We start from the raw sequence: 52,956 nt of genomic DNA on the forward strand, positions 1-52,956 counted from the left end.
ACCATCAGAGACAGTCACCACAGAGACAGTCACCGTCAGAGACAGTCACCACAGAGACAGTCACTGTCAGAGACAGTCACCACAGAGACAGTCACTGTCAGAGACAGTCACTGTCAGAGACAGTCACCACAGAGACAGTCACCACAGAGACAATCACCACAGAGACGGTCACCACAGAGACGGTCACCACAGAGACAGTCACCACAGAGACAGTCACCACAGAGACAGTCACCGTCAGAGACAGTCACCACAGAGACGGTCACCACAGAGACAGTCACCACAGAGACAGTCACCACAGAGACAGTCACCACAGAGACAGTCACTGTCAGAGACAGTCACCGTCAGAGACAGTCACCACAGAGACAGTCACCACAGAGACAGTCACCGTCAGAGACAGTCACCACAGAGACAGTCACCGTCAGAGACAGTCACCGCGTCAGAGACAGTCACCGTCAGAGACAGTCACCACAGAGACAGTCACCGTCAGAGACAGTCACCACAGAGACGGTCACCACAGAGACGGTCACCACAGAGACAGTCACCACAGAGACAGTCACCGTCAGAGACAGTCACCACAGAGACGGTCACCACAGAGACGGTCACCGTCAGAGACAGTCACCACAGAGACAGTCACCATCAGAGACAGTCACCGTCAGAGACAGTCACCGTCAGAGACAGTCACCACAGAGACAGTCACCACAGAGACAGTCACCGTCAGAGACAGTCACCACAGAGACAGTCACCACAGAGACAGTCACCGTCAGAGACAGTCACCGTCAGAGACAGTCACCACAGAGACAGTCACCGTCAGAGACAGTCACCGTCAGAGACAGTCACCGTGTCAGAGACAGTCACCATCAGAGACAGTCACCACAGAGACAGTCACCGTCAGAGACAGTCACCGCGTCAGAGACAGTCACCATCAGAGACAGTCACCGCGTCAGAGACAGTCACCATCAGAGACAGTCACCACAGAGACAGTCACCGTCAGAGACAGTCACCGTCAGAGACAGTCACCGTCAGAGACGGTCACCGTCAGAGACGGTCACCACAGAGACAATCACCATCAGAGACGGTCACCACAGAGACGGTCACCATCAGAGACAGTCACCACAGAGACAGTCACCATCAGAGACAGTCACCGTCAGAGACAGTCACCATCAGAGACAGTCACCACAGAGACAGTCACCGTCAGAGACAGTCACCGTCAGAGACAGTCACCGTCAGAGACAGTCACCGCGTCAGAGACAGTCACTGCATCACCTCCCAGAGCCCCAGGGTCAGCCCTTCCGGCCGGATGGTGGTCCGCCGAGCCCCCAGGTCAGCCCTCCCGGCCGGGTGGTGGTCCGCCGAGCCCCCAGGTCAGCCCTGCCGGCTGGGTGGTCCGCCGAGCCCCCGGGTCAGCCCTCCCGGCAGGGTGGTCCGCCCAGCCCCCAGGTCAGCCCTGCCTGGGTGGTCCACCGAGCCCCGGGTCAGCCCTCCTGGCCGGTGGTCTGCCGGCGCCCCAGGGTCAGCCCTCCCGGCCCGGTGGTCCGTGCTGGACGGAGAGGCATGGCAGGGAGCTGGTGGTGTCCCCTTGGTGCCCTCCCCAGGGCTTCCGTTTTGCCCTTACTGGGAACACTGCATAACTTCTCTACCCCTATGTCTCTCCTAATTTCCCTACAAACCAACCTGAAGACAGGCCGTAAGAGTTGCCTGGTATGCCAGGAACCCTCCACCAAGGCGGTGCCAGCTCTCCACACTCCTCTGGGCCATGGCTGCACACGCAGAAGCAGCCCTTCCCTTGCGCTTTCTTGCGGCTTTATGTCTGGGATTCACTTGACTGTGTTGCCTGGCCTTTCTCTGGTCATCAGCTCTCCTAATGTCTATTAAGTCCTTTCAAGGACCATGTAGTTGTCCAACTTCATTTTAGGGAACTTTAAAATTACACACACACACAATATGGTTACAGGTAATACCTTCTTGGCACCAACAGAGTTGCACAATCGAATTACAGTGGTCGGGACCATTTAACAAAGTGCGTTCTGTCACAAGGCCGCTTGGTTCTGGGCTTATTCCATCTCGTTGGATACATTCAGAGAAGCGAATTCAGAATTCAATTAAGGGCTTTTTTCAAGGAAAGTCCTAAGTATGCCAAAGTTCACCCTGTGCAGGGTAGACCCTTCAAGAGGGCATGCTGCGTTTTTAACAGCAGCAAGATCTGTTCCCACCAAGCCATCTACCGCAGAGGCTGGGTAGATGCACACCCCGGAACCGCCCCGGTGTGAGCCATGTCTCCTGAGGGCGGCCCGGATGTGTCTCATGGTCTCCTGCAGGCAGGTGAGTGGACAGTCTTTGAATCCTCTTTCTCAAGAGCATTTTCCAAGGTCTGTCGCTCTTCACCGTCACCCTTTGTTCACCTCTGGTGCTTACTCACACTTCGGCATCTAGAGGCCAAGCGGGCTCAGAATCCTCTGCTTCCCCTTTACACTGTGGTTACTGGGCCTAGAAAATCCCCCACCCATCCCCAAAGTCCATCTCAGAGCCACCAGGGTCAGCCAGCCCCTGTCACTCCACCTACGATCATGAAATCCCCTGCAGTCAAAGCAGCCTCAGAGCCAAGATTCAGCCCTGTGTGGAGGCTCCGGTCTACCAAGTTAGCATGCCACCACACCCGGTTCTTTCTAGGATGTCTGTGCATACTTTCTTGTGGAGGAAAGCAAGGACTTAGAAGACACAGGGAGCCATCGCTGCCTGCGGGCAGAGCTCAGATCTCAGATCTCAGGCGTGAGCACCGGCTCCACGTCCTCGGTGGGAGAGATGATGTCCTTATTGAACTCAGAGTGTGACTCTGGCACTCTGCACCCGAGCCCAGCCTACATCCACTGCCGGCCTTCTGCACTGGTGGTGTGAGCTAGGCTCCAAGCTCAGTCCTCCTGTTTCACATCTCCTGCTGTGGTGGAGATGGTGAGCACGAGCGCAGCAGACTTCACCACGGAGGCCGCGGTTGGGAGGCCAGCAGGTCGATGGATGGCGGCTAGCCTGGCAGACGCCATGACCCCGGCCTGCGGCCAGACAGTGAGAGCGCTAGGAGGCTGGGTGGCAGGAATCAGTCCTTTCAGAGCACGCTCAGTGGAGGTCCTCGGAGAAGCTGCAGGCGCTCTGGGCAGGCGGGAGGAGGTAGGGCTGAGGAGCGCGGGCACCAGGGGTTCCTCTTCGCCATCCCCCAAAGTCAGAAAGCAGCAACACTGTGGCAACTCTCAGATTTTTCTCTCAGCCTGAAAGTTGATCTGGAAACCCTTCATGCATCTGTCTCCTTCGTACCACATGTGCTGAACGTGTGCTGTGTGCCCAGGCGCTGAGCCCAGACGCTGCTGCCCGGGCGCTTCACACTGTCGGTACTTAAATAAAAATGACACCAGGCACTGCCTGTAATCACCAGAGCGTGCGCGCGTGTGCACACACACGCACGCACACACACACATGCACACACGCATACACATACGCATACACATACATGCACGCACACACACATATGCACACACACATACACACGCACACAGACACACGCACATGTACAGACACACACACGCACACAGACACGCACACACCCATACACATGCACACACACGCACACACACATACACGCACGCACACACGCACACATACACACGCACACAGATATACGCACACACCCATACACATGCACACACATACACGCACACACACAGGCACGCACACACACAGACACACGCACACACACACACGCACATACACACACACACACATACACACGCACACACAGACACACGCACACATACACACACCCACAAACACGCGTACACACACACGCGCACACACATACACACATGCACATACACAATACACACATGCACACACATACACGCACACACACGTACAGACATGCACACCTACACACAAATGCACGTACACACACACATATACACACACATACACACACATGCACGCACACATGCACACACATACGCGACACACATGCAGACACGCACACGCGCGCATGCACATATACACACGTACACACATGCACACACGCAGAGACACAGACACGCACACACACGCACACACACATGCACGCGCACGCACACACACATGCACAAACACGCACACACGCGTGCGCACACACGCGCGCACATGCACACACGTATATTGACGCGCATATGAATTTTTTCTGCTCTACAATATAGCTAACAACATAATGTGTGTGGAGGGTAGATCTTTTTCATGGTAACAATTATTACTATCAAAAAAACCCACCAAAACCGACGTTTGGAGTTGCTGGATGTGCCCGTTACCTTTATTTTGGCAGTGGTGGTGTGAGATTTGCACAAGTTGAAGCCCAGCATGTCAGACACAGCAAATATGCACAGGCTTTTGCTTATCAGTTCTACTTCTAATGGTTCTTTTTTTTTGCGGGGGCGGGGGGGGGTGTCCGGTCATGGGGCCTGAACTCTGGGCCTGGGCGCTGTCCCTCAGCTCTTCAGCTCAAGGCGAGCGCTCTACCACTTGAACCACAGCGCCACTTCCGGCTTTTTTCTTTTTGCTTATGTGGTGCTGAGGAATCGAACCCAGGGCCTCAAGCGTGCAAGGCAAGCGCTCTACCACTGAGCCACCTTCCCAGCCCTCATGGTTCTTAAAACCGAATTTAGGGTGTGTCTGTGCACGTGCGCACACGTGCATGCTTATGCATATGTTAAGCGTATTTTGTCCACATAAATGAACATCTGGCTACAGTGAGCTCACTAGCCCAAACCCAAGTCTGCACTTGACTGAAGCAGGCTAACACCATCTTGTTGTTGTCCATGAAAGTTGAGGCAGGAGTGCTCGGACAGCCTTCCTGCAGTGTTCCTTAGTGTGCTAAAAATACAGAAGAGAAAAACAGTGACTTCAGGCTGGTCACTGCCAGGCGGTGAGCAAGCCAAGCAGACAGAATGTGAGCAGCAGTTTGGCAGGCCGGGGAAGGGACAAGAATGGCTAATGCCTGCGGTTACAGCCCGGCAAAGCACATTGAAAGAAGTGCCTGTGTCTCCCGCTGCCTCAAGGCCATCCTGAGCATCGGGCACAACCCAGAGGAAGGCGTCTCTGTTCCCAAAGCTCCAGCTCTCCTCACTCAAGCAACATTTTTCCCTGTGTGTATTTTACACGTCAATAGCAAGTATGTCCAAGGAAGCAGATCGTTTGTTTTTGCCGGAGCAGCCAGGGTCTCTGGGCTTTAAGAATGTGTCTGCCTCCTAGCTGGGGAGCATATTTCGAACAGAGGTCTTGCATTCCCATCTTCCAGCATGGCCTGGGCCCAACAAGGCAGGAAAGGAGCTAGACGAAATGAAAGGACCGAGATTTAAAAAAAACAGAAAAGGACAGTGGTGCCCTTCCCGGGGCTGTGTGTGTGTGTGTGGAGATTCGGTGACCAGTCTGCGTGGCGTTCTTGGCTTCTCGTCCACACAGTGAAGAGGCCAGCCCTTGGAACCCCTGCATCACGGGCCTGGCCCCAGAGTCATTCACAGGGAAAGCCACACAAGTGCTGCTGCTGCTCACAGAGGATTCTTCCCTTTGCGTTCTTGGCTCAAGCCAGGAAAGAACCGAGGCGTTTTCCTTGGCTTCTTGCAGGGTGCGGATCAAGCACCTGTGCTGCAGCATAATAGATTGCAGACCTTTGTGAAAAACCACCCTGGGGGCCTCAGCCCAGAACTGCCTCGTCAGCAGGTTAGGACCTGGCGCTTGTCCCTGTTTTCCTCTGTTTTCTTTTCTTTTTTTTTTCTTTTTGAGTCGTGGGGCCTGAACTCTGGGCCTGGGCACTGTCCCTCAGCTCTTCAGCTCAAGGCTAGCGCTCTACCACTTGAGCCACAGCACCACTTCCAGCTTTTTTTCTTTTTGCTTATGTGGTGCTGAGGAATCGAACCCAGGGCCTCAGGCATGCAAGGCAAGCGCTCTACCACTGAGCCACCTTCCCAGTCCTCCTCTGTTGGAGTCATCGGCCTTCCACAGGCCTGCATCTGATGGGGGAGAGGAAGAATGCCGCCGGCCGTGACTGGTGTGGCACAGACCGCATTGGGCTGCACGGGGCCGCCTGTGCCCACTCACTGTCACGGGAATTCTGAGCGTGACTTCCAGGCCTCCCTGGCTCTGAGCCAGAGATTCAACTTGGAAATGAGCTGGGTGGGAAAGCAGCTGCCGCGGTAAGCCATGGGGGGGGGACGGGGGGGGGGGCGCGGTGTCACCTCTGCGGAGCTGGGGACTTGTTACAGTGGCTCTCAGCACCGGGTAGCCTGCGCAGTACGTACTCAGTCACTCATTCAGCAAATGGTCCTGAAGGAAAACTGCATTTGAGACCCACCACGCCCACTCCGCAGTGAGAAACAGACACTTCCGGCGTGTCTGAGCTGTGTGGGAAGACATCCAGTAAGAGCAGCTCCTGCACTGCAGCTGCCACCCGCACCCTGATCACCTCCACAGTCATTGCTGGAACCCGGGTCCCCGGAGCTCTAGAGCTCAGCCCCCCGGGGACACCACTCCTGTGGAAGGCAGAGCTTGCCTGGCTACAAGGCGACCCAGTCGGAAGGCTTCCACCCCTGCTGCAGGGAAGGGTCTCTGGTGTAGGTTTTTAGGGCAACGCAAAAAGAGTAAGGAGGCTCCCAATTGCAGAAGACTGTCTTCCTAGAGACAGGGAGAGTCACTCTGCCTGCCCTGGGCTTTAGACAGTTCTGGAACAGAAAGGGGGTTGAAAACCCTCTGCCAGCGTAGAACACAGAAAGCCATGCGGGCAGCACCAGTGCTTTGCTTCATGGCCTCACTCTGGGTGCACTGTGCACAGGCATGGAGAGACTTGTTTCTACTGAGCTCCAGGGAGGTTAGGGAGTGAATGTGTGTGCATGCCTGTGTGCATGTGCGTGCACGTGTGTGTGCATACAGCCCAAAGATAAACGGCACATGGAAACACTTGAGACTGAGAGGCCAGAGAAAAGATGCAACGGCTACCAGCCAGAGCCAGCCGGACCTCCTCAGGGGACTGTCGGAACACCATGGAGCTCAGGGGAGGGGCCTGCTGGGCCTGGCTCCTCGGGAAGCCCTTAGCCCAGACCAGAAAGGGTTATAAGGATCACGGTGAGCTTGAACCACGGAGAGGAATGGATAACCGTTGTAGTACCTTACCTGGCATCTTTATTTCAAGACAGTCTAACATTTTAGACCCTCTTCTGCACTGTTGAAAGTTTCCAGAATGAAGCCTGGCAACAGTATTGTCCTGTCTTCAGTGTTATGGTTTTATTCCTGTGCCTTACATGTTGTTAACTCTGACTTACCCACTCTAGTCAAGACAAATTGAAATAATTCAAACCATCAGACCCTAACACGAGTTCTGTGTAGACCAGCCTAAATACATTTCTCCAGCTGCTATGCCTATCTTGTTATTGGATTAAAGTTAATAGAAACAATTCCCATAAAAAAGGAAACCTATTACTTTTAAATATGTGCTAATTTAGACATTGTCTGAAATGAAGGTTATCTTTATTCTATCTACATAGGAAAGTTCTGCCGCTCAAGGAGGATGATAACTAAAACCCAAGCCTAATTCTGTTCTGTCTACCTAAAGAAACACCTACTTACATATAAACATTCTGTGCTACTTAGAAAGTATTTTTATCTTTACCTAAAAGCTGAGGCTCAAAGAGCCTCCAGCTACCCTTTGAGTGCCACTCTTGGTCTTATTCTCTTTACCCTACACATGTGGCATTCACAAGTGCTTTTTTCTTTCTTTTTGCAGACATTCACCAGTTAGGTTGAATTACTGATAGCAGTATATATTTAAAGTTTTAAAGTAATCACGGCCACATGGGCGAGTGGATGGAAGAGAGGTGAGTCTAGGATAAAAGCCAACAAAGGCCACAAGACTCCAGGAGACTCCTAGAGTCGCCTAGAGGCCTGGAGAGGAGTCTAGGCAACTAGAGTCTTCTCTAACCACACCAGCCGTCCACCCTGGCTGATCACACCACGCCAGCCGTCCACCCCGGCTGATCTGCACACCATGCCAGCCGTCCACCCCGGCTGATCACACCACGCCAGCCGTCCACCCCGGCTGATCACACCACGCCAGCCGTCCACCCCGGCTGATCACACCACGCCAGCCGTCCACCCCGGCTGATCTGCACACCACGCCAGCCGTCCACCCCGGCTGATCACACCACACCAGCCGTCCACCCCGGCTGATCACACCACGCCAGCCGTCCACCCCGGCTGATCACACCACGCCAGCCGTCCACCCCGGCTGATCACACCACGCCAGCCGTCCACCCCGGCTGATCACACCACGCCAGCCGTCCACCCCGGCTGATCACACCACGCCAGCCGTCCACCCCGGCTGATCACACCACGCCAGCCGTCCACCCCGGCTGATCACACCACGCCAGCCGTCCACCCCGGCTGATCTGCACACCACGCCAGCCGTCCACCCCGGCTGATCACACCACACCAGCCGTCCACCCCGGCTGATCACACCACGCCAGCCGTCCACCCCGGCTGATCACACCACGCCAGCCGTCCACCCCGGCTGATCACACCACGCCAGCCGTCCACCCCGGCTGATCACACCACGCCAGCCGTCCACCCCGGCTGATCACACCACGCCAGCCGTCCACCCCGGCTGATCACACCACGCCAGCCGTCCACCCCGGCTGATCACACCACGCCAGCCGTCCACCCCGGCTGATCTGCACACCACGCCAGCCGTCCACCCCGGCTGATCACACCACACCAGCCGTCCACCCCGGCTGATCACACCACGCCAGCCGTCCACCCCGGCTGATCACACCACGCCAGCCGTCCACCCCGGCTGATCACACCACGCCAGGCGTCCACCCCGGCTGATCACACCACGCCAGCTGTCCACCCCGGCTGATCACACCACGCCAGGCGTCCACCCCGGCTGATCACACCACGCCAGCCGTCCACCCCGGCTGATCACACCACGCCAGGCCTGCATCAGAGGCATGGGTACGGCCTCCTTGCCCCCCCCCTGCCCCCTGCCCTCCTCAGCACTGAGCTGCAGGCTGAGCGTCGCCCTGAGCCTGACCTGACCCCCCTGTCTTGACGTGCCCCTGTAAGGCGTGCTCCGTGTCTGGTCTCTTCCGGGATCGTGAGGGAGTCTGGAAGACAACAAGCCCTCAGAAGTGCCTTGTCTCTCCTGTGCTAGGCTCCTGCTAGCTGCTGGACAGCTGGCCCCCCGTCGAGATCACTTTGGATTCCACACAACTTCGTTTCCAGAGGCTGTAATTAATGCTCTTTGAGGAGACAGGGTGCTGGGTCATGGGGGTGTGAAACCTTCCGGAGGGGGGGGAAGGGGGGGAGATGGCCCCCCGCACAACCTCCCCGTGCCCCTCCTCTCTTCTCCCTTCACAGCAGAAGCATTTCTTCTTTTAGCCAACAAGGATCATTATTTTTCTCTCAACTTCCCAATGGACTCCAACATTTTCTACTAATCTGATTCTGCCTTTAAATGAATACCTCCCCGGAATTTCCAAAAGGTTCTTGTTAAAAAACACTTTACTGTATTTACAAAATCAGGCACTGAAAAATGTCCACCATGCCACCGCTCTTTTGTTGCAAGTTATTGCAGGAGAGAGAGACCCAGAGTAAAGAACAAGGTAAAATGCAGTGCTTAGTCTGCTTCAGTTAGCCTTTGGACACTGGCAGGCCTGAGTAAGGAGTCAGTGCTTCTCAACAGAGGCATTTTACCAGCCTGCCGCTGATACTTCCACGCACTAAACCATCAGATTCCCAAAGTGCCCCATGGACAAGTAGGAGTGGCAATCAGATGGAGAAATGAGAGGATCAAAGCAAACCTGGCACTGCCCCCTTGTCCACCAGGAGTCCAAGGGAAAACTGCTTGGTGCATTCTGGCTGCTTTGAGAACGTGGTGCAAATCAGAAGCGAGAGCAGAAGCAGGAGCCACATCCTCCAGAGCATTTGGGAGCACATCTCCTGGCTGAGCCACTTCCCTTCCGGGCTGGACTTGGCTCCTGGGCTGATACAGCTGGCCCTACCCTCCACTCTCCCAACATGTCTTCCACTCCCTCCACTGTCTTTGGAGAAGAGCCCTGCGTGGCTCAGGACCGAACACAGATTATCAAGCACAGCCCTCTTTGTAGGCTGTTCACACATTCATCTAGAGTCTCAAAGCACAGTGCAAATGTTGACTTGTCCCGAGACACACAGGAAGGCAGGTAGGTGACACACTACTAGCAGCCCCTGTTTCATGGAGCCATGACCTGTCTTGCTCAAGGCCTGGCAGTGGATAACTGCATGTCCTGGGGATGCGCAGCTAGTCATTACCTGCATAATGCTGCTGCTGAAACACCACAAATATCAGCCCTCTCATTGATAACCCTTGCTTGCTTCTTCCTTTCTTCCTTTGGAGTCTAAGGTGTTTTTTTTTATAGCCTTATAGTTACCACAAATTGCCCGAACCAGCAACAATCTTCAGTTGCCCTTTTCTTTCTATCACACAGAAGATAAGTCAGTACATATGTGCTTGGCATAGATGACCGTTTGCCTAGGGAAATAAATGTGGAGAGATCGGTATATGGAGTTCAGAATGGACAGAGTGTATGCCCGTGTCATCCTCAGGGAGAGGGTTCTGGGCCATCCCCAGCCAACAGCAGGTGGGCGGAGGCCCCGAGACCTCCAGGAGTGGGAGTCGACCCATGGATGACCCTGACCCTGACCCTAACCCGCCCCGGGCGCTGGGAACCCCCCCCCCAGAGCCCCAGGGCACCCGGGGTTGACGCTGGGCTGGACGGATGGACGCACGGACCGACAGACAGACAGTAGTGGACTCCGCGTGGTGCTCCGTCTGTGTCTGTGCTGGCCCAGGGAGGGCCGCAGCGGTCCCGGGACAGCGCGGCGGGGAGCGCGGCCGGCCCGGGGCGGGGGGTCGGGGGGCCCGGGGCGGGGGGCCCGGGGCGGGGGGCCCGGGGCGGGGGGTCGGGGAGTCCGGGTCGGGGGGTCGGGGGGCCCGGGGCGGGGGGCCCGGGGCGGGGGGTCGGGGAGTCCGGGGCGGGGGTCCGGGGAGGGGGTCGGGGTCCGGGGCGGGGGATCCGGGTCAGGGGGTCCGGGTCGGGGGGTCCGGGGCGGGGGGTCGGAGGGCCCGGGGCGGGGGGCCCGGGGCGGGGGGTCTGGGAGTCCGGGTCGGGGGGTCCGGGGAGGGGGTCGGGATCCGGGTCGGGGGGTCGGGGTCCGGGTCGGGGGGCGGGGTCCGGGTCGGGGGGTCCGGGTCCGGGTCAGGGGGTCCGGGTCCGGGGCGGGGGGTCAGGATCCGGGTCGGGGGGTCGGTGTCCGGGTCGGGGGGTCGGTGTCCGGGGCGGGGACGGGGGGCCCGGCCCGCCCGGCCGCCTACGGGTGGACACCCAGGGAACCGCTGCAAAAGCTGCAGCCTGTCAGCCCCGGGGGCGGGGCCGCTTCCTTGGAAGATTTGCATACGGTCCTCCTCCCCCTATTGGCGGAGCGGCGTCGGTGTAGTCCCGCCTCCCCACTAAGGCCCCGCCTCCACCCTCGGGTCCCCCTGCGGAGAGGAGCTTAAGTTGCCCAGAGATTCGAGGCGGTCTCGGCCCTGCGATTGGCGGGCGCGGCTGCCGGCCGGGCTGTGGAAGCTTATTGGCTGCGGGCTGGCTCTCGGGGGCGTGGCCGCGCGGCGGCGCTGCGTCCGGGCCTGGCGGAGGCGCGCGGCGGAGGCGGGAGGAGCCTCGGGCCGTGAGGAGCCGCCGCCGTCTCCGCCGCGGCTCGGGCGGCCGCTCGCGCTCCGCGCTCCGCGGGGACGCGGGGCTCCGTCCGTCCGGCGGCGGTGACGGCGCGGGCCGGCCGACATGAACCGAGGCGGCGGCAGCCCGTGTGCCGCCAGCTACCTGCGCTGTGCCCACTGCCGGAAGGTGCTGCGGGGGCTGCGGGGGCGAGCGGGCCGGGCTGCGGGGGCTGCGGGGGCTGCGGGGGCGAGCGGGGGGCGAGCGGGGGGCGAGCGGGCCGGGCTGCGGGGGCGAGCGGGCCGGGCTGCGGGGCTGCGGGGGCAAGCGGGCCGGGCTGCGGGGCTGCGGGGGTGAGCGGGCCGGGCTGCGGGGGCTGCGGGGCTGCGGGGGCGAGCGGGGGGCGAGCGGGGGGCGAGCGGGCCGGGCTGCGGGGCTGCGGGGGCTGCGGGGCTGCGGGGGCGAGCGGGCCGGGCTGCGGGGCTGCGGGGGCAAGCGGGCCGGGCTGCGGGGCTGCGGGCCGGGCTGCGGGGCTGCGGGGGCTGCGGGGCTGCGGGGGCTGCGGGGCTGCGGGGGCTGCGGGGCTGCGGGGCTGAGGGGGCGAGCGGGCCGGGCTGCGGGGGCGAGCGGGCCGGGCTGCGGGGCTGCGGGGGCGAGCGGGCCGGGCTGCGGGACTGCAGGGGCGAGCGGGCCGGGCTGCGGGGCTGCGGGACTGCAGGGGCGAGCGGGCCGGGCTGCGGGGGCTGTGGGGCTGCGGGGGCGAGCGGGCCGGGCTGCGGGGCTGCAGGGGCTGCGGGGCTGCGGGGGCGAGCGGGCCGGGCTGCGGGGCTGCGGGGCTGCGGGGCTGCGGGGGGCGAGCGGGCCGGGCTGCGGGGCTGCGGGGCTGCGGGGGCGAGCGGGCCGGGCTGCGGGGCTGCAGGGGCGAGCGGGCCGGGCTGCGGGGCTGCGGGGGGCGAGCGGGCCGGGCTGCGGGGCTGCGGGGGCTGTGGGGCTGCGGGGGCTGTGGGGCTGCGGGGCTGCGGGGCTGCGGGGGGCGAGCGGGCCGGGCTGCGGGGCTGCGGGGGCGAGCGGGGGGGCGAGCGGACCGGGCTGCGGGGGCGAGCGGGCCGGGCTGCGGGGGCGAGCGGGCCGGGCTGCGGGGCTGCGGGGGCGAGCGGGCCGGGCTGCGGAGGCGAACGGGCCGGGCTGCGGGGCTGCGGGGGCGAGCGGGCCGGGCTGCGGGGCTGCGGGGCTGCGGGGGGCGAGCGGGCCGGGCTGCGGGGCTGCGGGGCTGAGCGGGCCGGGCTGCGGGGCTGTGGGGCTGCGGGGGCTGTGGGGCTGCGGGGGCTGTGGGGCTGCGGGGGCGAGCGGGCCGGGCTGCGGGGCTGCGGGGCTGCGGGGGCGAGCGGGCCGGGCTGCGGGGGCGAGCGGGCCGGGCTGCGGGGCTGCGGGGGCGAGCGGGCCGGGCTGCGGGGCTGCGGGGCTGCGGGGGGCGAGCGTGCGGGGCTGCGGGGCTGCGGGGCTGCGGGGCTGCGGGCCGGGCTGCAGAGCGCCCGCCAGGGTTGTTTTCGAGAGTTCCCTGTGGTCAGCCTGCTGAGTTTTCCTGAGAGTTGGGAAAGCAGACACAATGCCTGTGTCTCTTTCTGTGCGGGTTTCTTGAAATGGCTTTATTGGGTGAGCACGTTGATGGCAGTTATTTTTCCGTGAATAATGGGGTCACAGGTCCCAGGAACACCACCGGGGTCCCAGGAACACCACCGGGGTCCCAGGAACACCACCGGGGTCACAGGAACACCACTGGGTCACGGGAACAACACCGGGTCACAGGAACACTGGGGTCATGTGAACACCTGGGTCACTGGAACATTGGGGTCACAGGAACTCTGGGATCACGTGAACACCGGGGTCCCAGGAACACGGGTCACGTGGACACCAGGGTCACATACCGCCGGCATCGCCCAGCTCCTGGCCTGCGGCCTGTGAGCTGTGACGAGCCCACACAGCCGCTGCAGGCCGCATGCGCACCACCTCGCTCAGCTTAAAGTCAAAAGTTACGTCTTAGAGCGAAAAAATACTTGAAACGCTTGGTCCCTTCAGCCCACGCAAGAGGATGCAAGTCACGCTCTCTCCCTGCGTGAGGAAAACTGCTTTTACTGATTGGATGCGTTTTTAAATGACTCCGGCACTTGGGCAGATGTGTTTCTACCTTCCTCTGAGGTTGTAAGAAGGTATTTCTGTTGACGTAGAGTTCTTCCCTAGGAGAAAGTATTGCAGAGGGGAAATTCACAGTTTCATTTCCCCCTCCCCCCCCCAGTAGTCCAGCTTTACTAACTACAAGGTGTTCCGTTTTGACTCATGTAGTAGCATGAAATGTGTCCATGGAGCTGGGATAGTTCGCGCCAGTTGTGACACGACTTGGCAGATCTGTAGACTTGTAAGAATGCCATTCTTACCTGCTCTCGAAAGAAATCAGTGTCTAGAAACTTTAACTCGACTTTCTAGAAATAGCACATAAGGGTGTATTTGTAATAAAAGACGTTTTTTGTGTTTGATAGAATATATGTGAAATTCATGTATAAGTAACTATCAAAATATGGTTCTTTGAGTTTTTTCTTATGTATTCCACTTGATAAAGTATACGGAAAGAAATGAGACGTAGCACTTTGATAGTGTAGTTCATAATGGAAGAATGAAAGTCATGTGCATTTAGTATGAATTCCTGTGTGTTTCCTGGTGAAGAGAGAAGGGGTCTTTGTGAGCAGTTTCATTTGTGGTAGTATGTTGTTGAATTTTGAGGAAACTTCAAAAGGAACTGAATTCCCCTTTAAATGAAATAATTTGATTTAATGCAGTACCTAAATTTTGAGTTATGTATTCTGTGACTATCACACCTTTTCTTAGAAATGTCTTCACAATTCTGGTTCAGTATCTTACAAAGTAAGAAAAAACATTTTTTTTTGTGAAAATACCGTATAGAGGGGTTACAATTACATGGGCAAGGTAGTACATTTCTTATCAAGCATTGTTGCCTCCTCCTTTGCTTCCCCTTCCCATCTAGAAAATTCTTAAGGTATTAAATACACCTAATTTGTAAGTTTCAGGGAAAGTAGTAAAGAGGTAAACCACATAGAGGAACTATTGAATAAACAAGACTCATCAAATTTATTAATTCTTACTAAATCTAACTTGCTCCGCTGTTGATTAATGAAGTTATTCATTAAAAAAAAAAGTACTCAGCTGGGCACTGGCTTCTCATACCACGCCTGTAATCCTCGATACTCACGAGGCTGAGATTTGGGGATGGGGTTCAAAGCCAACCTTGGCAGGAAGTCCATGAAAAAAAACCCCACTCTTTGTAACATGAGTGGCTGGTGGAGCGTAACACATTTTACCTGAAGGAAGTCCTGTGACAGACAGTCGGTCTGACCTCGATTTTAGCAAGGAAGCCCAGAGCGTCAGTCCCTACCGGCAGACGGGACACCAGGATGAAATTGGTGAGCGCGTCTGAGCAGGTAGAGCTGGCAGCATGGAAAAGGCACAGTTGGCTAGTCCCAGAGATGCACTTCTGGCGGTGGTCGCACTTTTTCACACGCCTTTGTGATCAACGTATTTTGACTCCTCACGGAAGGTTCTGGCACAGATACTGTCAAAATACGGGGCCCTCCTTTGCAGTCAGAATGGTCTGATATTAGCAACTTTATTTGTTTCAAGCAGTGGCTTATACTACTGGCTAGTCCTTGGACCCGTTCATCTTTTCTTGTGAGTGTTGTCACTGGCAGTGTGGTGCTTGATTTTTGTCTGATGACTCAACAGAGATCAGGTAGTGAAATGATGGTGGGAAGGACTTCATGCCACCTTAGCAAAGCTGACTGTGATAAACCACAAACCACACATCACAAACCCTTGGGGTCCCCAGCGATTTCTGAGTGTGAAGGGATTCAAAGACCAAAACCCTTGAGAGCTACTCAGGGTAGAGTACCATGCCTTCTGTGCTGCGGAGGAAAGGACAAGAGAGAGCAGGTAACATGGAGAGAAAATGTGGGTGATGCTCTCTCCACAGCCTCCACCCCGTGGGGAGCTCACCTGCCGGGGCCGCTGGGCCAGCGGTGCCCCCGTGGACACCCCGGGGCCCCCCGGAGCCAGAGAGCAGCCGTCTCGGGTTTAGAAAAGGGTGTAGGCCGCAAAACATTTGCTCTGGAGGACTGTCCTCCCTAGTTTTGTGCAACGCTGAAGAAAGGCCAGATCCAGGGATTATGTCCCCTGCGCTCTGATTCACTGATGAACTGAGAGAAGGGCAGGCAGGACAAGGGAGAATAAGACCCAAGCGTCCTGTTAGGACAGAGTAGCCAAGTAGGACGGCTGCGAGCCAGACTTGCTCACTATGTCCTTCAGGGAAAGGGGGTCAGGGCTGTGGGGTGAGCATGTACTCGGTCCTCAGCCCCTGGGGTCGGGGCTGTGTGAGGAAGTACTCGGTCCTCAGCACCTGGGGTCGGGCTGTGTGTGTGAGGATGTGCTTGGTCCTCAGCACCTGGGGTCGGGCTGTGTGTGTGAGGATGTACTGGGTCCTCAGCACCTAGGGTTGGGCTGTGTATGTGAGGATGTACTCGGTCCTCAGCACCTGGGGTCGGGCTGTGTGGGTGAGCATGTACTGGGTCCTCAGCACCTGGGGTCGGGGCTGTGTGTGTGAGCATGTACTCGGTCCTCAGCACCTGGGGTCGGGGCTGTGTGGGTGAGGATGTACTGGGTCCTCAGCACCTGGGGTCGGGACTGTGTGTGTGAGGATGTACTCGGTCCTCAGCCCCTGGGGTTGGGCTGTGTGAGGAAGTACTCGGGCCTCAGCACCTGGGGTGGGGGCTGTGTGGGTGAGGATGTACTCGGTCCTCAGCACCTGGGGTGGGGGCTGTGTGTGTGAGGATGTACTGGGTCCTCAGCACCTGGGGTCGGGCTGTGTGGGTGAGGATGTACTCGGTCCTCAGCACCTGGGGTGGGGGCTGTGTGTGTGAGGATGTACTGGGTCCTCAGCACCTGGGGTCGGGCTGTGTGTGTAAGGATGTACTCAGTCCCCAGCATCTGGGGTTGGGGCTGTGTGTGTGAGGATGTACTCGGTCCTCAGCCCCTGGGGTCAGGGCTGTGTGTATGAGGATGTACTGGGTCCTCAGCACCTGGGGTCGGGGCTGTGTGAGAATGTACTCGGTCCTCAGCACCTGGGGTGGGGGCTGTGTGGGTGAGGATGTACTCGGTCCTCAGCACCTGGGGTCGGGCTGTGTGTGTGAGGATGTACTCGGTCCTCAGCACCTGGGGTGGGGGCTGTGTGGGTGAGGATGTACTCGGTCCTCAGCACCCGGGGTGGGGGCTGTGTGGGTGAGGATGTACTCGGTCCTCAGCACCTGGGGTCGGGCTGTGTGTGTGAGGATGTACTCGGTCCTCAGCACCTGGGGTGGGGGCTATGTGTATGAGGATGTACTCGGTCCTCAGCACCTGCGGTTGGGCTGTTTGTGTGAGGATGTACTCGGTCCTCAGCACCTGGGGTCGGGGCTGTGTGTGTGAGGATGTACTCGGTCCTCAGCCCCTGGGGTCGGGGCTGTGTGGGTCAGGATGTACTGGGTCCTCAGCACCTGGGGTCGGGGCCATGTGGGTGAGGATATACTGGGTCCTCAGCCCCTGGGGTCGGGGCTGTGTGGGTGAGGATGTACTCGGTCCTCAGCACCTGGGGTCGGGGCTGTGTGAGGATGTACTCGGTCCTCAGCACCTGGAGCCTGCCTTACCTCCCTGGAGAGGACTCACTTGCTGCACGGATTGGAGCTGGTGAGGCTCTACAGTAACTTGTGGTGGAAGTGGGGATAGAGAAGGAGCACACATTGGCTCCGCACCCTGACGACCGGGTGCACATTTGTCAGCTCTCTGCACCGTTCCTCTAGGGCCATTCATAAGTGTGTTGTAGATTATTTTAATTTACTTTATTATGTAATTAATTTAATTTTAATTATTTTAGATTACTTCAGACTCCCGTGTAGTCTGAAACTAGCATATAGAGCCCTCTTCTTCTCTCCCACTGTCTCCTGGACCGCGCAGTGCACTGAGCACCCTGATGCACGACTCACAAGTCACACGCAGCTTTGCCCCTCAGAGATGGTTAATGCACAGTTCCCCATTAGCAGAACAGGACTTGGACAGTGTGTCCATACTGGACATGACACAGAGCTAACACATGAATGCTTCTGTTCTTCCAGGATATATCTGATGTCTGTTCTCTACAGCCAGATTTTCTTATCATTGTAAGAAACACTTTTTGGGCAGGCACCGGTGGCTCACACCTGTCATCTTAGCTACTCAGGAGGCTGAGATCTGAGGATGGTGGTTCAAAGCCAGCATGGGCTGGAAAGTCTGTGAGACTCGTATCTCCAATAAACCACCAGAAAACTGGAAATGGAGCTGTGGCTCAAAGTGGTAGAGCCCTATCCCTTAGAAAAGAGAAAAGGGACAGCACCCAGGCCTAGAGTTCAAGCCTCACGACTGACCACAAAGGGAAAAAAAGAATACATTGAGGAGTTGGGTGCCAGTGGCTCACGTCTGTCATCCTAGCTACTCAGGCTGATATCTGAGGGTCTCGATTCAAAGCCAGCCTGGGCAGGAAAGTCCATGAAACATCTGCAATTTAAAAAACCACCAGAAAAACCAGAAGTAGTGCTGTGGCTCAAGTGGTAGAATGCTAACCTTGAGCTGAAGAGCTGAGGGACAGTGCTCAGGCCCAGAGTTCAAGCCCTATGACCAAAAAAAAAGAACATACCAAGGATGTGGAGTCAAGTGGCAGAGCATTAACAAAAGCTGAGCAAATGCACAAGACCCTGAGTTCAAGCCCTGTAGTGGCACGTGCGTGTGCACACACACACACACACACAGAATTAGCATACACAAATAAGTCTGACCAAGTAATACATATGGCTACTTTAGGGCTATTTCTTGTACCGGAGACTTCCTAGCGGTATTAAAACTACATGTTTTACTTTTACTTGTCTCTCTACTAATTAATAACTACTTATAATAGAAGACTATGTTATTTTGGGGTATCTGTATCCCAAAACTTCATCTTCCCAATTATAGATATATGCTTAACATTCATCTAATTAATGTTTTGCAGGTCTTGAGGTTTGAACTAAGGGCCTGGGTGCTGTCCCTGAGCCTCTTTGTGCTCAAGCCTAGTGCTTTACCACTTGAGCCACAGCACCATTTCTGCTATTTCTGAGTGGTTTATTGGAGATAGATTCTCATGTACTTTTCTGCCTAGGCTGGCTTTGAACCTTGATCCTCAGATCTCCACCTCCTGAGTGGCTAGGATTATGGGCATGAGCCACAAGCACCTAGCATGCTGAATATTTAGAAAGATCAGTATACCTCAGGGATAAGCTGGATTCTGTGAAGAATCATGGTTATCTGAGTCTGAAGTTACTCTGAAGTTTCAAAATACATTTATTTGGTCGTGGGGCTTGAACTCAGGGTCTGGGCTCTGTCTCTGGTCATTTTACTCAAGGCTAGTGCTCTACCACTGGAGCCACAGCTCCATTTCAAGTTTTCTTGTGGTTAATTGGAGATCAGAGTCTCAGGGGAACTTTTTTGCCCAGGCTGGCTTTCAACTGCAACCCTCAGATCTCAGCCCCCTAAGTAGCTAGGATTACAGGTGTGAGCCACCAGTGCCCAGCCCCAGATATGTTTTATAATAACAATGGCAACCTCCACTGAATGCTACCTTGAGATATATTTTATGATAAAAATGTGTGTGGTGTGCGCTCTGCCTGTGCTCACTGCATTCAGGTGTCGTTGTAAGGATGCAAGTCACAACCCATGTTTTATGAGTGAAGGATCCGGTTCAGAGGGCTTCTGCAGCTGGGCTGCCCAAAGTCATCTTTCAGGAAGTAGCAGACCTGGGATTTGAAACCACTTTGAACTCCAGAGCCACACGTATCCACATAAGCCGGGGATGGCTTCCCAGGGGGCATGGTGTCGGCCTTGGTGAGTGGTGTGAGGAGAAGGCAAGTCTTTCAGTCGAAAATAACATCCTCTGAGAAGTTAAATTGAAAAACGTAAAAACAAAGTCAATTATTCAGAATACTTGCTATGGAATGAGTTTAAGGATTGTACAGTGAATACTGAGTCAGTAAGTGACTATAATCTGGTACCATTTTCCTGGGTTTCATATTTGTAAGAGAATCAGCACGTGATGTTTTACACCATGGAAATCTCATGGTACATAGAGCGATGACACAGTTCAGAGTGTGAGGTTCGAGTCCGGTTTAGTCCGTTTCTTTTGAAAGGAGGGCTTGACAATCATGCAGTTTCATAATGCATGATTCAAATAAGATTACTAGGGGAACTTGGGGCCGCCTTATTACGATTACCTGTGGAAAAATTTAATGCACACAACCTATAAATTGATATGGGTAGTGTTTCTTACTCTTATTTTTTTTAAATAATCACTGGCCTAATACACCTGATTTTAAGAAACAAATTCTCTTAATATATAAGCAAGCATTAATGGAAAATGTTTTGGTTAGTTTGGGGCTTGTAAAGGTTAAGAACATTCATGACATTGACCTTTTGTTTTTTTTGGTTGGTTGTGGGGTTTGAACTCAGGGCCTGGGCACTGTCCCTAGCTCTTTATGCTCTACCACTTTGAGCCTTAGGGCCATGGTTTTTGAGTGGCTAATTGGAGATAAGAGCCTTACAAAGAACTTTTCTGCCAGAGCTGGCTTTGAACCACAATCCTCAGATCTCAGCCTCTTGAGTAGCTAGAATTACAGGAGTGAGCCACCAGTACCTAGATGACATTTTTTTTAATCTTCTTTTAGAAGTTATTTACTAACACCTATATGGTTTTATTTTACTTCATTTACTACTATTTGTTTATTAGCGATATTGCAAAGAACATACAAGTCATAGTGGAAAATGGAAAGAATTGCTAATGAGTGCCTCAGTGATAACTTTAACTTCAGATATCTGTCAAATGGAAGAAACGTATCAGCACTCTTTAACGTGATTTCATTTCAAATGCTGGGCCCCACCTAGAAGTGTCCTTCATCACAGTGTATACCTAGGAAAAACTACCGCATAGGATTAATACTGTTTTCAGTTGTGAGAGAAAGTATTTCTCAGCATGAGAGAAACTTGTGATTGAGCAGTGGCTGGGAAAGTAATTTACAAGGTTTCATTGAGAACAGACATTTACAGGGTTTGGCTGAGTCTGAGCCAGAGTGTGATTATTGTAACTATAAAATTGGGCAGTAAGCGTTCTTTTAAGGTTTTCATATTCGAGGGAGTTGGTTCCCAAAATGAGCCAGAGGCAGACTGTGGGCAGAGAAGAGACAGGCCCTTGTTTAGATACAGTAAATTCGGGAGCTTGTAGCTTACAGGTTCTGTAGCTCTAGCCCTGTGTCTCATCTGCTCTACCATTCTCCGCAAATATGCTGACTGTTGTCTGTTCAGCCGGATTTTGTTCGTACAAACTGACAGCCTTGAGAGAAAACGTTCATTTGAGAGAATGAGTATTTTATGACCTCTAAGAAAGGTGTTAAGAAAGCTACTGGGTTGGATGGCTCCTGGGGAAGTGGAACAAGGGCAGGGTTGCACAAGAAGGAGCTCTGAGTGGTGTGAGGAGGATCGGGAGAGTCTGCTCTGCAATCAGAAGAGTGCTTACGTGAAAAGAGAGAGGAGACGCCGGGTCGGGGAGTAGAGTCACCATGGAGTTGAGCTGAAGTTTCTGTTCTACAAGATGAAAAAGCATTAAAAGATCCATTACACAGTGCTCAGAGTCAGTACTGTATTAGAAACTTAATTGTTAAGAGAGAAGAAGTGAGTTGGGGTGCTGGTGGCTCACGCCTGTCATCCTAGCTACTCAGGAGGCTGAGACCTGAGGATCGCATTTCAAAGCCAGCCCGGGCAGGAAAGTCTGTGAGACTCTTACCTCCAATAAACCACTAGAAAACCAGAAGTAGTGCTGTGGCTCAAGTGACAGAGCAAAGCCTTGAGCTGAAGAGCTGAGGGACAGCGCCCAGGCCCAGAGTTCAAGCCCCACAACCAACAAAAATAAAAATAAAGAGAAGAAGTGGAAGAGACAGACAGACAGGATAGTCCTTGGTACTTTCCTGTAAAGTGAGAAATTAAGACATGGAATCATGGAGTCGGCTGATGATTTTGTTCCCCCTTTTCCTTCCTCTCCCCATGCTCTGCAGTCACGCTAAAGTTGGAGTGACCATTAAGCTAGTAACTTCAGCACAGTTATTTGCCATTTCAGAAAGGCATAACAAGTGCCTGGTGAGATGATTTTAAAAGTGAAGCACAAGAAAAAGCCAAAGACAGCGATGTCCGATAGCACCCCAAGCACACAGGTAGGCAGGGAGGCTGAGAAACGAACTCAGTCCTGTGTAACCAGTGGCTGTGGTGTTGAGCCATAGAGGCTTAAAGATTTCCGCAAAACTAATCACAACAGAAGGAAACGGAACCTCAGTTTCTGGGCTTTTTACACTTAAATGAAAAGCTGAGGAAAAATATCACAGTTGGACAGAAACTCCAACTTACCAACTAGATAGGTAGAAAGAAAAGGGGTGGCAGGGAAGGAGGAAGGGAGGGAGGGAGGGAGGGAGGACAGCAGGAGCACCAGGAAAAGTGTGTGTGTCCAGAGGTGGTGGTGCACACTGCGTCTGGCCCCTGGCACTCCGGCGGCTGAAGCAGGACCAGGCTGACACTTGAGGAGGAAGGACAGATGGAGACATGGTCTGAGCAACGATGCCAGCTCTCTGTCCCCTGAGCGCACCGGGCCAGGCTCACCTCCACTCTCCTCTGCCCCGGTTCTTCTGTCTCGCCCCCAGACTGGGCGTGGAAGCCAGATCTGGCCCACACCTCTGCTTAGGAACATTTTACTGCAAATAACCATACCGTAAAAGGCTTCAGCATATTTGTGGCTGCCAGGTATCACTTTTGAAGTTAGTGGGTTTCGTGGCTATTTTTCTCCGCTGATGAAAATAAAATAGGTTAAATATGTTGGTTAGTATATTGTTAGTATTCAGCAAGAGGTTTAGAGATACAGCCCAGTTCACCTACCTTCAGAAATCTTCACACGGTTCTCAACTACCACAAAATACACCCCATATCTCTTGACACAAAGCTGTTGGTCTTAGCATCATTATTTATGTAAATGAACCGTCGGGTAACTGAAATGGGAAATGATCATGGCAAAACGGTTCTCTTCATCCATCACTGTGTGGATCACGTGCTTCTGTGAGCTGTGCACCTTTCTACTTTCTGGTCAGCTGGTAAACACTTAAGCTACCTTCTAGTTAATTTAAGTGCAGAGCCTTAGTTTCATTTGTACTGCAATGTATTCAGTCTCCAGCTCCAGAAATTATTTTTGTAGGCTACTCAGAATAAAAATTTTATACACTTAATGGTACATTCAGCTGATAAATATGGTATTAGTAATGAGCCATCTGTATCTACAAAAGCCCTGTAAACCCTTTAATGTAGAAGATTGTATTTTTCTTCCATACATTTCCTCTAAGGTTTTACTTCTCTCCCTATTGACATTTTTCCCTCCGACCAATGACTTTTTTCCTCACGGTCAGATTCTTTAATGCTTGTTCATTGACGTGGCAAGTGGTCCTGAGTTGCTTGCTCGGCAGGGTGTGGCATCTGACACATGGTATACCTCCCAGCAGACATGCGTCCCAGGCCGCCTGGTCTTCAAGGCCTCGTGAACCACCGCACACTCTGTATTTTTATGTTACAGCTCTTGGAGCGCTTCCTTTTCAGAACGTTAGAACATTGCTTTTTAGTGTGGGTGAAGTGGCCATTTCCCCCATTTCCTTTGCTGGCTAAGAAAAAATGCAAAGCAGGAGAGGCCTCCTTTACCCTTCAACATACCTGTGAGGAATGAAGCGATTCTGGAGAGAGACTGCATGATTGCCATGAAGTTACACTTACATGGGTGTACTAAAATACTTGCATTTACAAAACAAGTTTTTTTATCTTAAAAAATTACATGCCCTGCTAATATGATAGCAAGTAGACAGTAAGAATTACCGTTTTCTCCATTTCTTAAATTCAACTAGTCTGTATTTCAAGTTCCATATGTTTTAAAGTAAAGGTCTTGTATTAATATGCTTCCATTGTGCGCAGAAGTTCCACAAGCGAGGTCTTTGCTCTAGGAATTGGCAGGTGATCCTTTTTTTGAGCGACTCTTTCCTTAGCTTCCAGAACATTAACAGGACACTGCTGCTGTACTCGTGTGTGCTCACATTCAACTCTATCGCTGTGGCTAGTAGTGCAGGTGTGAGCTGTGTGCCAGTGTGGACTGAGACAGGGAGACGCACTGAGCCTGAGGTTAGCCTTTATCTTTTATCCGCACAATGACCCAAAACTCATTGTGGTTACACAAAGTTTATTTACTTATTTTTCCTATGTATTTTAGTACTTTAGGAATAAGAATTTACTTAACTTTTCTTAGAAAATCATCATTGATATATAAAACTTTTCTTTTAAAAATAGGATAAAAGAATCAGAGAATCTCGACCCTTGACAAGAGGACCGAGCGCCTTTATTCCAGAGAAGGAGGTGAGTGTGTCTATCTGAACACGTGCAGTGCTGTTTAAAAGAACAACACACATTTTCCATATGTAAGTAGGTTTCTTATTCGTGTGTTGGAAAACCAAGGAAGTGGTTTCTCTCCCTCCTTCCTTGGAGGTTTGAGTATTTCTTATGTTTAGCGAGGGTGTTCTGGCGTGCTGAGGATGCTGGCGTGGGGCGCCGACGCAGAAGCAGGATGAGTGGGCTAGCTCCTGCCAGAGTTATCTTCACACGGGTTTAGCCACCTTCTCATTGAGTGACAACCCTCCGGACCACAGCGGCTGCAGAGGAGGCCCTGGCGTGGCACAGCGGCATGCTTTGGCCCCGTCCCCGCTGCGGCTCACGGACGGCTCCGCTCGTAGATGGCTGGACTCATACAGAAGACCCTAAGATGCTTTCTCGGTTCATGTAGCACCTACGAATTCATTGCTGCTGCGAAGGTTCCATTTAGACATAAAGAACTTCCGCTAAGGCAAAGCAAACGAAACTAACAGACACTCTCTGGATTATATTTTTTAAACTACCATCTTGATTTCTGAAGATGATAGAATGGATAACACATAATGAACTGAAGTGAAATCATCTCTTTTTCCTAAACAGCTATAATTAACGTTTCTTCACGATTTATGCCTTACAAACTTACCTTTTGAGATTAAATTTCTCTCAGTCAACAGTACCTTTGTGTACTTTTTTCTTTTCAGAAAAACTTTAAAGAGCCTTCTCTGAAGTGAGAACGCTTTCTCACCATCACCTGGGCTGCAGGAGATATAGCTCTAAGCCTGACTCTGCTGTTAACCAGGCACAGGACTGGAATTCAATCTTAACTCCAAAATATGACATATCTTTGTGTTAAGTCTAGAGGAGTAATTATAAACTGCAAATAAAATGAGCCAGGACTGGAATTACACATTATTTGTCTGTTAGTATATAAACTCTTTCACCTTGAAACCAGCCCAGTGTGATGCCCACACTGTTGTTATGTATAAAGCTGTGTATAAATAAGCTTTTTTACTCCCTAGGCAGGGAGGTCCACTCTACTGGATTGTTTTGTTTTTAGCAATAGAACAGGCTCAAAACAAGAACAGTAGTCTAGTGACCTTATTAATTTTTAAATTATCATGTTCTTAATCCCTAAAAAAACTCCAGAAAACTTCTTTAAAGAATGTTGAAAAGGCCGGGCACTGGTGGCTCATGCCTGTAATCCTAGTTACTCAGGAGGCTGAGATCTGAGGATCATAGTTCGAAGCCAGCCCGGCAGGAAAGTCTGTGAAACCCTTACTCAGAAAAATCCAGAAGTGGTGCTTTGGCTCAGGTGGTAGTGTTATACCGAAATTCGGGGACCCCCAGAAGACCACCAGAGACCACGATCAATGTAAACAACAAAGAGCTGATTTATTGCAAGCTCGAGCTTGGTCCTCTGCGCACATGGTAACCCGTGACGCTAGGAGGCCCTGAGCATAGAATCAGGGCCGTTTTTATAGTATTGAACAAACAACTTTAAGGAACTTTTACATAAGAAATTACATGAGGGGCTGGGAAGGTGGCTCAGTGGTAGAGCGCTTGCCTTGCGTGCCTGAGGCCCTGGGTTCGATTCCTCAGCACCACATAAGAAAAAAGCCGGAAGTGGCGCTGTGGCTCAAGTGGTAGAGTGCTAGCCTTGAGCTGAAGAGCTGAGGGACAGTGCCCAGACCCAGAGTTCAGGCCCCATGACCGGACCAAAAAAAAAAAAAAAGAAATTACATGATTGGTTAACATTTACATTTAAAGCAAGCTAAACTGGGCAAATAATGATTGGTCGATCTTTACAGAAAAAATGTCCTTGGTCCATAGCTTGACCGGAAAAGGTTATGAGTCACACCCAGAGCAACAGAATGCATGGCATGTCTTGCCCCGGGCTCTGAAGAATGGGTTGGTTAGAAACTCTTATTAGTCCTAGGTGGGTGGGGGGCAACACCACTTGGGGGCTAACACCTGCCTTAAGCAAACGCCATCTATGGCTCCAAGAATTGTGCATGGCTTTTTGTCATAAATTCCTAGCATTGGGGCTAAAATGGATCACGAGTCAAGTCACAGAACTGAGATGGAGTGTTAAACAAAAATGGAGTTGCTTAGGTTTCTTAAAACATTATATTTCTTCCCTAGGGCCTTACTTCCCCAGCCTCCGGGAAGGGCGTTGCAGCTTTGGGGGATGATTCTGAGGACTTTGCGCCCTTGGTCAAGGCTGTAAACCCTTTGAAGTCTTTTACTAAGCAACTCTAGGCTCCCAAGCTGACATTCCACTACTAAGTAACTAAAATCAGTCACAGTTAAAATCATACAAAAACCATACAATCATCTAGCACAAAGCAATTCATACAGAAGCAAAAATGGCTGTTAGGTGCTGTCTTTACATGATTTTTTTTTTTTTACGTTCTTCAGTAGAGCACCTACCCTTGAGCACAAAGAGGATCCAGAACAGAGCCCAGGCCTTAAGTTCAAGCCCCAATATCAGCAAACAAAAACCAAAAACAGAAGCCAGGCATCAGTGGCTCATACCTGTAATCCTAGCTACTCAGGCTGAGATCTGAGGATGGTGTGTTTCAAAGCCAGCATGGGCTAGAAAGTCTATGAGACTTTTTTTTTTTGGTCAGTTGTGGGCCTTAAACTCTGGGCCTGAGCACTGTCCCTCGGCTCTTCAGCTCAAGGCTAGCGCTCTACCACTTGAGCTACAGCGCCATTTCCAGTTTTCTGGTGGTTTATTGGAGATAAGAGTCTCACGGACTTTCCTGCCCTGGCTGGCTTTGAACCGCGATCCTCAGATCTCAGCCTCCTGAGTAGATAGGGTTACAGGTGTGAGTCACCGGCGCCCAGCCTGTGAGACTCTTATCGCCAATAAACCACCAGAAAACTGGAAGTGGTACTGTGGCTCAGGTGGTGGAGCACTTGCCTTGAGCTGAAGAGCTGAGGGACAGCGCCCAGTCCAAAGTGCAAGCCCCAAGACAAACACACACACACACAGGCCAAAGTGCAAGCCCCAAGACACACATACACACACCCCAAGACACACACACACACCAGAATGTTGACAGGCAAAAACAAGCAAAGGAAAACATTTGTCTAAAGTACTCTAATTTGATTATCTTCACAAGCTCATGAGATCAAATGTAAATGTATATAATCACATGCTGCAATGTGCTTCAAATGCCTAGAAAGCAGATGCTTTTCCCTCAGTTTTATAACTGTGTTTAATGTTTGATAACTTAACATTTGTTGTTTAATAAATCATGATACCAAAGCCAAAAATGAACGGTATTTTAAAAAATTGTTTCTAGTAAGAGCAACTGCATAATTTCAGAATCTGTTAATATCAAATGAATATTCATTTGACTCATTCAGTAATGACAAAATTCATGTAAATCAGGGTCTGTTTACGGGACAGTTCCTACTCTGTGTTGTATTTCTTGGTTCTCAGGTCGTCCATGCCAACACCGTGGATGAGCAAACACACTTGCTCGTGGAGGAGTACTCCACGTCAGGCCGTCTGGACAACGTCACACAGGTCATGAGTCTGCATGCGCAGTACCTGGAGTCCTTCTTGAGGAGCCAGTTTCTCATGCTTCGGATGGATGGTGCCCTTCCCCTCCCACACAGGCACTACATTGCAATCATGGTAGGTTCGATGCCGTCCCCTCTGAAATGCAACGTGTCTGTGAGCATGTAGAGAAGTGTATAAACACAATAGAAGAACACCAACACCATTGATAACTGTTTTGTTTAAGTTTTGGTAAACTTGTTGTCTACATTTAATCTACCAGGTCCAAATAGTAATTCATAGGTCTGTTTTTATTCTTGAATTTATTTTTTCATCATTGATAAGCTCAAATTACTGGTGACATTTTCCGTGGACATTTATCTTACACATGAAGATGATTGCTGATTTGGTCAAATAAGAAGAAAGAATCAATTATCACTAGTGGAGCTTCTGAATAAGAGAAGAATTCTTCACTTCTAAGTATAGTTCTTGTTACGGGCAGGCTACCTAGTTATTGTTATCCGCAAGTCATATAATTGGGGAGGAGAGTCTACACTGGGATGATAGACAGCCAGAGTGAACTGGTAGAAAGCAACAGTGCTGCCGCTGGCTGGCTAATGAAGAACACGATGTGTTTGGAGGGTCTGGGGACAGCGACTAAAGAGCTGGCCATAATAGACAGATTTAGCAGAGTCGTTTTTACGAAATGCTACTTGGTTATTTTTCTATATTCTTACTGAGGTTTTGAACAACAAGCAGAATTTCCCGAAGGATGAACTTGACTAAAACTATCATTTTAGCTTAATATTTTGATGGCAGTTAAGCTGGTAAAGACAGAATGCTCAGAAACAAGAGAGAGCCCAGATAGAGAGATGAGAAAGGAGGATGCATTGGTCCTTTCCTGAGAAGCAGCCATGAAAGAAAAGAGGTCGGAGTCTGCTCTGCATGCATTTACCTATCTGTCAGCACCAAAACTGACTGTGTGGGAAGGAAAGAATCCGTGATCGCCAGTGTCTACTAGTAGCATGGGGTGCTGAGTCCGACAGATATTTAAGAGAAGTGCTTAAGTTAGCAGGAATTCTGAATTATTGAAGTACAAGCTGATAAGATACTGTTGTACTATAAAGAGAATTATATGTTTGCATAGTGGATAGAGTATGTATTTCCATAAAATGACTATAAACTGGGTTCTGGGTTAATTTATACCAAGTTTTGGAGAAATAATTGGCTTCATGTCATAATTATTTGCTTCTATAAGCATACAGCAGCTGTATGAATGATTCAAAACCTACTGCAGAAATACAATGAACATTTTCAAAGAAAGAGGATTGTTTTTCTTTTAAAAAAGATTTATTATTATTTATTATTTATAAAAAATCTTATGCTGGACCCTGGACATTACGTGCCTATCATCTGAGCTGCTAAGATCTAAAGATCATAGTTCAAAGCCAGCTAGAGCAGGAAAGTCTGTGAAACTCTTATCTCCAATTAACTTCCAAAAAGTCGAAGTGGAGCTGTGACTCAAGTTGGTAGAGTGCTAGTCTAGAGCAAAAAAGCTCAGGGACAGTGCTCAGGCAATGAGTTTAAACCCCAGGACCAGCACAAGCACACACACACACACACACACACACACACACGTGCACAAATACACGTGCACACACACACACATGTTAATAACTCCATCTAAATTATTTACAAATAGAATGAAACTGATGCATTTGTTTTATCAATGAATTCTTTTCTTTATACCCTAGGCTGCAGCTAGACATCAGTGTTCTTACTTAATAAACATGCATGTGGATGAATTTTTAAAGACTGGAGGTATTGCTGAATGGTTGAATGGTTTGGAATATGTGCCACAAAGGCTGAAAAACCTTAATGAAATAAATAAGCTGCTAGCACACCGCCCCTGGCTGATCACAAAAGAGCACATCCAGGTACTGAGTGTTTCTTTGAAATGAACAAGAGTGCTTCAGAGCCAGTTTTTAGTTAAATGTTTTCTTTAAAGACTTAATTTAAACTCTTGCATTTTAGAATCTTGAAAAATAAAAATGTTGTATTAATGGATGTACAAAAGATAAATTTGAAAAGTTATGGGTTTGACTACAGATGAATACATAACTTCCTTAAGGGTCGTTCATTTTGCTGAGACTAGAGTTTGGTAAGGAGCCTTGACAAGGCAGCAGGTAGGACAGGAGAGCCACCAGCAGGCAGGTGCCTGGTCCTCCGCTCAGGGCCGCACGTGTGTGTGTGTGTGTGTGTGTGTGTGTGTGTGTGTGTGTGTCCGTGTGTGTCCATCCCCTAGTACATTAACTTCTGCAGGCCCTGTCTCCCTCCCGCTGTGGAGAGGGTCCAGATGAAATGAGTTCTAAACTCTTCGAAGTTCTAATATTCTATAACTTTAAGATTCATAAAAGGTGCTTATTAAATAAAAAGAGATTCTCTAGCTGGCTTGTGAAATCTTAAAAGCCTGGATGAGGACGGGACTTGGGCCGAGGGTGAGCCCTTGTGTTCACGTGAGAACTGGAGTGTGGGCGAGGTCATTACAGAGTGCACTGACTGTGCGTAGCAGATGCAGCCATCCAATACCCAGGAGCTGTTGTCTACATTATTATCTGTGTAAGCCTTATTTAAACCCTTCTAACCAAACAGAAGTATTCTTGTCTTTTGTTTTGCATTTGCTTAGGGGTTTTTTGACCCTCTTCTTTGGTGCTTTGCCCAGTAATTTAACCAAGCCAATCTGTGTATGCTTAGGTTTTCTGGAAATTTTTGAAGCATCATCCTTTCCTAAGGTTTGAGTTCTGATTGGATAATGGTTGGTTCAAGGACTGTTTTATGTCCAGTCTGCGTGGCATCATGCCAGACACTTTGGTGGGATGGTCAGACCAAGGCCTGGCCCTTGGGTTTGCTGGAGTGGGTGGGAGCAACACAGGCCGCGACAGTCAGTCCCCGAACGGCCATAGTGTGTGAGTGAGCACTGCACAGAGAACGGCTCTGTGGCTGCCAAGAAGTCACATTGGAGCTGGCCTTGAAGACTAAGGAGGAAGATGAAAGCATTTCATAGGAAACAAAGAGAATGTTATGTCACAGTAAGAACAGCTTCCTGGTATTCCCCTTAAGGTTGGGGGATAGAAAATGGAAAGACATACTATGTGGTTATATTGTACATAAGGCAGTGAATGCAGAATCTATCCTCAGAAAACTGTGGTCTCTAGAGGTGTAGGGAGTATACAAGCTGGTTCCTCAAAACACTAGAAAATGGGTGTGTATTTTAATACATTAATGTATTCTATATCAAACGCATTTGAACTGAATCTATTATATATAAATTAATATGCTACATTATACAGACTAAAATAGGAGTCCTGGTTATTACTGTTGGTAATATGTCTGAGCAAAAGAGCGTGGCCATCACTGTGGTGTAGAACTCACTAGAAGTTTTTGTGCCAAGTTATAAAGTAAACACACTTTGTAATACACAATACAGTTTACCATGCTGGGACTGAAATGCCCTTGCTAGGAAGCACTGCCCTGAGGGATAGGAGGTTGGAATGCCCTAGCTAGGAAGCCCTGAGGGATGGGAGGTTGGAATGCCCTTGCTAGGAAGCCCTGAGGGATAGGAGGTTGGAATGCCCTTGCTAGGAAGCCCTGAGGGATGGGAGGTTGGAATGCCCTTGCTAGGAAGCCCTGAGGGATGGGAGGTTGGAATGCCCTTGCTAGGAAGCCCTGAGGGATGGGAGGTTGGAATGCCCTTGCTAGGCAGTGCTGCCCAGAGGGATAGGAGGTTGGCTGATTCATCTTTGTGGCACTGGACTTGCAGCGTGGTAGGTAAGCATTCTACCTCTTGAACTGTGTTCCCAGCCCAGAGATCATGAGAAGAAAAGACTCGTAAATATTCTGTGATCAGGATGTGGGAATGGAGCCTCCACAAGAGGTTGTAAGAGGCAGCAGGTTTTACCTAATTACTGGAGGAAATGCATGGTTTGAGGTAACAAGTGGTCAGAAATAAAATCAGGTAGTGATTTGCAGATGAACAAAGTTCAAGTAGAAGAAACAAATTGTCTAGGTCTTCAGACACTACACACAAGGAGAGAAGACCGCGGATAGAATTAAGACAAGTCAAGTTTGCAGGCACTAGGAGTGATGAGGGCTGGCTGTGGAGATAAAAATAATCCCATTTCAGGGCAGAAGAAGAAATCAGCAAGTTGGTCATTTGGCAGTGTATTGGAAAAGAAGCCATCATACACCGACTTTAAAAAACTGAAATGACCATGAGATGACATATAAATGAGCGTTGACTATGTCCAAGGTTTAAAGAACAAGCTAAAAAAGACTGGCTGTAAATTCTAAACAATTCTTCTAAAAAATTCCTCAACAGTAATATAAAAATTATAAAAGTATTTAAAAATCCTACTAGGAAATATGGTCAAAATATAAACAAAACTATAACATAAAAAAGCAATTTATTCTTCCAAACAACAACAAAAAAAAAAAATAGGGAGCTGTTTAACCACTTTAGAAGCACAGGAATGGAGAAGGAGTTAAGTATAAAGTTAAATATTGATGGATGATATTTAGCCTGTTCTCAAAACATTAATAGACTAAAATAGCTTTATGATGGGCTGGGAAGGTAGCTCAGTGGTAGAGTGCTTGCCTTGCATGCATGAGGCCCTGGGGTTGATTCCCCAGCACCACATAAGCAAAAAGAAAAAAGCCGGAAGTGGTGCTGTGGCTTAAGTGGTAGAGCGCTAGCCTTGAGCTGAAGAGCTGAGGGACAGTGAGGCCCAGAGTTCAGGCCCCACGACCGGACCCAAAAAAATAATAAATAAATAAATAAATAAAATAGCTTTATGAGATAGTAACATGTCAGAAGGCCAAGTCTGAAAGACAGAAAAGTAAATATAAATGATCTAGCTATATAATAATGATTAAAGGTTTTATTAGCAGTTAAAAAATTGATTATTTGGGCTGGGAAGGTGGCTCAGAGGTAGAGCGCTTGCCTTGCATGCCTGAGGCCCTGGGTTTGATTCCTCAGCACCACATAAGCAAAAAGAAAAAAGCCCGAAGTGGCGCTGTGGCTCAAGTGGTAGAGCACTAGCCTTGAGCTGAAGAGCTGAGGGACAGCGCCCAGGCCCAGAGTTCAGGCCCCATGACCAGACCCCCAAAAAACAATTGATTATTTTCTTTCTTTTCCCTAAGCTATTTGTAATATATGAGTGTTTGCACGGGTGAATATGTTGTTAACAATATGTTGTCAAGCAAAATAAAGTTCGTTTTGTTTTGGCAGAGAAGTGAGCAAATGACCCTGAGAGACAAAGCCCCTGCACACATTAGAGAGAGGGAAGGAGAGAGAGGAGTGGAGAGGAGGGAGGGGAAAAGGAAGGAAGGAAGGGAGAGAGGAGAGAAGGAAGGGAAGGAAAGGATAGGGGGAGGAAGAGGACGGGAGGGAACACGTGAGTTAATAGGAGAACTCCCTATGGACTGATAGCAATCACCTTGGAGCCACACAGATGAAGGTTTTCATCGTTCAGCCAATAGCACAGGGAAAGTGATTTTGCTAGAATAGCTTTAAATTCCCTTCTAGTTTTAATGTTTCTTGACCCGTCTTAATAGCATAACCTATAAAAGGGCTTTGGGGGGCAGAAGATCCATTGTATTCTAGAGCATTTAGAAGTCACCCTGTAAGCTTTGATAACTTCACTGTAACATTGTTTAACCAAAGCCATATCTTCAGTAAGTGAAACATTTTGTAAAGAGTTGTATTACCACAGTCATAAAATTAGATGGCCTCTGTTTTTTAAGACTGTTTCGCAGAGTTCTGTGGTTCCCCTGTTCACTCAGATTCTGGTTGTCTTTTCAGAAGCTTGTCAGAACTGGAGAAAACAGTTGGTCGCTGCCTGAGCTCGTGCATGCTGTGGTCCTCCTGACCCATTGCCATGCACTGACAAGCTTTGTTTTTGGCAGTGGCATCAACCCAGAGGGAGACCCGGACGTCTCCAACCAGCTCAGGCTAGCCTCCGTGAACAGTTTCTGTGCCTGCGATCTGGCTAATGACAACAACATCGAAAATACATCTCATACCGGCAGCAATTTTGGGGTTCGTTTCCTTAGCTACTTTTCTTTACCAATTTTGCTTTAAGCTTTTTAATGTTTCGTGACTTTATTCACTTGAAATAACCTTGTACAGTTTTTCCTGTTACAAAGGTTTAACTATGGGCCGGGAAGGTGACTCAGTGGTAGAGTGCTTGCTTTGCATGCATGAGGCCCTGGGTTCGATTCCTCAGCATCACAAAAGCAGAAAAAGCCAGAAGTGGTGCTGTGGCTCAAGCAGTAGGGCCTTGGGGTGAAGAGCTGAGGGACAGCGCCCAGGCCCAGAGTTGAAGCCCCACGACCTACCAAAAAAAAAAAAAAAAAGTTTAACTAGTTGTGAAAATGGAGCTGGGTAACTTGAGGGGATGGTGGAGTTGGGAGGAGGGGGGGTCGCATGGGCAAGGGCGGGACTGGCAACTAACCAGACATGTGGAAGTGATGCCTCTGTATAACTTCTTAAAGATAAAGTTAAAAATTCATTTAAAAATTGAACTAGTCCCTCAGGCCTTTAAAAAGCAGATCATGTTGCTACAAATCATGTAAAGTAAATGTTACAGTCTAGGGATTATAACATTTTAAACTTAGATTCTTAACACTTTGCCTATAAGATACTGGAACAAATCATGAAAATAAGTATTTTTCAGGTTTTTTTTTTTACTGTGTATCTGAAAATTTCATCATACAGAGTAAAAATCTAGTGTTAGTCAGTCTTCAACCATCATTAGTGCATAGTCAATCATAATGAACCCTGGATTCTTTTCACATATGCCACAGATACGTTAGAAAATGTATCTTATGAGAGCAGAAAGTAAAAACAGAAAATTTGAAATTGCCTTTTTTCAGTATAGTTTAAAATACACCAAATAGGATTGTAGATACATGTATAAACATATATATATATATATATATACATATATATATATATATATACTTACAACTTCTTTGACTTTACAAATAAAGCAAGCATAAGCATCATGCTTGTAAAATTCGAATCTGTTGTGTATCTTTGGAGGTAGTAAAAAAATTCACTTAGGAACTTTTTAAAAAATTATCAAGAAAAAAAGGCCAGATTTAGAAAGATAATACGTTTTCTCTCACATGTGAAATTCAGAATTGTTTTTAATTGAATGAAAGTGCAAGCGTCCCTGTTTGGGAATTGAGAGGGGATCTGTGGGTGAGTAGGGAAAAGGGAACTTGGAGTTAAATATGATCAAACATACACACGTCTGAAAGTGTCATCATGAGACCTCTTATTTTGTGTGCACTAACACAGTGATCAGAAGTCTAGCTTTAATTCACCTGTCAGCCGGTTAAAGCACACAGCCCAGCAGTTCTTAGTCTGACCCCCCCAGTACATTTGGACAGGGTCGGCACACCACAGGCCCACCCCGCCTCTCCCCCAGCCCAGTCCCTGGCAGCAGCCGCTCGTCTGTGTTCTGTCTGGATAGTTGTCTGTCATAGATACATCTTTAGAAATATCCCTCCTAATTATAATTGTATAATAGTGGGTCAGTGTGTTCCACACAACCTTAACAACTGTGCCCATGCCACTGCATGTTGTGGCATCGAGAATGGAGCGAGCTTTCCTGGTAATTATTAGACACCAGCATTCTTGCGTTTGGTTCCAGATTGTCGATTGTCTAAGTGAGCTAGAAGCCTTAATGGAAAGGATGGAAAGTCTGCGAGAAGAGAGGGGAGATGAGGAGGCTTCTCAGGAAGAAATGACCACTCGTTTTGAGAAGAAGAAAGAAAGTCTTTTTGTGGTGTCTGGAGGTACTTTTCATTCATTTCCTCACCCAGGTGCTTTTATTTTTCACTCTGTTGCTGTTTGAAGACTACCAACACTGCATCCTTCAGCAGACCCACACGGCTTTGTGGAAATGTTTCAGCTGCGGTCCCTCCTTTCCTCACTCCTCTCCCTTGCCCTCGATGCTGCTCTCTGCCTTAGGCAGGAGTGTCCTTGGACGTGCCCTGAACAGCCAGGGCTGTGTGCTGAAGAAAAAACTGTGTGTGAGCGCTGTTGATTATACACAAATCCATCAGCCCCTCGGTGGGCTTCCGATGCACAAAAGGGCGACACATGGGGTGTGCAGAGCAGCTGCCAGAGAGACAGGCACACTTCACAGGACACCTGTGAGAAGCACACTCCATAAGTGTAACGGTGCGCATGATACAAGTCACAGTGGAGAGAGTTCAGTAATACCGTAAGCCAGCCACACGGCACTTGGTCAGGTCCTCCACATGCGCATGCCTGTGACTGTTGTCACCCCCAGGCAGGGCCGGGTTTTCCGTGGGTGGCAGCACCCCGCTGCCCTGCTGGGCTGGACAGGAAGTGTCAGCCGGGTACCTGGCTGGACACCCGTGTAGACCCGCCCTGTCCCTCATGGTAGGTTTTACAAGGTCCACTTCATTTCAGGTCTGTTTGAGACAGATTTCTAGGCTGGATGTTATTTGAAATAGACTCATTTTTATCAAGTTAGATGGGAATATCTGTTCTAATTTTGTGATTTAAAAGAGATAAGTAAAATCCCTTTTCACGAGATCAGTCCTTGATATTTTGGAAGGTTGGCATATGGAGGGTTATTCTTACATAATTTTTTTCTAAATTAATTGTAACACTTATCCTTATGTTTGCATTTCTTTACGATTTTTATGAAATATATATTAGGGCACTTTCTTAGATTGAATTCAGATTAATTTATTGTGTATTAAAAGCTACATCCTTTGCCCCTATCTTAAAAATAGGCTTTTTCTAATACTCTGAGAGTCTGATATTGAACACCACATAAGAAGTCTCACTAAAATAGCTTAAACTCAAGACAAAGGTTAAGCCTTTCAAATCATTCATCTCCATAGTGATCCTTTTTTAAAAAATTTTTTGTGAAAATACCATACAGAGGGGTTACAATTACACGGGCAAGGTAATGAGTACATTCCTCATCAAGCATTGTTGCCTCCTCCTTCCCATCTCCCCCTCCCCACCAAAGTCGTAAAGTTTGTTTTTCGACATAGCATCTTATACATCTCATTGTTGCAATGGGTCCACCTTTAATGGGTCACTATTTAAACAATTTGTTTTTTCCCTTCCCCTCCACAAATTATACCAACGTCAAATACAGTGAAAACAGGGGTTATACTGTGGGGGAGGGACATACAGAGCAACAAAGAAATACCTTATAAATATGTTAGAAACAATAGCAAGAAAGAAAAACCATTTGAGTCCTTATCTTGGGGTTCATTTCCCTAACATCAACTTATCTGACCATTTCTGCTTGACTCAGATATATACTAGTTATTGCAAATAAGGGAAACCATGGGACCTACGTTTCTTTGGGCCTGGCTTACTTCACTTAATATATTTTTTTCCAAGTTTTTTCATTTCCTAACAAATGGGGCAAAATAAAATACCTAGGAGCCAGGCGCTGGTGGCTCACGCCTGTAATCCTAACTACTCAGGAGGCTGAGATCTGAGGATCGAGGTTCAAAGCCAGCCCTGGCAGGAAAGACCCTGAGACTCCTTATCTCCAATAAACCAGAGGCAACCAGAAGTGGAGCTGTACCTCAAGAGTTAGAGTGCTCGCCTTGAGCTGAAGAGCTGAGGGACAGTGCCTAAGCCCAGAGTTCAAGACCCACATCCGACAAAAAAACAAAAACAAAAAAACCAAAGAAGTGAAGGACCTCTATGAAAACTTTAAAAATCTGAAAAAGGAAATCAAAACAGAACTTAGAAAGTGGGAAAAACTTCCCGTGCTCCTGGATTGGAGCACATTTTCACATTGTGAAAATGGCAATACTTCCCAAGGCTATCTACAAATTCAGTGGGATACCTATCAATATTCCAGCCTCATTCTTCAAGGAAATAGAAGAGGCAATCCAAAAATTCTTATGGAGCAGTAAAACCCGAATAGCAAAAACGATCCTTAACAGAAAGAACAGTGCTGGAGGAATATCAACACCAAATTTCAAGCTCTACTACAAAGCCATAGTAATCAAAACAGCTTGGTACTGGCACAAGAACAGACCTCAGGACCAATGGAATAGTGATCCTTTTTAAAAAGAAGTTACCATCTTGAGGGTAGATTAGTCAGGTTCAGGTGCTGGGGATTATTTGATTGTAACTTCCTTGTGGCTGTTAAATGTGGTGTTGATAACAGCTCTCACAGGTTCTCATCAGTCCTCCAGATAGTAATTCTGAAAAGTTTAAACTCTGTCAAAGTGCTCACACCTTAGGTTTGAGCTCTGTGAGTGGTCACACGCACAGCATCACAGAATCCTCCTGTTTAACTACTGCCCAGGTGAGCAAATGGCAGGGCCTCCCGCCGGGCCTCCTCCCAGGGCCCCCCCCCCCCCCCAGCTTCCTCCCTGGCCTTCTGCCCAGCCTCCCTTCCCATGTCTTTGCGAGCTAAAAGCCAACTGTGTTGAGCTGACTTTCACGCAAACACATCCGGATGAGACATCATGGGCCCTGCCAGGCTGATAAGACGCTCCCAGTTGCCTTCACCCCCATTCCTGAGCCGTGCTCCACGCCCCACTCCATCTCCAGAGTGCTCAATACTGTGTCGCTTGAGTTTTTTAATTGGTAAAATTAGTGTTTTACTCCTTGGCGCTGTTGTTTAGATATTTCAGTTTATTCACTTTTTGCCTGAAAATTAAGTGTTAATCCTCAGCATCCCAGAATAAAATTATGCTCAAAATGTTACAAGTAAATATTGTGTATGAGCTCACATCATTAATACAGTCGCCTCAGAGGTCCGTGGGGAAGGGGACAGCTGAGTTCAGTCTTACAGCCCTGTCCTCTGTGTTTACCTTAGCTGCATCTGATCCTGAAGACCGGCCGCCATTCTTTCCCTTCGATTGTGGAGAGGACATGACCGTCACAGCCGATGTTTCTCGGTATGTGGAAGACCCTGGCTTTGGGTACGAAGATTTTGCCAGGCGAGGAAAGGAGCATTTGCCAACATTCCGGGCGCAGGTAGGTGATGCCCTCGCTGAGAGACGCAGGAGGAGCCGTTAGGCTCTCCCATCAAACGCTGAAATGTAAGCACGGGGGGCTGTTAGGGCGTTTTAATAGCATCTGCGCATAGTCCTCTTTAGCAGTCTTCATCCTGGTGTAGCTTGATAGGCCCCAGTAGGTGGATACTTAGGTCCGCATCACCCCTGCCCACGAAGGGAAGAGGAAGCTCTGGCTTCATTTCGTTATTTGCGGTTTTACATGGTAGCTGTGCGCAATGTCAACACCTTGTTTGGAGAGTGGAGAGTGATGTGTGACAAGATCCTGTACCACTGGCGCGGGCAGAAGGTCAGGCACGGCCTTTTACCTGACGGCGTGGCTGCACACTCGGCTCTCGAGAGTGCTCACGTGTGAGCTCAGTCCTCTGCCTGTGGCGCTGAGTCCCTGTCCCTGTGACTATATCGTCACCCAGGCCCATTCCAGACCTGGGAGGGTGGGATGGGGCTCCCGGGGAGACGCCCACGCTGCAGCCCCGCAAACCGAGCTGTAAGCCTAGAACACCCCGCCAAAGCACGCAGGGCTCCAACGGAGAATAGCCTTTGGTAATGGGAGACTTTCTCCTCCAGGACTACACCTGGGAGAACCACGGGTTCTCCCTGGTGAACAGGCTCTACTCCGACATCGGGCAGCTGCTGGACGAGAAGTTCCGCACGGTCTACAGCCTCACCTGCAGCACCCTGGCCTCCTGCGGGGCCGTCGACACCACCACGCTCCGCAGGGCCTTGTTCAACTACGTGCACTGCATATTTGGAATCAGGTGTGTTCCGTGGCAGGCAGCTGTGTGCACTGCGTAGATGACCACCCTGATGATCGTCGTAGCTATCACCCACTCAGGAGTGAGTCGTTCTGGGGAGGAAATGCTACCTGTGGACGTTTGACTTTAAAAAATCCATTCTAAGCCAACACCAGTAGCTCACACCTGTAACCCTAGCTACTCAAGAGTCAGATTCATGGATCATACTTTGAAGCCAGCCCAAGCAAAACAAAGTTCTCCATCTCCAAAATAAACAGCAAAAATCAAGCTAGTGCCCTGACTCGTGGTAGAGCTCCAGCTAAACAAGTAAGCCAAGCAAGTGTGAAGTCTTGAACTCAACCCCAGGACTGGCACAAAGCCCTTATGTGTGTGTGTGTACACACTTAGGCACACATGTGTATATGGACATATAGTCACATATACACTTGCATTTTGTAGAGAAGTATTTTCTTCATTGAAAGTGTTGTGAATCTTAACAGTGAAGCACGTACAGAAACACAAGTAAGAGTGTATTAAGGAAGAGATTGGGGGAGGCAGTAATTACTGGGATAGAACAGAGCCAAGGCAAACGTGAAAGCCCTTCCTGGCAGAATGGGCCGGCTATAAAAGGAAAATGCTTTGCATCCGGTTTCATCACCAATGAATTCTGGTTAGTTTGGCTTATTTGCATTTTTGAAAGAGTCATAATCAAAGCATAAGCAGAGCCAGGAGAGACTCTGCTCACTGTGCTGACACAGGCCCACAAATAACAGATGCTGAAATGACACTTTTCAGTCAGTATAAATTCATGGCCCCTGCATTTAGGAGGACAGTAAGCAAATGAGACTCGGTAGTCTCATTGAGAATGCTCTTTTCTTTGGAAAGTGTCTTTGTAAAGCCTTTTGGTGGAGGCAGAGTTACAGTTGTAAGTACATTCTACATGACCACACACTATATCATGTCTGATAGGAGAAAGTCTTTATGAACTTTAAGTCCAACTTGTTACTGGGCACCAGTGGCTCATGCCTATAATCCTAGTATTCGGGAGGCTGAGATCTGAGGATCACAGTTTGAAGCCGGCTGAGGCAGGAAAGTCCATAAGAAAGTCGTAACTCCATAAACTGCAAACAAAGCAAGAAGTGGAGCTGTGGCTTAACTGTGGTAGCTCCATGCTAGCCTGGAGCAAAGGAAGCTCAGGGACACTACCAGGCCCTGAGTTCAAGTCCAGCACTAGCAAGAAATATAAAAAATAATAAAATTCGCCAGGCGCCGGTGGCTCACACCTGACATCCTAGCTATTCAGGAGGCTGAGATCTGAGGATCGCAGTTCAAAGCCAGCCTGGGCAGGAAAGTCCGTGAAACTCTTATCTCCAATAAACCACTAGCGCTGTAGCTCGTGGTAGCGCTAGCCTTGAGCTGAAGCGCGCAGGAACAGCGGTCAGGCCAGAGTTCAAGCCCCACGACCAAAAAAAAAATAAAAAAAATAAAATTCAACTTCTTAAGCAAAGGTTTCTTTTTGTGTAATTTTAACTAACGGATCCGAACATTTCCTGACAAATCAGTTAGTAATACAGCATTGTATGTAAGGGTCACTAAACGTTGATCAGCCCTAATCTGAAATCTGATATCCAGAATGGTCTGAAGTCCTAAACTTTGCTCTGACTTTAAGAGTTTTAGATTTGGAACATTTTGGACTTCAGGTTTTTAAATTAAAGATACAGGTTCTCTAAAAACTGTAGTCCGAAACACGTCTGGTACCAGGCATTTCAAATAAGAGATGCTCAACTGTGATAGTATCATGGCACATAATAATTATACTGTTTGCCCATTGATTATCCTGGAGAATAAATTACCAAAGAAAAACGCTTCAGAAAAACAAATGGTAGTAGAATTTAATAATTGAGGTCCAATAAATATTTGTTATGCAAGGCAATAGTTAATATATATTTTTTTTCTTTTTTTTTATTTATTTTTTTTATTGTAAAGCTACTATACAGAGGGTTACAGTTACATGAGTGAGGTTATGAGTACACTTCATCTTGAACATTGTTACCCCCTCCATTGTTTTCCCCCTACCATCCCCTCCCTCCCTCCCTTCCCCGAGGTTCTTTTTTTTTTTTTTGATTGTGATTAAATGATTACATAATTTCAAAATCACAAGTTCATTCTAACTTCCCTGGAGCAAATTGTCTACCACAGTCTGTAATATATAACAGTGTTCACATGTTATATACCATATTTGTGATCAGCAGCATGGGGATATTTAGTAGTGGTTCGACCAGATGAGCGGGAGTTCTTTGTTTCTTAAGTCCTGTTAGTTTTGTCGTTTCACCTAACCTTTTGGATTTAGCATCCACTTATCAGGGAGACCATGTACCGTTTGTCTCTTCGTTCTTGGTAGTTAATATATTTTAATAATTATTTCATTGTTGAATGCTACTAAACAAAGCTTATGTGAAGTAAAGATACTTATTTAATTACACAATACCTTGGAGTTGAAAATACAGAGAACCCTAGGCCCCCAGTTCCACAGTGCCTCCTTGTCTGGGTCTGAGCCTGCGTCCCCATCCTCCACTCCCACAGGTGGAAGTGTGCTGTGCACCTGCGTCACACCCCCGCCCTCTCATCTGGGGGGAAGGGGCGGGGGACTCCGCTTGCTTTCTTCATCGGCCCTGCGATCACTGTTGAAATATGCTATTATTTCTTCTATCTCTAAGGAAGAGCCTTTCATTCTTCTTTTTCATCTTGCTGTTACCTCGTTTTTTCCGTAGATTATCTGATTGCTATTACCATTTTTTCTCTCCCTGTCATTCCCAAACTCATGCAAAATCTCAGGCTTTTTCCTCTCTTCACAGACCAGCCCATGATCACACTACAGCTACCTTCTTACCTGACTGCTGAGCTGCATATTAGACCCCAAGCCCCTCTCTCCTCCCAGAAGCCCCCGGCAGGAACGAAGGCCCGGCACCTCCACTCAGCCCCGTCACCACCGCTGGTATTTGTGTCTCAGAGAGGCCCCGGCACAACCTGTCTGAAATTGCAGCGCCTCTGCTCCTACACCACAGATCCAGTTTCTCTGCAGCAGCATCTCCATATTACATATTTTTCTTTTAGTTTTTCTCTTTATACTCCAGTAGAATTTAAACACCATGAGACAAGAGGTTAATGTCTGTCTTCTGTTCACTGGTGAACCTAAAGGGAACAAGGCACGTAACAGGCACTCAATAGTTACTTGTTAATTAATGAGCTTTTGGTATGTAGTGCCTACAGAATAAATGTCTGTTGATGCCACTTAGAAATTACTGTTTTTATGATAATTCTTTGTCCTTTTGCCTGCAGGTATGATGACTATGATTATGGAGAAGTTAACCAGTTACTGGAACGAAGCCTTAAGGTTTACATTAAGACAGTAGCCTGCTATCCTGAGAGAACTACAAAGCGCATGTATGATAGCTATTGGCAGCAATTCAAGCACTCAGAGAAGGTAAAAAAAAAGACTGAGCACTATACCACAGACAGGAGTTCAGTACAGCAGTACCATGGTTATAAAGAGTGACGTGTGGCAGTACTAATAAACCGATGGATTGAGACTGAAATATCATTAAAGTACTGTTTCTTAATGCTTTTAAAGTCAAGTCTAGTAATAACTAAATTTCAGTTATGTGTTTGTCCAACACAGGGTATAAAGTAAATTTTAGCACCAGCCTTTGAAAGATAGTAGTATCTTTAAAGTACACTCTGCTCCTTTACATAGTTCCTTTAAACTATCGTTCTGTTAATAAGAACCAAACTTTCTAAGAGGTAGTGTTGGGCATAATTGAATCTTGACCCAGAAGGCATAGCCATTTAGAGTCTTTAACTCTAGCTAGCCCTCTAATCTTTTAGAACACTGTTTCTCATAGTAATTTAGTATTTTACAACGTCTTGTCAAGTACAGGAGCCAAATATATTATTGCATAAGAATAACCCTTTGGGTACCCCCCCCTTCCCCCCCCCGCCCCCCAGGGAGAGCCAGCCCCAGGAGTAGAACAGCCGTGGCGGCCTCTGATCTCAGGGCCTGGCCCTCACCATGCCCCTCCACGGGCTGCTCCCCTAGGAGGAACCCACCCGATCTCACACCCAGCTTCTCATCAGTGTGGAAAAAGGTGATTTCCCTAGTGAAGACTGAATTTAAATGAATAAAGTTGTATTTTTGTTACGAAAAGGAATATCCTTTTGATTGTAAGCTATGTTTTACTTTTTTTTTTCTTGCGGTCGTGGGGCCTGAACTCCAGGCCTGGGCGCTGTCCCTCAGCTCTTCGGCTCAAGGCTAGCACTTTAACACTTGAGCACAGTGCCACTTCAGGCTTTTTCTGCGTATGTGGTGCTGAGGAATTGAACCCATGGCCTCATGCATGAGAGGCACCTTCCCAGCCCCAGGAATATCCTTTTGAATGACCTCTATGGGAGTCATTAGTTAATACCTAGTTACAGATCTCTACCAGCTTCACAGTGTGAGACGTGGCCGTATTTCCACCAAGTCCAAGAACCTCCTTTTGATCCATTACCAAGGCAGCTGCTTGCCGTGGTGAGGAGGCTGGGCTCTCACTCCAGGCAGATGCCCACCTCCTGGTCAGCGAGCCCAGAGGGGGCTGTTTCTGTTTGCAGTTCATTTCCCCCTTTTCTGACATTTATCTAGAAACTGCCATTACTCGTCAGGAGAATAATCCAACAGCATACTCAATGGATAGAAAGACATTGAAATACCTTAATACCATAGCGTTTCCTTGTGGGAAATTTACAAAATCTATTTTTAATTTGTCAGCTAAGAAGTATTTCCATAAAAAGTATTCTTCACAGTTCTATCTACAACTACAAGAAAGCTGTCAGAAAATGATGCCTAGCTAATGAATAGCAGACACTAATTGAAACTGCATTAGTCATGAGGTTTTCACTTTTTACCTCTCAAGTAAATGTTAAGAAAAAACTTTTAAAATACTGCATTTTTCGGAAGTACAAGTTGTGGGGAGATTATAATTCATAAAGGTTAATTTTATACTCTAAAAGGTTAATAATGTACCATCTATCAAGATGTTAGAATGTTAGCGACATAGGTTATCACTGCAGTTGGCAGCACTATTGTTACAAATGCAGGTTTGAACGTTACCTCACGTACACGCATAAAGAAAGGCAGGTCTCTGTGTTTGTATTTTGCCTATGTGCACATTAAAAAAACCCAACACTGTAATAAGCATCTATATGAAAACTCTGAAGGCGAGCTGGTAGTGTGGCTCAGATGGTAGAGCTCCAGCCTTGAGCAACCGAGCTGAACACACAGATGAGGCCAAATTCAAGCCCCAGTAATGGCATGCACACGTGCGCGCGCGCGCACACACACACACACAAGAAAAAAGTAACAACACAAAACTCTGCAGGCATGTCCACTCTTCTCAGTGGGTCCTGATGGGTTCTGTGATGTTTTCCTCTCTAGGTTCACGTAAACCTGCTTTTGATGGAAGCGCGGATGCAAGCAGAGCTCCTCTATGCTCTCCGTGCCATCACTTGGCATCTGACCTGAAGCTCAGCTCGGAAGGTTGTCTGTGTGCAAAGACTTAAAGGACACCTGAAGTTGTTTGTGATACTGCATAGAAAGTTATTTAGTTCTTAGTGTCAAAATTAGCTGTGTTTTGCTTGTTACTGTTTTGTTTTTGTTTTGTTTTGTTACGGCTATAATGTGCAATGATGCTCAACTTTACTTATAATTGCAAAAATAATGAGGAGCACTATTCTCCATTGCTTTTAGTTGGATTTGGGATCTGATCATCAGTCACCAACTTGGTTTGATCATGTTTAATGTCAGTGCTTTGGGATTTGTGTGTATTTTTAAAACTTTTTTAAAAAGGAAAAGCGCTTACAATCTACATAAGCAATTGTTTTCAGACATTGGAATTCAGCAGAGAAAGACCTTCTCTGGCCATTCTAAGATTTTTACGTTGTGTCCTAAATCTAGTAGAGAAAAGCGTGCGCTGTCAAACCAAGCTGCTCCCTCTCAGGCGCTGTTTGGCTTTATTCTTTCCTTTGTTTTTGTTACGTGTCTGTTTGGGACCTGGGGGTTTATTTGTTTTCTTTTTTTAGTGCTATGGTGATAACATGAAATGTGATACAGCCATTGTCCATAGTTTAATGTGATAATTTAATCATGATGAATTCTGTAGCATGGTACCGAAATGCCAAATTCAGATAGCGTTCCATATCAGATGTGTAAATGAAGGTGGAATTGTGCGCAGCCCTCTGTCATTGACAGTGGTGGGACTTGTACCCACAAGACTGACCAAAATTTTCTTTGCACATTTTTCCTCATGGTTTTTTCTATATTGTAGTAAGCTAAGGAAGCTTAATAGACCTCTGTTTTCCCCCCATTAGGTTTTTAGAAGTTATTTTCCATGATTTTCTTATAATTGAATAGTTTATTCAAAATTAAAAATGTCATGTTTCTGCACATTAATGTGACTGAACAACAGAAACAGTGCAGTGCATCTACGGAAGGCCCAGCCCCCCCCCCTCCCCCCCCCCCCCCCCCCCCCGGCTACTCAGAGGGGCCCTTTTAAACAGAGCCATAAAGAAATCAGATTTCTTTATTAACTAGGCCTTTTCAGTTTTACCTTACTTGGGTTAAACACCGTTCTTTTCATAGTGCCAAAGCATGCCTTTCCCCAGAAAAATCTCTTGGCAGCTTTTTTTTTAACAAATCAAGTCATAGGGGAGGAATAAGCGGCCAAAAAGTCCCGTTTTGCATTGGTTTATGTTGCTTGATTAGACTGTCTCTAGAAAGCACAATATTAGGTGTTTGTGGCTTTAATTTGTGTTGCGCTGATGAACTAGCGAAGTGCCTAAGGAAGCACCCAGCTACAGCAGGACACAAGGTGCTGCTTCAGCACTGTTTTGGTTAATTTGGGTTAACTTGAATTTTATACATGCATGCTAATTTTCACAAACGTCTAATCTTCATAATAAATAACATAATTAAAATTTCCCACAAAGGTTTTATTTTAGATGCACTTAGCTGTTATATAGGACATACCTTTTCTCTTTCCCCCCTTTTTTTTTTGTCAGTACTGGGGCTTGAACTCTGGGCTTGGGCGCTGTCCCTCAGCTCTTCAGCTCAAGGCGAGCACTCTACCACTTGATCTACAGTGCCACTTTCGGTTTTCTGAGTGGTTTATTGGAGATAAGAGTCTCACAGACTTTCCTGCTTGGGCTGGCTTTGAACCATGATCCTCAGATCTCAACCTCCTGAGAAGCAAGGATTACAGGTGTGAGCCACTGGCACCTGGGCTTGCCTTTTCTCTTACAAAAGAAATTTTTCTTTTCTCATCTGACTTGCTAAATCATTTTCCCTTTTCACTTCTCATGCCTTTCTGGTGCAGAACATTAGATTCCTTTCCTGTAGACGTTGTTCCAGGTAGAACAATAAAGATTACTGCAAAGCTATTAACATAGGTAGTTCTTGCTTGGAACCCTCCATGTGAGGAAAAAGGTACTAATATTTTAGAAGACAAGGTGGGGTTTTGTTTTTTGTTTTTTTTGGTCGGTTGTAGGTTTTGAACTCTGGGCCTGGGCACTGTCCCTCAGCTCTTCAGCTCAAGGCGAGCGCTCTACTGCTTGAGCTACAGTACCACTTCCAGTTTTCTAGTGGTTCATTGGAGATAAGAGTCTCACAGACTTTCCTGCCCGGGCTGGCTTTGAACCGCAATCCTCAGAACTCAGCCTCCTGAGTAGCTAGGATTACAGGAGTGAGCCACCAGCACCCAGCAATTCCTACTTTTTAAAATTAGAGTCTTTTCAACGAGTAGCCCTTTACTGTGATGCAGGTATTATGAGGTGAAAAGTGCATTTCATGTGTGAAGTAGGAGGGTAGGTTCTTAACACCACACGAGCCCTAGCTCTAGGGGAAATAAGGTGCAAGTAACCACAACGGCCACTTGGTTTTTGTTTTTTATTTTCCCTCCACAAGTATAAGGAAGGTTTTGGTTTTGAAAATATCAGTGCCTTTAATAGATCTCTTGCCTAGCAAAGTTTTTTTTTTTTTTTTTTTGGAGGGGGGGGAGGTCCGGTCGTGGGGCCTGAACTCTGGGCCTGGGCGCTGTCCCTCAGCTCTTCAGCTCAAGGCTAGTGCTCTACCACTTGAGTCACAGCGCCACTTCCGGCTTTTTTTTCTTTTTGCTTATGTGGTGCTGAGGAATCGAACCCAGGGCCTCAGGCATGCAAGGCAAGCACTCTACCACTGAGCCACCTTCCCAGCTCCTAGCAAAGTTTTTTAGCTCAACATTGGTCTAGCTCATCAATAATCAGTAAATAGGTTGACTTGGAACTGTAAATAAAAACAACATAATGGATTTATGAACCTCAGTGAACCAGCCTAGAAAAATTGAGTTCTGAATTTGCCAGGTTCAGCATACACTGCATCCGATGTTTTACCTTGAGTGCAGTAAACTTTATCCAGTGCAGACCTGAAATCCTGATGTGGTTTGAGTTTGCTGTTAACTCTATCCAGTACAGACCTGAAATCCTGACGCGGTTTTCTGGGGTGGTGTTTTTCAGAGTATTGAATTTACTATATAGTAATTTATAGCATAGCTTTTTATATTAAAAGATGATACTTTAAGACTAGCTATCTGGTTCAACTGATAGAATCATAGTCTTTACCCAAGACTCTTTGTGCCAAACTTAATTGTGCAGGCAGCTGTGTAAAACGCACATTGAGTGTGAATAATCCCTTGCCTATTGAGTCATAATCCACTAATACATACATGTGAATAATGTCTGTTTGGGAATCCAAAGTTTACCAGCTTCTGTATTTCCCAGATCATCTTAAGAACTGGGAGGGGGTGGGGGAGGAGGATCAGAAGTTCATTTGGCTATTTATGAGACCCTGTCTGAAAATAAGAGGCAAATATGGAAATGTTCTCCCATGTGAGAGTGAACCTGTCCTTTAACCCACCTGACTGTCCTCCAGATGGGGCCCTGGGATCTGCCCCCCGTCCCCCCCATCCTCCCACCTCCTACCCTGTGTCCCCCCCACCCTCCCACCCTGCCCCGGCTTCTTCAGGCAGACTGCTCCCTGGGGAGGGAGGCCTTGCGGGACCGTCTCACCTGGTTGAACTGGGCATGTCAAGGGGGTCTGAGGGAGAATCTGGGTTCTCTTTAAGTAAAAAGTTGGCTAACCTAGGGATCTGAAGCATGAGCTTGACCTTTGACTGTGGTTTTAAGACTAAACAATGGCAGAGCAACACAGGGCTGTTCTTGAAACAGGAAACTCAACTTGGAGTATCTAAAAAGACCATGTGATATTTGAACCAGGGACCCTATTTTGCATTATAATGTCCCCTAAAGATTTTTAGTATTTCTACAGTCTTAACTAATATTATTCCAGAGTAACATTTTCCTTTTCTACCTTAAAAGAAGTTTTAATGTGAAATCTCGGCTTTGTATGCCGTAGCAAAATAATACTACCAGCAAAGGATTCGAGATCTATACTGGAAATAGCCAGCCACCTGCAGGGCTGGTGCACACCTGCTTGAGGGTCTTTTAGACTCTCGTGGGAAAAGAACACACTCCAGGGCATGTTGTGGAAATGATCTCCACTCCGAGAGTGAAATGAGGTATTTTAAAGACAGTTCTAAATCATTTCCTTGGAAAGCAAGATGATACACTCTTCTTTTTATCTACTAGATTTTTTTTGTCTTACATAAAAGGATAGTCTCAGATGGAGTGAAAAGAAAGCCGCAGTAACACCGTGTAAACAGTATGCGACATTGTCTTGGTAGTGCAATTTGGCAGCGAGCCAGAAGACCTCTGGCCTCTTAGACTATATGCTAGGTGGCCCTCACCCTACTGTCTCTCTGTGGGGACATAGAGTCAAATTAGTCTCTCCTCAAAGCAGCACTGTCACTTGAATGTATGTATTTTAGCTGTTTTGGGAGCTTATCTCCATGCTACTTTGGTTCAGCAGTATCTGCTCAGGTGAGACGGAGAGGGAACACAGCCGTGTGAGGTTGTACATAAGGGCGGAGCCTGTGAGGAAGGAATCGCTCTCGCAGAACACGTAGGGCACCGTGCTGAGACTGCGCAGCTCCCACCCCAGCCCACCTCCAGCCTCCTCTTCCTCCGTGCCTCAGCCTCTGCACACCCTCCTCCCGTCCCTCAGCCTAGCTTGGTCCGACCGGCTTTCACGCTCCAGACTGAACACTGCCAGACACCCACTGATAAACGCCCGCCCATCTCTGGGTTACTTCTTTCCACATTCATTGGAATATGACTTTGCCTCCCACCATGGAAGCCACTCTACCCTCTGTCTCTATTCTGGCTGGTTCCCCCACCTACTCGCTGGGTATTATACCAGTGCAGGTCTCAGCTTGCCCACCCCATCCTGCCTTTGCCCCTGTCCTGGCTGCCAAGATATCTTCCTCTCCTCTACCTCATCCCCAAAGAGCCTCGCAATTCAGAGTATTCAGCTGCTCGTGAATTCAGTAATATTACTAACATTTTAAATAAATCATAAAAGATGTTTGCGTTCTATCAAGGAAGGTGTCTTTATATGGAGCTATTTCTACCATGCAGAATTTAGCAAGATTTTAAAGTGATTGAATTGCTGCCCTGACCTCGACCAGCCTGTGAATACTGGCCGTCCAGGTTGCTTGAATGTAGAGCTAAAGTTCCCAGCAGTCCAGACTGACCTGCAGCCTGTTGGCGGGGCAGGCGTCTCTGGGAGTACGCGTGGCCTGAGGGGCTCCAGACACTGTTGTAATGGCTTGGGCCGTGAGACCCATTTCTCATAGAAGTCGGCATCATGGTAAAGCAAGTTTAGGTGCTAGCTGACCCCAGAAGCCCATTTGGCTTACTGTGTAGGTTAAACACCACAAAAGGGTTCTGAGGCGTTTGACCAGGCTTTCTTGGTTAGACTAAGCTTCTCGCCCCCCATTTCCTCCCTGTCGTTTTCAGTAGCCGAAGTATTTTGTGGGAGGCAAGGATCTGCATTGGCTTTGGCCTCTCGGTGCTGTCCAGAGAGTGTGAACATTCTTCTCTTGTTCACAGGTGTAAAACTGTTGGGTTTTTAATGTGGAGCATATACAAACGCCCTGCTTGAATGTAAGGACCGCGATGGTCTCTGGTGGTCACTGGTGTTTTCCGTCTTGGCTTGAGGGAGCCAGTCCGTGCCTTTACCAGCCAACAGTGAGCAAGGGCACAGTTACAGAGACTCAGACCTTGGGACCATAATGTGTCGAGTCGGGTGGCCGAACTGAGGCTCTGCCACCATGAAATACAGAATTGGTCATCAAACGTACAGGGAAAAAGAGAAGACAGTGTTTGGTTCTTTTGAATGCTCGTGGAAATCTTTGAAATGCAGTGCATGTGATAACATAGCCTGTAGAAGAAATAAATGCCCCATTAGACAACTTCAAGCATGAGTAAGTCTAAATATACTGAATATAATTTTGGTATGTAAATTTTTTCTAGAACAGTCTTATTTTCTTGCACCATTCATCTCTTTAAAATGAATATATAATTTCTACAAGAAGAATAAGGAGAAATGATCTCCACATTGAGTGTCAAAATATCATTCGCATGACAATAAACATTGTTCACAGACCCCAACTAGGTGAGTGTATATATTATGCACCACAGTAAACCAGTCGTGTATCTTCCTTCAGTCAGTCAGTCTTTACAGATTTTCAGCCAGCTTTCCCAAGTCTGGTAAGAAAAAAGCAAGAAGCAGGATGAAGGAAACGTATCACTTGGATGGCCCACTTTTTTTTCCTTGTGAAATCAAGACTGTTTTCCCCATTCTGAGTTTCGCAGGTTCTCCAAAATAAAAGTCAAGTTAAATGGTACCCTTGTTTGCCTAGGAAAGTTATAGAAATTGTATATCTGGGGCAGATACTTCGCTTGCATTCATGTCTTCTCTGAGGAGAAAGTACAGTTTTTCCTGTCTCTTTTTCCTCACATTTACTCCTTTAACACAAAATAAGATGATGTTGGGAGCGACCCGACCCCATGGTGTCTTCCCAGGCTCAAGGGACAGGGAGGCCTGGTCAGGCTGTGTGGGACTGGCCCCTCCAAACCTGGTGTGGGAGAACTCAGTGTACCCTCTAACTTGCGAGATAGGAGTTGAACTTGAAAACTTCAATCTTGATTTTGCAGGGCAGCTACATTAATGAATGTATAGAGAGATGTTGTAGCTGAGTTGCACATGAGATCAGATTGCCAACTTTGTGACTTTCAATGTTAGACATCTTTTTAAGTTGCGAGTGATATATGTAGCATGCTGGGAAACATCTATGATAGCTCTTTAATTCATCAGTATTAATACAGAACCTCCTTTGCGTTCCTTGGTACTTTCTCTTCAGTGTAATCAGAAGCTGTGATGTTTTGCCTGTGTAGTCCTGTGCTTTATTACTGTAATTTGGGATTTTTGTTTGTTTTATGTCACTTTGGGCTAATGCTAGGAGGATCTTTAAGACTGCTATATATACCAGTCTCTTAACTCGGTAAGGTTTTAAATGAGAATAAGCTTTTTCTCAGGTATTTACAGTTCACACACATGTCATTATCAGATGGCAAACTTCAGTTTAAGGTTCCAATTCTGAAAACAGCACACTTAATGAGCAGCCACGTCCCACATTCTGGCGGACCAAACCCTGCTGTGGGCATCGTTGACCATCCCAGCCTTTCAACTCCGATGCCTCCTCAGCGCCTACAGAGACCACAGGCCCGGGAGAGCGTTTTGTATGCACAGCTGTGTTTTATTTTCCTGTGTTGTTTTACAGTTCTGGCAGAGCTGCGGGGCGGGGCAGCGCATGTGCAGCAGTCCAGGGCTTTGATGCTTGCTGCTGCTGTCCTTTTTGCTGCTGTTCTGTTTTCTTTCCTTTGGAGGTGTGAGTAATATTATCGGAACAGATGCAGAAGGAACTGCCACTGAATCAAGACATTTGAAATAAAGGAACTGTGTCTTAACATGTTAACAATAATTCATAACTGCACTTTTTATGATATTTTGAAAATCTATAGGTACAGACAATGGGTTTTGTTAAACTCACATTTATACTTGCAGGAATTTATTTCATTGTTCTTAGTAGGAATTTTATTGGTTCAATAAAATTGGCAAAACTGAACATAGTCATTTTATTTCTTATTTTTTATTGAGGTAAGTATTCTCTGCTTGATTACTGAAACATGTATCCCGATTATAGGAGTCATTTCTTCCTGACCCCACTTTTTTTTTTAAGTTTACTTTAAA

At 48.3% G+C, this 52,956-nt stretch overlaps 1 protein-coding gene across 1 annotated transcript; it reads left to right on the plus strand.

Moving 5' to 3' along the window:
* Window positions 1–11,841: 11,841 nt before the first annotated feature.
* Sesn3 (sestrin 3) lies at window positions 11,842–46,169 on the plus strand. The gene is made up of 10 exons (XM_042671507.1): window positions 11,842–11,933; window positions 24,258–24,323; window positions 27,787–27,984; window positions 29,601–29,783; window positions 33,707–33,943; window positions 35,565–35,709; window positions 38,748–38,908; window positions 39,514–39,704; window positions 43,020–43,164; window positions 45,151–46,169. The coding sequence occupies exons 1-10, from the start codon at window positions 11,871–11,873 to the stop codon at window positions 45,235–45,237; spliced, it is 1,476 nt and encodes a 491-aa protein (XP_042527441.1). The 5' UTR covers window positions 11,842–11,870; the 3' UTR covers window positions 45,238–46,169.
* The last annotated feature ends 6,787 nt before the right edge of the window (window positions 46,170–52,956 follow it).

This window comes from Dipodomys spectabilis, unplaced genomic scaffold (genome assembly GCF_019054845.1).
Source record: "Dipodomys spectabilis isolate Male_0828 unplaced genomic scaffold, ASM1905484v1 ptg000635l, whole genome shotgun sequence".
NCBI lineage: Eukaryota > Metazoa > Chordata > Mammalia > Rodentia > Heteromyidae > Dipodomys > Dipodomys spectabilis.

What these genes read in the sequence shown, in the direction of transcription:
- Sesn3 (XM_042671507.1), top strand. Translation starts at nt 11,871, where the DNA reads ATGAACCGAGGCGGCGGCAGCCCGTGTGCCGCCAGCTACCTGCGCTGT. An exon ending in GGCACTACATTGCAATCATG is followed by an intron (nt 27,985 to 29,600) that starts GTAGGTTCGATG and finishes TTTATACCCTAG; the next exon opens with GCTGCAGCTAGACATCAGTG. An exon ending in CACTGCATATTTGGAATCAG is followed by an intron (nt 39,705 to 43,019) that starts GTGTGTTCCGTG and finishes TTTTGCCTGCAG; the next exon opens with GTATGATGACTATGATTATG.